Source organism: Anoplolepis gracilipes, chromosome 1, assembly GCF_047496725.1.
Source record: "Anoplolepis gracilipes chromosome 1, ASM4749672v1, whole genome shotgun sequence".
NCBI lineage: Eukaryota > Metazoa > Arthropoda > Insecta > Hymenoptera > Formicidae > Anoplolepis > Anoplolepis gracilipes.
In genome coordinates this window covers 16,845,242-16,906,222 of record NC_132970.1, presented here as the reverse complement: position 1 = coordinate 16,906,222, position 60,981 = coordinate 16,845,242, and the positions used below count along the sequence as shown (strand labels likewise).

Below are 60,981 nucleotides of genomic sequence, written 5' to 3'. Positions count from 1 at the left end.
ATTACAAAAGATTTAATTACAAGAACGTATCTATTATAAAATGGCTGTATTTATATGGATAACTCGATACATATATTGCATTTCACCAGTACACAGTGTTCACCACTTTTTATATATGTCGTGTTTTAATATTATAATATATAACGTTACACGTAACATGGTCGCGTACGTTTAACATCACATAACACACACACATACACGCACAAACAGACATACACGGTACTCTTTTCTGAATCCCTGTCCTTTCTAACTTTTCTCTTGACTTTAGGATGAAACGCGAGTACGGAGTATCCATGAAAAATCATGATTTCGCAGTTAAGGAACAGATTAAAAAACCAATTGAACACTTGTTCACGTTCGTTGAATGAAAATGATGAAACGAATCTGTTCTGTATTATTTTATCTATTTAGAACAATTTTGTTTCTCAGAATCTCGATTTTAATCGTATTAAAATATCGCTATCGTATCTTCTTTCTTGTGTGTGTGTACATTTCACCTCTTCTTACAACATATTATTTCTTTGATTATACTCGTATAATTCGTATTTTTTGAATAAGCTCCGACAGCTAAGAGTCTTCATCGCTTAACTATTTTAGTTTACTACAGTATCGAGAATTTTTTTTTGTTATTAAATTTTGATTATTGAAACAAAAAAGAATTTAAATTTTAGAAATCATCGAGTGCATTTGCGTAAGATATATTTTGTGTTTGTATTAATTTATCATTATATAAAATTTTTTATTGAATAAATTTTCTCATTAATTATTAAATTATTGAAAAAAATTACAAGTCAAAACATTTGTATGTAATATATTACTTAAAATTCATCATCATATGTATTGGACTATGCATTTAACTGCACATCTTCGAAAACTGTAATATCTATTATTTTATACAATAAGAGATTATTTTCTCATCCTATCTTCTTAATACACACCAAATCCGTAATATCTATATAATAATAATTCTTCATGTTTCATTAATGATTAATAAATTAATTCCTTAATAATATAAATGCGAAATGGCGGTTAAACATTAGCAAGTTATTTCATGCGCGGCAACGTGCTTGTAATACCGTGCAGAAATACATATATTAACATTTATAAACAGTCGCAACAAATTTATCTTATTTATTAGTCATGTTGCAACAGTAGTAACATACACGTAGCACAATCAAATCGAAAAAAATTTCGAATTATATATATATATATATGTAAATTCATTGTCAGTAAAAATTAAAATACTAATTGTATAAGAAAAAGAAAATTATAATTACTGAGAATGCGCAACTGCTTGAAGTGCAAACGTTTCGAATATTCGCATAATAACGCGAAGTTCCAAAATACAAATTGTTCGGAAAAGTCACTCGCGAATCTGTGGAAACATGTATATAATTCGCGCGATATAACTTTAATAATATAACTTTAATAATACGCGACATACAGTACCTATTTCGTGTGCACGAAATGAACAATAATGCGTATGCTTCCATTGCCAAATATGCTCGTACACGCATTAATTATTTATCTATCATCGTAAAAAGTCGCGTTTAGGCCTGCTTGTCGCTTGAGAATATGTTTCGCCATATACAACGCAAAAATTACGATATTTAGATATTTACTCTAGAAAAATAACGTTATGGACATTTCTCGTTGCAATAATTGTCATTACAAACAAGTTATTTCGTTAGCCTTTTCTTCGATTTTTCTGAAAATATACTTATTTCGTTTACAGCACGATATAGTTCCCTCGTGTAAACATATTTTTCACGCTTTTATTGTTTCTCTTTCCCTTTCACTCTTTATTCTTCTCTTAATACACGTACCGATTATAATCTCTAAACATATAACACATACCTTGACATGTATATTCTTAATTAGCTGCTTTCTCTTGTCTTTCTCTTGACGTAATTATTTTCAATGGAAAAAAAGAAAAAAAACGCAACTGCTGACTTACTTGTAGAATTAGTCTGTAACTAAAGAATACCAATAATATCGATTTTACTAGAAAAAGAAAGCTGCAATAATAATTGTAACAAACGATGATCTTGATTTTCTTTTTTTTTCAGGAATATCACTTGAAACAGTTTAATGAATTATATAAGTTATTTAAATAATTACATAAACAATTGTATGTAACTTATGGTTACATACAACAAATAGCAGTTGAGATTTTCTTCCATCGGAGCTCCGAAAAATCGACAACCCCTATCGGTCTCGATTTCGATTTCGAGACCTTTTTCTCACTGTTACCTAGATTGAATATTGACATGCACGTACACACTCTCGTCCAGTAACACGGCTTGTACTCGCCATAACGTTTAACAGAGTTAATGAAAGACATTTTCTTATTACAACTAGGTAGAGAGTTTGAACATCGTCGTATTTCCTGGCCGCAGGTTTTGTGGTACAACATGATTATTGCCCGCTTGCGATCCTAATTTAATTTCGCGTGGCGTTTTTTTTTTTTTAGGCGCGAATCAAAAGAGGGTTTTTTTAAGCTATTAAAAAAAAAAAAAAAATAACGCGATATAAATATAATTGTAAAGAATGCTCGAGAAGCTCGTCTCTCTCTCTCTCTCTCTCTCTCTCTCTCTCTCTCTCTCTCTCTCTCTCTCTGTCTCTCTCTCTCGAATATTGTGATTTGAAATTGAATTGACGCAATGAAAACTGCGTTTCGTGATTTATGATGTGGAAAAAAATCTGCTCGAAAATAATCGATGCAAGCGGAGAAAAATATGACGCAACTTCTCAAACGACATCTACAAGGATGTAACGTTTAAAAATGTTGCATGCCAAGCACACGATTTTTCACAATTTGCCTACAATCACACCCTCTATAAATCGTAAGAAAGCGGTGTCGGACCGGTATAGTACGACGAAAATCGTATAATCCTTAATGAACGGAAGATCGTGTCACTTAGAAGCGACAGCCCTCGCAATTGTTATACAACTTAGTTACACTTACTTATAACAATTATCGTTTAATTATATTCGTACATCTAAGATATATAATCAGGTTCTCCCTTTCATGTACCTATCAATGTATGTATATATAATTTGATTATTACGTGTTTGCGATACTTTAACGTGTATTTGATATTAAACTAGCTGATAATATATCCTTGTGCCTGTTTGCTACGCTTAGGCGAACTTCGAACAACATTCTCAAAGCGATTCTAAGCGCTCTGAAGTCGTTTTTTTTTTTTTTTTTTTTATAGACTGCACTTAAAATATTGATTCGAAATCGGAACAAATTCCGAAGGCTAATTGCAAAGCACTATAAAAGTGAGTAAATCAAATACGTACGATCTTGTTTTAGCAAATCGGAAAATAACAGTGCTACTTCACATGAGCATACATGTTCGTAAAGAGTGTTGGAAATAAATTTGCAAAGTAAGTAACTGCATTATAAATTTATCAGGAAACATTCATCAATTTCAAGTGGGATCAAGCTTAAGGGAATATATAAATGTTTTAAAATTATTTAGCATTTTTATTCGCCTTTTCTATATTTTTATATATTATATAAATATTTTCTAGTTTAATAACGACGAATAAATATATAATCTTTAATCTATAATTGTTTATCATTTACGTTTTTAAATAGAGTTATTTAAATAATTTTATCAGTTTTATATGTGTGTTTTTTAAAACACACGAGTTATATAAGATATTTCTATTCCCAAGGAAGAAAGTCGATAATTTCTTTTGCGAAAATTTGTCCCTTAAGCTAGCCCTCTATTGTCAATAACAAAAATAACAAGTAGAGCCAATGAATTGATTCGCTCTGTTAGTCGATGCCGCTACGATATTATCAAGATGAGACATGAAATTTCGTCCAAACGTCGGACGAAGCGAAACGTCAATCATTTTTGTGATCAAGTAACGTTATAAAGAAGCCTCGAGATTTCTACGATTCCTATAATTTTCATCTGTAACTGCATCGGGTAGCTTTGTCGGTTCTCTGTTCAATGTCTCGCAGACAGCGATCGACGATAAAAGCGAGTAGAATATAACGGAGAAGAGTCTCGATTAAGTATACGTCGAAGAAGGAAGACTCACATACCTTTATACCTTTTGGAGGGCAACACTAAAACGTACAGGGTGTCCTAAGGGATATAACGAAAATACGCATATTCTTCGATCGACTTCGCATCACTGTTTGCAAAAATGCATTTAAAATTCCATTTCCAAGACATCCTGTACGTAGGCGATACTTAACGGCAGGCCTGCGAACAATCAATAACGTTTGTCGCACCCGAGCTTCCAGCTCGCAAAACAATTTGATAGAATATATGCAATTTGTATTATGCGTATATTATATAGTAGTATAATACAATGTAACATATATAGGGTATGTCTCAAGGATCTTGCACTTTTTCCAATTTCGCAGTAAATTATAAAGTATATTATTTGTTGTCGAAACCGCTTTGGTATCGTAATCTTATAACTGATATCAAATATTTTTGGATACAAATTATACTTAGCTTTTTTTTTTTTTTTTCAATTAAAAGTTCCATCCAAGTATAAAAATTGAAGTTAATGAAAGAAAAATAAATTTTATTATTTTTTAATTTTTCTTTCTATATTATCATTTTATTGAGTTTTTCGAAAATTTGTGACAATCTTTTCCGTTTGATAATACGGTAAGAGAAAAAATGCGCGACTTTCGATACACCCTATACAAAATGTAATACAATGCAGTGCAATGCAACGCATTGCAACGCAATGCCATATGATTCGTATTACGCTGCACAGCAGGATTTGGCGTAAGGAGTAATCTATAAAAATATCTCTGCTTTGTGGAGCACAAAGTGACAATATAATAATAAATATCTCTCAAAGTTTCGAGAAGTCGATTCTCGCGGTTGAACAGAATTAATGTAATCGCAAAGGGGTGTGGGACGGGAGAGAGAAAGAATTCTTCTCTCTTTTTTTTTCCGAGCGAAGAGCTTGAACCGCTAACTCTTAGAGGAATGCGTAATAGAAATAGTTTATGCACCACGTAATAATAACAATTGGCAATTGTGTAAAGGATGGTATTACAATATTAGAATCACTATCAGCAGTTTTTATATCGATAAAGTGATTAAAGTGATAAATTGCAACAATTGTTTCTCCTCTTGCCAATATATCAACAATAAGTATTCATCGACTTTTTTGTCCCTGAAAGAGTTAGAGTCCTTATTATTTTATCAACATAAAGTTTAATAAAGTTTAATAAAGTTTAATTAAGATCTAAAAAGCCGTACGCATTTGGCGCGTATAGATACGATTCTCGCGATAACGTGCTATCACATGCCATCCAACGATTCATTCCTCTTATTATTATGCATATGGTATAGAAACTCACTGCATGCTTACGTCCACTGTTCTTTTGTACTTGTACCTTTGCGTGCGTCACAGTTTCGATATTACAAAAAAAAAAAAAAAAAGATAAGAAAAATTAAACACAAAAGTGTCTTGTAAAGTTCAATGTAAGCAAATTTCAATTTTCAGATTCCTAGAAATATCTTTAAAATACCACGGAATTTTTCTTTGCTCAAGAATAACTTTAATCTACCAGTTTGCTCAATTATTTTCTGTTATTAATCCGTACGCATTTATTCGCGATTAATATTAATATCAATATTAATAAAGAGAAGTGGAGAGAAGCCTCTTTCCCTTTCGTGAAAAAGAACAGTTTTCAGATTAAACTTATCCTTAAAATCCATAACAACTCTGTTCCTCTTATTTTATTTCGCATTAACTTAATCGCTTCTTCTGCCAATCTCTCGCGTCAATCATCACGGATATCGTTATTCACAAATAAGGCCTAGCAGTAATCTTCTTTAAAAGGGAGAGAAATGCGAAGAAACATTACTAAATCTATAACGAGTGCGTGACGCTGTGACAACAGATTAGCGACACGTGCTGTTAACGTGCAGTAGCTTATCATTGTCAGAGATTATATAGATATACCATTCTTTCGTGATTGATATTTAATGCGTTTCTCTTTTTGTTTTTGTTTTTTTGTTTTTTTTTGGAAGGGGCGGACCAGTGTGTATATATCTCTGCTCTGCTTCGGTGAATTCTTTCAATTAAACCATTAGAAATATTGTCGTTAGGACGTTATACATTGCTATTTGTGACGTATTTATCAAGCCGCTTAGCTTTCCTCCCTTATCTATCGCCGTTCGCCGTGCTCTGATTCGCTGACGCGCTTAAAAACTTATTCAGGTCGCGGTGTTTCGAGTCGCTCGCATATCTCTCGTGTTGATCGAGCACGAGAGGAGAGCGTTACGAATGCGAACGCCGACGAGTAGCGTAATCGATCATCTGGAGCATCGGTAAGTTGAAAAAGCATAATTAACATAGCGCTATCGTGGAACGGTGCTTATTCGCTTAAGGGGAAAGAAAGACACCGCGCGGTGGGACATATCTCGCTCTGAGAATATAAGCGTTAAAAAAATATATTATTGTCAAAAACCACGACTATCTCTTCGCTTGTATGTGTTGAAGCGCCTCCGTGATGCAAGTTTATTAGTGCGCTTTATGGTGTGTATGTATCGCGCCTGCGCACATCGTAAACGAATTCAATGTTGGTTATATGGGTACTGTTTTTTTTTTTTTTTTTTTTTTTTTTTTTCTTTCTTTCTTTCTTTCTGTATCCTCTTTTAGCGTTTACTCGATAAACTATAATGCACCATTGGGAGAAGACTGCCATAGACGTGAAATCATTGAAGCGGTGTCATAATTCGTTTCCAACTGATTTAAAATATAGATATCGGTTCGGAATTATCAAAAGTAATACCGAATTTTCTTTTTATCAATGTTATTAATTCACCCTTCTCTATATTTTATAGTTTGTTAAAACTTTTCTTGCAACTCAAGTTAATGTATTTCAAGCACCGAAAAAAAAAAAATGAGCGCCCTTAATCAATGGGCATTATGGCAGTATTCTATGGGAGGTGCGATACGAGCTGAAAATAATGTAAGTCAAATTCTAAAGAGATTTTAAGACAGGTACATTATGTCGATTCATCGAACCTATGTATATCTCTTATCTAAATGGATCGTACTTTAAAATTTGACTCGGACTATTTTCTAATAATAAAAACTGTCCATTCTGGTTTTCGAAAATTCGAAAAATCAATCGCTTTATCAAAGATCACAGCTTTCGCCTGCGAAAGTAATGTGCGATGCGTTGATCGTGCGTTACGCGTCTTATGTACAAGTAAATTACTTAACGGACCGTCAAGAGGTTCCAGGGCATTCTCGCGACGATTCTGAACTCTCATCGCTATTGTGTGCCATCCTATTCCAGATGAAGTCCGGATTCAGTAATCTGGTAAGCTCGTCGTCAAACGTCAATTGTCGATTAATCAGATTAAAGAGCAACAGAATTATTGTCTATCTCTGTGCACTTGCGAATTATCGTTTCGTCCGACGAGCGTTTCAAACCTCAACAGTCTCCCACATTTTGCTCATACTTGGAAAGAAAAGTGATCGAGTTGCTCGGATCTCGAAACACGCGCGATTTCACTCGATATCTTATGTAAAAGACCTCTCTCTCTCTTTCTTTCTTTCTTTTTCATTTCATCTTTCATAGCGCATACACGTACAGTCAATCGGGGTTTTAAATGCTTTTTCAACAACTTTACGACATGACATTTAAATTCAAGTGGTTTGAAAAATGACAAATGTAAATAAAATGTAAAGAAAATTACGAGCCAATATATATAAGCATGTGCGAGGAAGTTACGCTCAAACGAGAAAATAAACGTTTCGTGGAGTTTAGTAAACTTGGAAATCACAAAATTTGCACAAATTTATATCCTCGTTGGGAATATTACTGCTTCGTCACGTACGTTTCATTATGTTAATCAATGTTATTTAACGATAATATTTGAATATGTTATATAAGTAGAAATTTAAGACGATTATTCTAATTATTTTTCTTCTTTAAATTTTCATCATCATATTTTTCATACACTTTTTTTTACTTTTATTAAAAAAAGCAGTTTAAATAAAATATATAAGTGCTTAACATTGCAGTTAAATTGTACAATAACTATATGTAATGTAAAAAAAAATTCTACCATAGTTTGTCTTATTTTATCAATTTAAATGTGCTCTTCTTGAACAAAAAAAAATATAACATTGATCATTTTGTGAACATTTAAAGGAACGTCACATAATAATCGAAGAAAAAGTAATAAATTATTTTGGTATTTAAATAATCTCTTCAATGCACAACCTCTATTGATTTAGATTATTAAACATTATTTAATACATAATATATGACGTGTCTATATATATATATATGATAAATACACGCATATATTTTTTATCTAAAATCTAATTTTATATAAATGTTCACAAATTATGATCAATATGTATGTATACCGTAATAAACACATTGGAAAAAAATTCTATACAAAACGACGTGTATGAACGTGAAGCAACTATAATATTTCGCATGCGTGAAATAAAACAGAATTATTCCGATTGATAGTACGCAGGAGATGCGCTCTCGCGTGCTATTATATACCTATTTTCGTTATTTCGATCTCTCCGTCTATCCTCGCGACTCTCACGCTACCCCAATCCACGTGTCCTTAGTTTCCGCTTCCGTGCCGGGCCGGGGACTTACGCGCACGTGCATGCGTGCGTATGTGCGTGTGTATGTGTGTATGGAGCGCGGGTGACGGAGAGAGAGGACATATGTACAATGTATTAAATATATGTGTATATAATTACCTACAACGTATTCTCTCCACGTGTTTTTTTTTTTTTCTCGTGGTAGCAACACATCATCACGTATAGTATATATGTATACAATAATCCACACGTGTACACACAATTCCGCCGTTTACTCTTGCGCGGCCGCTTCTTTATCTGTCAATTATATATGTCATTATCGCTAAGTACTACCATCTATATCGAGTGTATGTGCTAACGCGCAGGTTTCGTGATTTTTTTTTTTTTTTTCCTTACAACGTGTCTCTATGTAAAGGTACATACCGTGTAACAGTGTAACATAATGCGTGTTAATATACGCGCTTCTGGATCGGGGCCGTCAACGTTGCGGCGGGCGATACCGATTGCGTGACAGCGGAAACATGTGTTTCGTTGCCCCAGCTCTTTCGTTCTTCGCATCATCGGCGATCCTCCGTTTCCGCCACATAGAGGATCGTCAAAAATGCAGAATATAGGAACGAAGACTCGCGCGTAGCGTTAATCACCCTGGTTGAATTGTTCCCATAGTTTCTTTCTTTCTTTCTTTCTTTCTTTATATCAAAAATCTCACCGTGACATACTCTTTGACTATAGATGTCCGCCAATAAACATCCCCCTCTAATTGCAACTATAGTCACTGAAGATGTAACTAGCGATTGTCAGAATTGTCGCAACATTAATTCCATCTGATTTATCATCGGTGGATCTATGAATAAATCCGGGTGATTTGTGAAATTATTCTCCTTCCAGTAATCCATCATTAATCAAGGACACTTTCGGACACTTTCTCTTTCACCTCGTAGACAGATAGTGAAACTATTCCTTCACGAGATTATTGTAATAATTTGTTTAAATAACAACTAGCTTTAGAGCTTTCGAAGCACTTTTTCAACCAGGGCACTCATCACCGATTACAGAACGCGGCATCATGATAATAATCGACGGGAACATATTCACGCTACGTGCCAAAGCAGAGGAGTCTATTATTCGTCAGCATGTTTGTCGGTGTGGCCGCTCTAAAATTACTAAGGATCGAAGAAACGATGATCAAATGAGAGAGCGACATATGTGTGTGTATATATATGTGTGTGTGTATCGCTACTTTGGATTACGCACGTCTGCGTGTAATACAAGCGGTAAAAACACTCCAAGTACGAAGTACCTTTAATGAGCGTTGCGTTTCAAGGAAACGCGCCACGCAAAACGGATATCGTATAATAATAATAATAATAATAATAATAATATTTATGTATATATATATATATATATATATATATATATATATATATATTCATATGTATTATGTAAACATATCGTGTATATATACTAGTATACTCCAGGACTTTCTCGCAAGAGCGTTCAAAGGGGCGTGGAAAGCTAGTTAATTCCTAAATCGCTTCGTAAAGGGGGAGATAAAGATTAGAGGTACGTAAAAGTCTAAACGAAGCTCGGTTGATTGTTCCGGATAGCGACAGGTTCGCCACTCTCCCCTCCCCCTTCCCCTTATCATCTCATATTTTGACTCCTTTATTTACGGTGTAGTAATACGTTATTATTATGTGCCTACAGTTCATGTATTCGTCTAAGATTAGTCCGAAAGAGCGCGAGGTGTGTCCGTGTGTGTATATATATATATATATATATATGTTTAAAGTATATATAATGCGTGTGTGCAATTCGCGAAAGTAAGTCTCTCCTCCTTGGTTTTCCGGCCAAAAGTCAAAGGCGTAGTCGCGATAATTATGCGCGTAATGTCCCAAGAAATGATCCAAAGACTTTCAAGTTTTTCTACTGACGCTACTTACGCTCGAAACCATCGGCACACTTATCCCTCAAAGCTGTATCGCAAAATCGGTGTGTGCCTTCTCTCGCAATTGTCGCATCTCCACGCGTTCCACGGCGTCGCACATCGCGGTTGCGGTTGACGCTCGATCGGTTGGATCGAATTTTTTGGACTTTTCTCTTCTCGGCCCTTGGATTTTGCAGCCGTACAAGGGACGTGAAACGACCTCTCGTCACGATCCCGGGAAGTCGAGGAACTTGGGCGGCGGATCCGTTTATCCCTCCTCCGTTGGAGATCCTCTGGTACTTTTGGTATCTCTGCGTGAGTCTACCTTCCTTCGATCTCCGAACTAATTTTTCGACGTTAGGATCGTCACGAATTCTAAAACATGTGCACGATTGTGCTTGATAACATAATGTTGGGATCGCAGTTCCAGAATCATAAAACGGAGCGATAATCATAAATGGAGAATTTATATCACGCTTGACGAAGGAAAGTAATAATTAGAGATATAGTGTCTTCCGATACGATCGTATTGGGGAAAACTAATACTTGTATTCTTTCAGAAAGTTATATATTTTTCTCATATATATATATATATATTGCGAGAAATTTAAATCTTCGAGTATTTGCCAAAAACGAGGAGATTAATGTACGCGTAGATATCATTCAGATATGTACATTATATTACAGGGATGGGAAAGTTACTTTTAAATAGTAACTAGTTACCGTTATTCGTTACTTAAAAAGTAACTATTCGTTAGGTTACTTTTTTCGTTACACTTTTAATGTTAAAACAAGATTAAAAATTAAATAAAAAATATATTTTATTTTAAAAATTAATACTTAAAATATTAATAAAATATCCATAAATTAAAAAAAATTTTTTTTTTTAATTTGTAAAACTACAAATAATAAGGAAAAAAATTTTAAACACTCAAAGTATAAATAAAAAAATTTTAGTTTGCATTAAATTTATAACTATAGTCAAATATAAGATATATTTTTTGTACTCTCATAATTACGGTCCGTATTCAGAACGCGCTTACAAAGATGTTAGCACGTCCCAAATACGAATCTATATGAATATCTGTTTTGATAATTGATGATTGAATAAATGAAAATAGAAAATATAATATGTCATAAATAGATTCCATATGTATGTATATATAAAGTAACGGTAAAAGTACCTAACTGTTAAATTCGTTACCGTTACTAAAAAAAATGTAACTACGTTACCGCTACAGTTACAGAAAAAAATGGTAACGCCGTTATCACTTCGTTACCAAAAAAATGTACCTGTAACGGTAACGACGTTACAAGTAACGCGTTACCTCCCAGTCCTATTATATTATATTACCTTCGTAATTGACCATTCCATCACCGTCCAGATCTGCTTCCTTAATCATATCGTCGACCTCCTCCTCGGACAGTTTCTCACCGAGATTCGTCATTACGTGTCGGAGTTCCTTGGAGGAGATTAATCCGTCGTTGTTCTTATCGAACACTCTGAAACAAAAAAGACAAACTTACAAAATTGCGCTAAGTTGGAGTTTGCACTTATATTTTAAGAGGACAATTTTCCACGGACGAGATTTCAATACAATAGTTCATGCAATGCAATAATAATGAAGGAAGAGCTCATTACCGGAACGCTTCGCGAAGTTCGTCCTCCCCATCGGCACCTTTCATCTTCTTCGACATCATTTGCAGAAATTCGTTAAACTCGATCGTACCGTTTCCATCTTGATCCACCTCGTTCACCATATCACGTAGTTCCGTCTCTGGAAAGAAAGTGCACGTTTTAGTTGTATCGTTTCGATACAATTAAATTTGCAAAATGCATCCGAGATGCATTCGAAAACATTTGAACGACTCTCACCCGACGGTCTTTGACCGAGAGATCGCATGACAACCCCTAATTCCGCCATCGTAATCGTACCGTCCTCATCTTTGTCGAAGAGCATGAATGCCTCTTTGAATTCTGAAATAATAGAACTTTGACGTTATCGCGCGCTGATATCTCGTTACTATACTCGAAACAAATACATAGTTTTGGTTTGGTTACATCTAAAGGTAATTTGCAGACATATTACTACGTGCCGAATAATTGTTAATTGTAAATCTTGATATCTTGAGGCGTGCTTTACTTCTACTACTATATATCTATTGTTTCTATTAATTAATTGTATTCTCTTTAAACATTCAATTTCAACAAAGTTTCAATCGGTTTAATTTATTTTCCACGCAGTCTTGTAGACGGTAATAATTGTGTACAATAATAAATAAAAAAGTTACTTTTGCAAGATTCAACCTTTAATTATTATCTTAATTATTTTTAAATTAAATAAAAAAAAGTATGAATGTCCTGTATAATTACGAAAATCCATCACGCCGCAAAGTTTGATTCTTATATCTCGCTTCTATTCAATGTATTTCCATACTGACGAAATTGATAACTATGTAGAAAAAATGCGAACATTTGCAAGAAGTTAAATCGCAAGCTAAATATAATCAATAACATGGCGTGTCACGATAATATCGTTATCATGATATGTATGAGTCATGCGTCAAATATTCATATTTCATAAAAGTTTATTCGTTTCAATTATTTTTTCAATAAAACAAATATCATTATCTCTCTCGAGGTCCTCGAGTTCATTATTATTCTATCTTCAGAATTGTTTTTGACACTTTTAATTTCACCGACTCGGCATTAATATAGTAGGCAAATATTAGGAAAAACGACTGTGCCAATTGGCAGACATTTATATCACAGTCTATGATTATCTCTATGATATTCGTGCGTGTAATAACCACATTAAAAATATCTTTTTCATACAAGTATAAAATACTATAAAAACGTATAGGTGCAATATAAAAAAGATAATAATTTTCAAATAAATTATTACTATAATACTATAAAGTATCTTGTTAAAAAGGAAAAATTCTAGAAAACTGTGACCATCTCAATCAAAATCGGACGTTACATGGATAATTACTTATTTTAATTAATTTTTATACTCTAATTATGATTAATAAATTACCTAGATAATCGTATCAACTCACCTGCTACCTGATCTTCTGTCAGTCCATACTCGGACTGAAACAGAGAAAAAGATAAATGGTTCTACTCATTTCGTATACACATACACGTAATGCAATTCCGTCTGCTCTATAAGTTACGTTTACATAGTACGTATATAGAGACACGTCAAACGGCGTCTAGAGAGCCCGTCTCCTGTGGGCGAACAACCTTGCTCTGCAACTATGATCTACTCTCTCGTACCAAGATATACAGGGAAGATATCGAAGGAAATTTTGGCGAAACGCCCGAAACGCTCGAAATTCCGACGCGCGCGCGACGGGAGGTCGTGTATAATGAATTATTAATAATAACGTGTCGCAAAACGGTGATAGTGAGTCTCGCGACAAGACGGCGCGCACCAACGCATTCCATTCCATCGAGATGGCCTCGTGTCTCGTGCTTTCTGCAAATCGAAATCTTTCCTTTCCACACATTTCAATCTCATTGACATTCAAAGAAATTTATATATATATATATATATATATATATATATATATATTTTTTTTTTTTTTTTCCTCCACTTACACTCAACTGTCTAATCTGACAATCTATCGTGCTGGTCAATCTACGCAGTTGTCCGTAGGCGTGCGAGTATCTCTTTTCTGTTTCCGCCATGGTCTATTGTTGTCACATCGGACGACGTATGCCGGAAGGAGAGCGGTGTCCGTCGACGAGATATATTAACTTGAGATTTCGAGTCTCTGTGTCTGAGTCGCGTCGCGGTTATCGTCGTATCGCCGTCGAGACGGCCGACATCTCGCTGCCATTACAGACGCGTGATGTTTCCGTCGATTCGTAAAAATGAAAAAAGCCGCAATTTTATACGTCCTCTCTCTCTCTCTTGAGAAGGAAATCTACATATATTCGTGACCCGATAAATTCGTATTGAAAACTACTCGGGGAGCCGAACTAATATTTATCGACTACGAGCTCTCTCAAGGTCATTGCTGGTACCAAATATAAGAAGGAGGAGGATTCGTTCAGCTTTTCGTCGCCGTCGTCGATCTCACGATTACTTTTATCCGAATGGATAAAATGGAAGATATTTTGGAAAGACCGAAACGACTTTAAGATCGTCCTTTTCCCGGTAAAATGAGACGTCGAAGATGTCGGATTAAACGATCGTGTGCGCGAAATTCCACGGCAATCACCACGGACGACACTATTCGAGAGTATAATATTGCCCGTGAATAACTAAAAATAGCCAACGTCTAGAGATAGAGTACGCTTCGAAGTATATGATCTTCACGCTTCTTGTGAAGTATATAATCTTCGATCCGGCAAAGTGTCAGAGAAGAACGTTCTGTCGCTTTCTTACTCGCCGCACACGTTTTACTTTACGCGCGAAAGTCAGGAAAAAGAGAAAGACACGCCGTCGCAGTTTCCGAACACTCGGACGCAAAAGACGTTTGCTGGATGACAAAGTCTCGTATATGTTCGAAGCTTTGGCAACCTTAGTCTGTTTTTAACTGCCAGGTCCCCTCTACGGACTATCGGACACCAGGTGACCATTCCCTTCCACCGCTCTCGATATCGTAAACAAATACTTTGCTTATGTCATGTTCGCTTGTTGGCCCGACGAGAAAATTACTTTTGAAAATCATTCATGTCCTATGTGTTATCGATTAATCAAAATATGTGCTTTCAATTATATCAAATATATTCTTTTCTTTTCATCTTTCACATTTCAAAATTTATATTTATATTCCTCGCGTTTGTTTAATACAAGTTATGTAACATGGTACATAAATATATTCGAAAATATATGTGTATATATACTTGTATGAATCGATTTAACAAAAGTAATATGTAAAAATAATAACAAGAGCGTTAAAAAATTAATCAAGACACAATAAAAAGTTAGATATGACGTTATCTATATAAATATTTTCAAAATTTAAATTTCCCGATAAAAATAAAATTATTATATACTACTAGAATATAATACTTTGTGAATGGGACATTAAAAGCCAGACACATACGAGGCTGCCAAGAATCTCGTCCAGAGAGTAATCCCAAAATAGAATAATGTTATTGAGAAATAACATTAGCCATCGCTAATCGAATTCAGTTAGATGACGGAATATTTATTTTTTCCCAACATACCTTGACTAGACGGTGTACATTAGCCGAATAAAAGTCGAATAACTTATCGACCGTTCAAAGCGTATTTTCAACTGGGTCAGATTATATTTATTACCGATGTATACGCATTACGCGAAAAGCACGCCAACTTGACAAAGATGATTCGTATCGCGATTCGATCGATAATTACGTTTACTTCCAAGAACAAAAATAATTAGGCCTTCTCACGCAAATCTAGGAAAATTATTGAATGACCTTAAAATTTTTGATAACAGTTTTATGCTGATTTTAATAATGATCGACGAGATATTCTAGAAAATCTTATTTTTATAAAAACCTTCGACAAAATTAAAATCAATTTGTAGCGAAAATTTAAAGTGTCATTTGTCAAATAATTAGCAATGTGATAATCAAATCACAGATTAAAATGTACTGAATTTATGTAAAAAAGAATGAGGTTTCGTTTATATATCCGTAAAAGTTTATCTTATAAAAAAAACTGTTTTCAATCGGTCATAATTTAAAAAAAAAATCAATATTTTACTCGAGCAAAAAATCAAATCGATTAATAAAATAATCACCCAGTGAACTTACGCACCTTTATTATAATGGTACCGGTAGGAACTAAAAATTGTAACGATTACAACGATCGGAAAAAAAAGTCGCGTAGGGATGTGGAGTCTGAATTAGAAGAAATGTTTCAATTCTCTTTAAAAATATCGTGAAATAAAATGCTTGTTCTTCTCACCAGATTAATGGTAACGATAAGATCGTATTGTTGTCGCTGTCCCTTCTTCTTGTTCTTGCCGGTCTTTACCGATGCCGCCTTGGGTGTCACTTTCACTTGGCCTTTCTGAGCTGACGGCTTCTGGGCCGGCTTTGCCGCGCCCTTAGTGCCTGGTGCGACCTTTTGACCAGCCGCCGGCGCCTTCTGACCGGAAGCACCTTTTTGGTTTACATGACCCACGCCATCCGCCGGTTTGTTGCGTGCCTACAGTCCAAAGAGACAAGATCTCAGTTAGCCGTTAATATATATGATGAATTTTTTTGAAGATAATAAGTCCAAGATGGATGTTATCGCGTTTATGATATATGACGTTAAAAGTTTCTTTCTTTATCTCTTTATCTATTTGTTACATTCAGAAATTTTGCTAACAACAAACTGCCAATTTATTAAAACTATAACATTTTCAAATAGCAAGTTTTATTTGAAATTTCATCAAATTCAAATTATTACATCTAGTGTAATTTTTATACATTTTTAATATTTCCAAAAATATATAATAATTGTACTAACAATAAAATTCGATGCATACACAAATTCGATGTATATTATTATAATTTAATATTTGTATTTTAGATTATTCATAATCATTGTGCTGACTCGACACACACACGTTAAAATTGATTTAACATTTTTGCGTTACTTTTAGCCTGTTTATATTCGTGAGTGGAGAGTCATACATATATAGATTGTGCTCAAAAAAATGTGAAAAAAATAGATTCTGTAAATAGAATCGCGAGACGCAAAGAGTCCATTGACCATCTCGTTAATAATAAGAGAATTCGTTTAAATCAAGACTCGAATCATGCGACTATCAATGTTTGATATTAGACGATCTAAAAATAGCCTCTTCAATTAATAACTAAATGAAGAGACTCTGATTCGCGTGGGCGAATGCCGACGATAATTATAGTTCTATCTGGTGTGAGCTTGACGGAGTCTACGACCTATGTACATTAATTTACGCATCGCGCGAAAGTATAATCTAATTTGAGATGTTTCAAGCTTGCAACAATTCTACGGAGCTTCCATCTTCACGCTCTATATGCAATAGTTCTCGATACTTACGTTTTCGATACATCGTTTCTATAGATGACCCGTATAGACGCTTTTCATTCTCATGTATATTTTTAACATATTTTAATATTTTAATATTTTAACATGTAATATAAATAACATATAAATTCATACTACGGTATTTTTATTTGCTACAATAAAAATTTTTGGAATTAAATAGCAAGGTAGATTGAATTTATATCATTTCTTTTTCAATTTATTCATTATAATTATTTTTTTTTTCTCATATAGCAATGTATGTATAATTATAATTTATATAGTTTACTAGCGTATATTGCCAAATGCATAATTGCCAAAATGCATTCTCTAGTATATAAAACCTAGTAAGCCATCGGAACAGAGTAAGCGAAAAATGAAAACGCTTATTATAAATAGACATTTTCTCATTCATAGACTAATTCTAGATTTATATGATCTATACTATGATAATATAAATATATATAAAAATAACCACATGATCAAATTTGAAATGAATGAATTATATAGGACTAATAATAGCGCATTCCTTATAAATAAAGCAATAATCTAATGCACCAATATACAGCGACCGTGAAGCCAAGTATATCTTTTAGACATAAAGCCAGATTTAAATCTTTAATAATAAAATAATATAAATTGTTCATGTAAAGTGTTATATCTCAATATAAATTTCTATGCCAGAACGCTTCAGTTTTATTAAGATTGTCTTACTTGATCTTAATGATATATTTTGTACCTTTGTTAATACAGTTTAAATAGTCTTAAAAATGTCAAAATATAAAAATTTTAATAAAAGATGTATGCTTTAAAGCAATAATATTAATAAAAATTAGCTTATTCTTTTACACAACGCAAGATCCGATAAATGAAACTGTCTCAATCAAAATCATCATTTTAAAAATTACACGAAGCCTCGTATAAACAATTTGTTTTTTCATGTAAAATTGTTACCACGAATAAAGTTAACGTTACGAATATTATGTCATTTTAATTTTTCGCGTTTATTTTATTTGCTAACAATTAAGCGTACCAATAAATATTAATGTTCGTAAAGCGCAGGAAAAATCGCTATGAACATTTCCTATTTTCTTACTTTTGGTAGCAGTCCGTACAATTCCAGGGTCACCGTTGTCGCGCGAGAGAATCGTACGGAAACGTGGAAAATGGTCGGTACATCGATCGGACCGGGCATACGTTAAGCGCGATCGTTCGTTGCGCATGCGACGCTACGAACGGATCGATCGCGCGGTCGTGTATCAAAAGTATATCAAAACAAATGTGGGAGCCCCTGGCCCCTGTATCATTTGATGGGACACTCGCGCGTTTATTGCACGCAATCAGGCAATGCTTTATCGAGAGAAAATCTGTAATAATGCAAATTATAGATTACACAAACACACACACACAAAATTACGGGACTCGTATGTACATCACGTGTTATTTCCTTGTGTGTATGTGTATGTATGTGTGTATCGCATATTTTTTTCACACCTTTTTTATCATGGCTCAGGCACGAGAGCACATTTCCGAAAGATTCAGCTACAGCTCGGTTATAGATACGATATAGTATCCATTATAGAAATGAGCAAAATAATATATTTGTAAAATAAAAGATAAAAATATAAGTATATGTTTATATAAGAATTATTTCTATTATATATTATTCAATGAATCAATTATTCATTATATGTTAATTAAAATCCTCCCCTTGAAATGTTTAATTAATTTTTACGACGAGAAAATGAAAATTTCAAACATATATATTTCTCGTTAGAGATTTTAGATATTCATACAAAGTCATTATTTTTCTCATTATTATGAGCAGCAAAATATTTGATGGAAATACCGTTTCCATGAATTTATATTTTTATTCTATACATTCTACATCTCTTTTAAATCCGTTCTTATGTTTCGTTGAATTATGTTAGTTGTTTTCGTAAATTAATATAAACAAATATTTATTCTACTTTTGTAAACTTTAGATATTCCAAGTAAGAATTTTTGATATCTTTTAAAATTATTATTTTAATTAATATATTAAAATTATTATTACTCTTTCAAATAAATATATTTCTTATGTATTTTTAGCACATACATACATTCTGGAAAATGAAACTTTTAAATAATATTTTATAAAGAAAAAAACGAAACTATTTAAATAATCAATAATCTTCATTTAAAATGCAGTCACCTCTGGTATCAATCACACACTTCTACCATACGGTTTAAATTAAATAAATGTTTTTAATAAAATTATGTAAATATTTGTAATATATAAAAGTTAATATAAATCTCCATTTTAATGAAATAAAATAATCAAATAAATCATATTTTTAATAAAATAATAACGTTTGTTGGATTGTTTTCAAAGTTTGCCGAATATTAAAATGTGTGTATAACTCCGAAATGATATAAATAGCGCTTTAGTAAAGCGATGTTTCCACTTGCTTTAGATAGACTTGTATAAAATTTATACAAACATAATGAACGTTTTTCTATAGTTTAAGTTTAAGTAACTTTTGTTACCGATAGATTTTGCTTAGTTAGTGCTATCATGTCTATATTATTTATATGTAGTAGATACATAGAGCGCATTAGAGATACGGTAATAATGTATGGGATACCTAAATTTGTATCGCAAAGATGATTAGTTTTAAAAACAAATTGCTATTTAAGACAAGCATTTTCATATACTTTCTAACTAAAGCTGCTTTCGCACGGAATTACAACGTTTCATAATCCTTGCTATAATATTGCACATGTATGACGTTCTTTAAATATATTTTCTTAATGAAAAACTAAAGAGAGAGAGTATGCCATTTCGCGACAATTTGCGACAAGTAACTTGCGGCACTCCACTTAAAGCTCGATACTACTACTCGACCGTCTCTTGTGCACGTTGCTGCGTAAAAACGTGCTTGTAAAGTTCGTGTATTTTTTTTTTCTCCTATTGCACGGGGGTGTGCTCGCAGGTAGTAGGCTAGGTACGTCCCGGGAGAAAATTAATAACGATCGCTAATGGGTGCTTACGAAAGTTCCGCGGCTGCGGACGGGGTGTAGAGGAGGATGACTTACTTTCGTCCGGTCGATTAGATCGGATAGTGCGCGTGCATCGTGCCCATTTATCGTCCATACTACGGCGGCACATAGTGTGCCGATGTTATGTATGTGTGTTAAATTGCGACCGCGGAAATGCGGATTTAGGTCGCTAACCGTGGGCGCTTTACATTACGGAATATCGCGAGACCAAGGGTCTCTGATTAAAGCCGACCGATGTCCTAAACAGACTTCCGGTGCGGTGATTACTTATCGTTAATCTAGGTATAATACGAAAAGTCTTGTAATATATGTAGAGATTAAAAATACAAAATGTGAGTCATGTGCCGCAAATAATACTTGAAATAAATTGAGAAAATAATTCCAAATTTAATAAAAAAATATATTAAAATATTGAGCGTAATAAAGCGCTGTGGAAATAAAAGGTGAATATAAAATTAATAGTTTATTTGCATAAAAGAAAATATGAAAGTACGGAGTGTAAAAATTATTTTTAGTAACTCTTTGATTGTTTTTTGCATTTCGACTTTACACATCGATAGAACATTGTCAATTTCATGATTAATTTGTATTTAGCTTTTAAAATAAGTATATTTTCAAACAAAATGTGCGATGTATTAACGCTGTTGATAGAATCAAAGATAAATAATAATTAATTTTGATCCTTATTAGCTTGTACACCGTCAATTACTCATGTTAATTAAGTTTCTAATATTATCGAATATATATTTATGCAAAGTAACATTTACAATAAATGTCAATCTGAATGTAAATGGTCTTTAAAATGATACAAAACTCTGTAGAGACAGATTGGCAAAAAGTTTTTAACGAGTACTTATAAAACTATTCATCACTGAACTTGTTCCCGTCATCTTGATACCCCGCCCAATTAGATGAGATCTCGAGTACACTTGTATACACATCAGAAACTGAATTTTGTAACATTGTTGTAAACTTAAAAAATGACTTTTTCAAACTTTTTTTAGGCCACGGCAGTTAATAGTTATAGCTATCTTTTTTATTTAAGAAGCAGTGAAGGATTGCGTAAAACGAATTCGCGTGCTGCATGTTGTACAACTTTATCTAGATCGTTGCCTTTTAAAATAACATGTGGTATGTATGCCTGCATTTATTCTTTCGCGCGACAATGCGGTTGACTTTATCTCACCGTATCGTATTATTATTTTCTCGAAAAGAGTGACAACAATACCGCAGAGACGAATACGAAAAATATATACTCGTAATATTATGAGAGATACATAGCTTATTTTATCCATATATCTCATAATTGAATATATTTTTTAAATTGATAGTGTCATATTTATCACAAAGATATCTTTGAAAAAGAAGGTAGATATAATCTTTGCGCATATAAAATAAATACATTCCATTCAAAATAAAATATATGTTTGCTATTGCAAAACAATATCTAGCTATGAATGACAATCGAGTTGATAATTGTATTGGTACAAGTAGAAAAAAATGCGCTAAATAATTTTTATTTAATTATGAGTATAGATCAAAAGTTAACTCGATTTGTTGATGACCTAGTTATTACTTACATTCGTGACAATCTTGACGTGACCTTTTTTATACATTCATATACACTGATAAAGTGTAATTATATCAGTACAAAAATATAACATTTGTTTTTTTTTCCTCTTTTTTGCTTTGAGAAAGAAAGTAAAATACACACCATCAAATTAACATAACTCGTGTTATATACATATAGGTATAATAATTAAGTTTTTGTACAATTAAAGACAATGTTTTGATAAACTCAATTACGTATAAAAATAATTTAAAATTTTAAGTACATGCATATTATATTAAATTTTCCTCTCAATTTTTCTCTCAGTTTGATCAAAAAGATGAGAAGATTTACGAATATTTACATAAATGATTCTATTTAATATATTCTGTCTAAATCAAGATTTTTCCGGTTTAATTTTGTCACTTTTTGGCTGCATAATCTCATATACAAGCACTGTACTGCGTTATTTCCCGTCTCGGCCATTTCACCCACTCAAGTTTTGCTCGGAGTGTTTGCGAGCGAGACCCGGAAACCTCTTTCGAAAGATCAATAATTGGAAATGATTGCAGCCGCCCTTGAAAGACTATGCTTTGCGAGACACTGGAGCATCATAAGCCAAAGGGAAACAACGGCATTGTTGTTGCAAAAGTGTGAATATTACTTCCATTAATTTTTTTATATTCTTAATTATGAAGCTCTTGAATATTCAATGTATAATCTTTTTGCAATGTGTGCAATTATTTTTTTAAATAAATTTTTAACGTTAATTTTTTATTATAATAAATATTTATTTTTAATAATAAAATAAAAACCAGTTAAAATTAATTACAATGAATTGATAATAATAATTGTTACCATAAGTAAAATCGAAGTTTACGTTTATTTCTTTGCGTTTTTAAAAATAATTCGAAAAAAAAAATTATACTAAACTGTGAGTCTCTGAAATTTCACTGATGGCTCAGATTTTCTAAATTGAATAGTCCTCCTGCGTGACAAGACTTACGAGCGCGAATCATAATTTCAGATCATGACTAATCAAATTATAAGTGTCGCAGGATACACGATACTATTTCTTCGCCCAATTTGTCGCATGTAGAGGCAATCTACATATATCTACGTACAGGTACGTAGAGGACCAATGCGTCCTTGAGGCGTGTCACTGACTCTCCGCACAAGGTCTAGAACCGGCTGATTAATAATTAAATAATGTAGCCGTGTATCAGAGTGGCCAGCGAGGGCACTACGGTCAAAGGCATCGATTCTCATTCCCGATTCTAGACCGTACCAACGAATTTGTCTTTGATATCCCAAGAATCGTTCCGTGACAATGTCCCGTTTATCGCCGTTAACGGACATATTAATCTTGGCAAAGCGTGCTAAGGGTGCGCCAAATTTACGCGTCAGTCTGCGAGACAATGTACGCTTTTTTAAATCTGCCATCATTGCAATCATTTTCGCGAGATATTTATTTCTATTAATGAGACGGATCTGATTTCATGAAAGCATAGATCTGATCGGTAAGGCTGAACATGATCACTTGCCGGATAATCTTGATTTACTTTCGTTGCAATAGCTATGTTCAAATTTGTGAAAAGAAATAATTTAAAAAGTTATTCAGTTATAAAAGTTATTTAATAGATAGAATTTAAATAATTGCTACAGCAGAGAGAATCTCGCACATTAAATTTTATGGTATTAATCTGCAAGATTTCTCCTTTATTCCGCACTTTTCTCATTTTGCTTTCATAGATGCACTTTAGAAGAGTAATTTATGTTCGAATTCGCAAAAGGGAGTAACGATTTACGCTACGTATTCATCCCTTTGAAAAACAGTCCTTGACCTACGGTATTTACGGATTTTAAGTAGAAGTATCCCCGCAAAATTTCGCGCTGTTGGATTTTAAGCTAATGTACCATTCGTGACAACAATAGATGTAATTAAGCGGATAATCGCCATTATTTTACAATCGATATTAGACTTAACCTGCATCGCTCACATTAAACTTTGCTACGCTCGTTATATCCTGTTTGTTTTTTCACACACACATTGTGCATTTCTCAATTTAAAAGATTTATCTTTTTCAATCTTAAAAAAAAAAAAAACATTAAATTTCTTTAAAGTAAACACAAATACCATAAGAAAATCTTTTCAACATTATCTTCGACAGTATTCGAACACGCTAGTTCATCAACTAAATACTTGACGCAAAAATAATTATATATAATAAGTAATATAATAATAAGTAATATATATATATAAAAAAAAAGCTGTATATTGTTGAAATTATTTAATGGATGGAATAAATCGATTTATAATTTTCCCTTGTGAAATATGCAGCCCTTCATTTATTCGATAAGCACCGTGTCATTCACAAATATTGTTTTAGGTAACCGCGTTATGTAACTGCGCATAAAAGAATGCTGCAATATTACAGTCATAGCGTGTGAAGCGCGCGCAGTGAAACGTTAGCGCGAGGTAAAGCGTTGATCGAGATAAAAAGGGTGAATAATTAGAACGGTAGAGCACAAAAGTATATGCTTGAAAAAATGTCGCGGTTTTAACAAGGCCGAGTCGCACAAACGCGCTCATTAGCGGGCGACAATGAAGACAATACAAATATTCCGACGACAGTTCTTTTTCTCTTTATTTCTCTTTTCCTCCTCGCGAGGACATTTTTGGTATAATTACGGAAGACTATTTTAACCTGGCTCTTTCGCGCGTGATATACTTACTACATACATGTCCGTTCTCTCTTTCTTTCTGCGTAAAACTTTGCATCGAAAGAGAAAACAAGAAAGACTGCTACGTAAGGATACGAGGCATGCATTTCTACGCGTTCGCATCTGTTATCAGCAAAAATTCCAGAAGGAAATGTGCGTGCCATGCGGTTACTTTCTACTTTTATTCCCAACCGTTCAATTAATAACCATATAGTGTTGTGTCGCCGTTAAGCGATATAATTGGCATGCATGCTATCAAGATTATGCTCGAGTCGATTATGTCATTATCGTAAACACGCAACGAAGAAAAGAAGAGATGACATGTCACAAGCGTTTCGCGTTCGTAGAAATTGCGGGACCTAAATTCTGAGATTCGCATGGAATGGACGCGAGCGATAAGTTGTAGAAAATCGCCGGCGCTGTCACGTTTCGAGTTACTTCGCTGTTATTTTATTGCAGCAAAAGTCGGCTTTGCAAATGTAATTATTTAAGATTCGTGAGGAAGAGGTATTTTTCACATCGCAGCTACGTCAGATTACGACATGTCGGAAAATGAAAGAAATCATATAAAGCTTTTCGTTCACGCTACGAATAAATAAGACACGAGAAAAGAATTGGTACGATTTCTTCGTTTCTAGCGTCGTAATCCAATTATGGCTACCAAGAGTAATGGACCAGATGATCTAGATGAAATAATTTGCAAATTTACGCCCAACGTTTTAGCGAAAAATGCGCGTGCTCTACACCTCTACGCATATGTGTATGTGTGGAGCGATGGTATCTATGTTTTCTAAAAAAATGAGTCATTAAGTTACAAATGATTCACTAGATATCTAGCTAAGTAGCTAGTAACTAATTTTTGAACTATATATATATATATATATATATATCCAGATATGTATATATGTATATAGATCTGGATTATTATCTTGGTATGTACCTGGCTCAGGCTTCTAAAGCTACTTGTACTGGCGCTGCGAGCCTGCAAACACAAGTACAGTACATGTCACCAATTAGGCCACGCTACTGTAGTTGGAAGAGTATAAAGATATCGTATAAAAGACTATATTAACACACCATAGACACGGTGTGTTGGTTCGACGGTGCGATTCATAAAACTAGATATAAATGATACGACATTTTGTAAATATTAAAATATAGAAATTACACACTTGTAAAGAAATTCTTATATACATATTATATAGTTAGTATGACAAAAAATTTATTTCAAGAAAATTTATTTTAAAAAAGGTCAAGTTAAGCTTTGCAACTGATACCGGGCTTCTCTAGCACAATTACGTCAAACATAATGGAATAAAATATTAAGAACTAAAACAATTAAAAAAATATTAAGAAATTATGTCATTAAAATATCACTTTGTAAACTGTTTCTAAAACTTTATATATATATATATATATATATCAAAATAATATTAATAGAAATGTAAACGCGTTTAAAAACTGTTTATACTCACAATAAAAAAAAAAAAGTATCTGTTTTTATTCATGATTAATTTACTTATCGTCAAATATGTAGCGCAGATTAAGTGTCACACATTAAGAGCATAGAGTTACTAGCGTGTAATCATTCTGCGTTGTTTTGCATAGGCAATGATGTTTACGAAGAGACCTCAATTTAATATCAAGTTAAGTCAAGGCACTGAATTGACAAATTACACAGATCACGTGTAGTAATTTGATCAGACTATCTCCTTTCCAACACAGATTGCTACTTAGCTCGCATGACTTCGCAAATATATTTAATCCAAAAATATATATCAATCTCTGTTTCTAAATTGTATGAGAAATTCGAATAACGAATTTAATGTAAACAAACAAGAAACTTAGAAAACTGAGCCACACGCGGATGATAGTGCGACGATTTCGCAGAAAATAATTTTTAGATTAATTTTAAGAGAATTTTATAAACCTCTCCCCCTTTCTTTCTTCGTCTCTTTAGGGGGATAGAGAGGGGTTTATAAAATTTTTAAAAATAAGAATTTAAATCTTGGTAAATACACCAAGAGAAAAATATGCGCCCTGTGCACTTATCAATTTTGGCAAAAAATTATTTTCTGCGTAATCGACGCACTACCATCCGTGTGTGGCTCTTAAAAAGCCTTATTTTCTCAGTAATTATTATTATTTATTGAATTTAATGTAAGTAATAATAAAAAAAATATCGTTACATGGATAAAATATTTTATAATATCTAATAATTAAATATTATTCCTCAATATTTTTTTTAAGCAACATATGTATGAGGTAATAATTCTTCGCAATCTTATAATCCGTTTTGAAATAAAATAACATTCAAATATTGTATAACTTAAAGTTAATGCATATATATACGTTGTCCGCATGAATATATGTAATTGCAATCGTGAAACATCGCACAAAGATTTATCACGTTGACTATCATCGGACAGAGCGTTCCTTTTAAATTATCTCTTGACTTAATTGACGATAGAGACGTTCTTTCTCCCACGTAGTCTATCGCAAGGGAAAAAGAGTGACCGTGAAATCGGGAAGCTGTCACGTCGGCGAGTCGTGACGGGTTTACCGAGCGAAGTGCGACGGATCGATCCGACCTCTCACTTTTGTTGTTTCGACGGAAACTGTTTCCTTTCTGATACACTCGACTTGGCGTTTATGTCGTGTATTAATTCGAGATCGACTACTATTTGTTAGTTAATGTGGGACCTAATTTATCTTCGCTCCACAACGGTGTCATTTTATCACGGTGTTGAAGGGAAAACTCGACTCACGCGCTTATCGCGTTCGTTTAATGACTCTCCAATTTTTGTTAATTTTTCTTAACATCAAATTATGAAAACATGTTAATCAACTTTATCCTCTCTGTTAAATTGAATTAATAAATTGAAGAATCAAGAGAGCATTAAATATATTTAAATAAATTAAAATATGTAATTGTTAAGTCTAAGGTTTATGTTAGATCGATAATTAGATAATTGTTTTCTCTATTCATGAATAAATCATGATTTTTTATAAGATCAAAATTATAAGAGCTCGTTATATTTGAAATTAATACATATTTATACTTTAATATATATTTATAATTAAATAACATAAATTTGAAATGCTTTTTTGTAATTAGGAATTATACTTTCAAATATTTATTTATACATCATATATATATATATATATATATTCATTTATAGATTCTAATAAATTCAAAATAAAAGTTAAAAAATTAAAAATGAAAAAAAGAGCAAAATATACATAAAACATTTTTTCAAATACAATTTATATGACATCATTATAAAAGTAAATAATTTTTCCTATTCGAGTGCACGACACTTAAAGTGCAATCACATATAAATTTGATATGTTAAAAAGTAAAATAAAATAATTAAATCTTGGAAATGTAATAATATGCAGATATATGAAATAATGAAAACGTGAGCGAGCGCGTATCGGAAAAATGTCTCAAATGTTGACAGAACAAGTTATGCAATTTTGATGAATTTCTGAAACAGTGTGCGTGCATGCATATATGTGTGTGAAAGTTTGGTCGATATTGTTGTATTATCGGTCGTTTGAAAACTTTCTCCTTTATTGCTGCGCACGTGTTATTAATTACGCGTACACGTGCGAAATATGAGTTACGCGCATTTCTGCTTAATTTTCTTCTCAATTAATTAACTTGTAATAAGTTCATGCGGACAGCGCAACATTATTGATTGATGTAGACGTCTTGTGCGAAGACGAAGCATTAGAGCACATTTTGTTTTCTGTTTTTCGGTTCCCTCCGTCGTGACTGTTCGATGATAGTGATCGTTGTAAAAAAGCACCAACTTAAATTATAATTTACAAATATCTATGTTATTTGCAACTGCGTTTGTAGTTGCATCACACTCATAGAATCGTTGTGACGTCCAAATATCTTAATTAGTTTTTTCTTGTCACACTCCTAATAATTTCTTTCATTGTAAATAAAAAAATTCTCTCAAAATTCTTGCAAAAAACGAGCAGTTATTGTAACTGTGCATCGCCAGTCATCTTCTTAAAGTATTTTATGTAACTTTGTTTCTTTAACGCAAGTTTAATCCACCACTAATTAAGTTGCAAATATGCATGTGTAAAATTATTCTTATTTATTCCAAACAATTTTTTAGTAATAATTTTTTCACAATATAATGTATTTCTTAATAATAATGTACTTTAAAAAACGTCAAGTAGTATATTTTTCTTGACCATAATTCGTAATTAAAAATACTTTACGTAGATGAATTCACGGAATAACTTCTTTTTATGCACGGTAGCTTAACATGTTATTAAAACTGCGTATAATTTCTGCAAAGCGATTAAAGATTGCATTTATTATTATATTCATTATGTCATACAGTACCGTGGACTTTAACCAGAAAATACGTGCGCGACAATTCTCAATTAATTCCACGGGCGTAATTCCGTCATATAAGAAGTCCCGTTTAAACGCCTTATAAAGTACGACTGCGATAAGTTTCACTGTCTATATCTCATGCCTATCGTTCCGTGAAATTAATTGCCCTATAAAAACGAGCCGACTCGTTTACTTTACCGTCTCGCGTGATCCGCGTGCGACAGCAGCCACCTAGTTGCCGTTAATATGCATTCACCGTCGTTTCTCCTCACGTACTGTTTCAAGGGGAACTGTCGTCGTAACTCGAGCATAGGTACAATTTCCCGCTTAACAACTCACGATATAGAGATGTTCGTGTTAATATCATTTCAATTTAGGCATACCGATGTTTGCCAATGATATAGTTTGCACTCTCCCTTCTTCTGTCTTCCCATAAATATAAATAATCCAAGCCATTTATATTTTTGTTTTAAAGTAAAAAGAAAATAACTTTGAAGGGGCGATAGCCTCTAGATTGAGAATCAGACTGTGATGTCAATTGAATCGACTTTCTGTCGACATCTATACGCGATAAAAATCGTGAAAATTCAACGAAAATTTCCCTCGGTGCGTAAATTGTAAAATCGTGATAAATGTCAGGCTGCCCGATTGAAAGAGCGCGTGAAAGACACGTGAATGATAAGAGAGAGAGAGAGAGAGAGTTCATTTTGATGAACATAATCATGTGCAATTTTTACCTTGCTCCGATTTCGCGGTGCGAAGTCTTCTTTGCTGGCTTTCCTGCGCTTGTCCTTGAGGATCATCCTCGCCGCGGCGAACGCCATCTTGTCGTCGATGTACTTTTTTCAACGGTCCTCGTGAAATAAGTGAACAACTCGTCGAGGGACGATTAACAATTAACGAGCTCTTTCGAACACAGTTTAACAGGAATCACTGATCCGACAGTGTTTAACACGAGATAACAATATTCCTTTTATTGCTGCTATTGCTTGTCGATCGACACGCCCGTGCGCGCTTATTATTTATAGGTATGTATGCGTATATCGCAATATTTACAAGTGTTTGCTTCATATGTATATATATATATATATATATATATATATATTTGTGCGCTCGTATATATACTTGTGTGTATACGGAGGATAATTTATATATGCGGAGGCTGCCAACGCGCTATATATGTCGCGATTGCACTATTCGTTCTATCGAGACCGTTATCGTTATCGTTTAACTACCAACCTATCGTATCATCGTCGTCGTTATCCTCGTTCTCGTTCTCGTAGTCGTCGTTGTCGCAGCCTTGGTCTCTCGACCCCTTTAACGATTATTCTCTTTCTATTCTCTGTCAATTTCAGCTTCCGGTTGTCTCCCGTTAAAACGAAGAGATCATTTTGTCGAGATCGGTCAATACGAAGACGAAGCAAGACGCACGTCGTTGAACACTATCGTTTACGTTTTATTTATTTATTCATTATTTATTTTTTCCTTAAGCGTTTGGATGTGAGCACAGCCAGTGATCGCGACGCATCGTCACGGAGAAGTTGACAAGCCCGATCGGCGGATTGCTCACTTCATCGCGACGGTATCCGTACCGGAAGCGGAAGCGGAAGCGGAAGCGGAGCCGGATCGGCGAGGATGCCGGCGTCACGTTCCTGCCGGCGGCGGTTGTTTTCGAGTTTGCTGCTCGGTGGCGGGATCTCGCGAAAGCTCGTCGGGAACATTTGCCCCGCCGCCTGACGTGGTGTGATTTACGCGCCCCTTGATCGACAACACTGCCCAACGTTCCCGCTAATTTACGCGCCGCTCGCGAGCTTGCACGGGATGGTTCGAAGGTGCCTTTATGAGATCCTCGTCGGCGATTAGCTCTCGCGAGCGACGATGCTTCTCTGCTCGTCGTACTCGGCTATCCTAATTACGATCATCGATCTAGAAATAAAGAGAGAGAGAGAGAGAGAGGAAGGAGAATGGTGTCTCGTGGCCTTGTTTGCGCCAAGATCTATGTACGTTCTATACACGCGAGACTCGCATCATCGATCGCGTTAGCGGCAGCTCGTTTCCCGTAGAGGAGTCGACGGAAAAGTCGATGAGAGCGGAAGGAGCATTTAAAGAGTATTATATTTTTAGCACGAGACTACTAGGATAGAGCGGATCAAATGGTAACCTTTGACGATTGATCTTTCCACCTGAACTTTCGCTCCGTTCTTGACGTAAATACGTCGGTAAATTCAAAAATTAAGACGTATACCAACGTTTGAAGATCAGGGTTTCAAAATAAGTACAGCACCAAAATAAATTTGCAACAGTCGAGCGGAGATTAAAATAAATGAAAGAAAAAAAGATCGAATCTTGACACATCACTCTAAACAAAATTCTATATCTTCGAAGGAATGTATAAAATAGGGTAAACTCGAGTAAGATGGCCATAGTTTTTTAAAATGCAAAAAAACATACTTTTATTTTTGTTAGTTTTTAATAGCGTTTGATATATTATCTTTACTGAAACTTAAATTACGTAATAGTATCGAAATTAAAAGAAAATATTTAATAGAAATTTTATATTATATCAAAATAGTACAACGTAAGCATTGGCCATCTTTTACCCAACTTTTAAGGAAAAGGTGGCCATAATATTTATAAAAAAATAGTGAAAACGAAAAAAAAATTATAGGTCATGTAACAATTTACATATCTTTATAATACGTCTAACGTCGATTACGATAGCTTAACTGTAATTTATTCAACGTTATAAGCTTAACAGCTTTTAGTGAACAAATGAAAAACTTTGCAGGTAGTGAAAAGTAAAAATATGATACAAGATTCACAATACCGTTATTTCGAACAATGTATGCACACAAGCTACTGTAAATATCGATTATCTTTGATAATGACTAAAAAAGTGCACTATGTAGCGATTATTGAAAAAATTACGGCCTATAGCCATCTTTTCCGTATGGCCATCATACTCTAGTTTATCCTATATTCTATCAACGCTACGTATTGCCAGCATTTTAATGCATATACAAAATTCCACATTCGTACAATACGATAGCAAAATGGTTATTCCACCAGGAGCTTTGTTGTTCTACAAGCCGTATGCATGCCGTCTGCCGTCGGCAAATAGAAAGAGTGATACGTCTCCCTATCTATCTAGAAGAGCGAGAAAATCTTGAGGGCGTTTCACATAAATCTTTAATATTTTAGCGCGCGTTGTCGAACGTTTCGTGTGACAATATGATAGCCTCCGTCGCTCATTGTTGATCAGGTCGATTGCGAATCATTGGACTGGTTCAGTTACGTAACGGACGGCTTTTATAATAAAAGAAGGAAAAAATTGGAGAATAAATCTCGTCGAAAGTTTTCTTCTACTGAAGGATGAATAATGTGTGGTATATTATTCTGTGCCTTGAGAATAATTTACAAAATAGCAGAGGAAAATGACAACACCGACATAAATCTTTTAAATACTGCTGTTCCTCGGTTATTAAATGCTGCACTTAGAACTTACTTTCGAACTTGGTTTTGCTTGGTTAATTTACTCATTAAAAATTTAGTTTATGCATTTTTTTTTCCTCATTTACATGCATTGGTTTTTATCCCTTTCTCTTTTTTTTCTCACGAGAGTTCTTGAAATTTAAAAAACTCTTTCTCTGAGATTTTCTCTGAATTATATAATATAAGTAGCGATAATAGAGAACGAAATATCTTTTTTAATAAAATTTTGTTATTTTATATTTCAAGTTTACTAATAAAACTTGTTGTTAGTCGAAAGCAAAACTTGGCGCAAAATATCGACCATCGATATTTTGCGAAAATTTTTATAATAAAATGATACTAAATTGAAAATTAAATTTAAAAGATAAAGCTTGGCATAACAAGGTTTTACTGTTTAAAACTAGCGGGTCAGGAGATGATGGATGGACGTGTCGAGATAAAATTCAGAGAAAGAGAGAGCGGAATAGCGGAATAGTAACAAGCTGAAATTGCGTATCCGCGTTCTGATGCAGTGGATTCGTGAAACCCGGAACTCCAAACGTAATTAAAATCCGCCAATTGCCGTGATATGTGCATGTATATAAATTTTCCTAAAAAATATTGTGGCTGTAACAGTGGATATAATAGTTAAAAAATGTAGAAAAATCCCCTAATCGATTTAGAAGGATTCTAAGATTCCGAGAACGTAACACTATACGAAAATACTGATCTTAAACATAGGTAGAAGAATCGTTTTATACCGTCCCTCTGTTGCGAAGGGCTTTATTGTCACTCTTGCAAATCGAAAACGTTCAATTTCTCGTACTCTTCCACTCATCTTCGGTACTCTCGCGGGAACTTGGTATACGTAGTATTGATCATTCCCAGGCTGCAGTCCCCTTCTTCCCACTTCACTCCCTCATCTCCCTAGCATCCTCCGACCATCATTCCGCGTCCTCCGACCTCCGATCTCTGACCTCCGACCTCTGTACCTAAACCTAACTTTCTATAGGCTGCATCTGTCCTTGCCCCCGGGCACCAGGCGATATTTAATGCATATTTTTCGCGAATATCCGTATCTGCCGTCAAGACAAAATTTTATACACACATACATACGCGGTAAAAAATAAAATGCTAATCTTTTGTATGTCTCAAAAAGTCCACTCTAAATTTTAAGTTAAAATAACTCATTCGTTATGTGTTATTTATTGACAAATTAGAAATATTAAATAATTGACACAATATTTTAAATTTGTTTCTTGCTATTGTGACTTTAGGTGTGATGTAAAAATAACATACAAATTAATTAAAAACTGTATGGAAAAGTACTATAACTTGTGAGTCAATAGAACATTTTTAAGTTCGTGATTATTTAAAGATTTATTTTAACTTTTCTTATATAGAATATTTAGCCGACTTTGAGACATGTCGATTGAGACATGTTGTTTAAAATGATTGTTAATGATGTGTTAAAAATACTCAAAATAATATTCTATTTTTAAGAGACACAAAGTGTTAAGCAGTTGATATAAATGTAACATAAAAACGTTATAAAAATAATTTGTATGTAATTTTACATTGAAATAAATCAAGTAGTAATTAAAATGTAGTAACTCAAAAAAATTTTAACATATATATGGAGGCATAATTTTTTACTGTGTACAGGATATTTCTAAATTGCCGGTAAATATTTTAAGAGCAAAGTCTCTGACCAATTTGTCATTTTTTTAATGAATAAATTGCGCAATTATTCATTTAATAAAAGATGATGACAGTTATTAAAATTTATTTATTTTGTAAATAGACAAAAATCCTATTCATTTTTTTAATGAATAGGATTTTAATGAATATATATGAGGATTTTTGTCCATTTATAAAATAAATGTGTTATAATAACTGTCATCAACTTTTATTAAATTAATAATTGCGCAATTGATTAATTAAAAAATGACGAAAGAACTTTGTCTTAATAAATAAATTGCGTAAATATTCATTTAATAAAAGTTGATAAAGTTATTATAACACATTTATTTTGTAAATATAAGAAACTAACAATGCATTGTCAAAATATTGCTGATAGATGAAAAATTTTTGACGAGGATTTATCAATGTAACACACAGCCTCGAACAAGTAAACTTTTTTTCCCAATGGACTGACAGATAGCACACACACCGGAAGTTTACTACATGTTAAATTTACACCTGTTGCCACTAATAAGCTATATCTTGACATTTATTGTTAGATGAATCTGGCAGTACGTAACGTTGCTGATCACAAAATTTAACACCAATGATTAGAAACACAATGTCCCGCTTTCACGATTATTGAATGTACGAAAATAAAGATTCGTGTTTAAATTTACGAAAATATGTGTATGTATAACACACACGAATGCGCGCGCACAATTATCCAGGTTCACGTCCTACTTACAATATCGAACTGCACAAGAGTTGGCCGCAAAACGTTTCTGCCATTGACCGTTCACTTATGCTTACAATTATAACATAATTACACTCTAATAATATGATAATATTCTTTCATTTCAAATTTAAATTTTGAAAATATGTGGACTATTGAAATTTGTTAAATTTCATTGTGTCACGATGTATGTAAATAAGTAAAAATAACGGGTATATATATTGCGTGCGTGATATATGGTATGATATGATATGATATAATTCGATACATACAAAATAATTTGAAAAATTGTATATAAAATTAATGTAATTCAGAAATCAATCTAAATATTTTTAGAGTGTGTGCATGTCAATGTGTAATGTCTGTGTTTCTGCATACGTATTACACTTTTAATATTAATTAATATTAATTATCAGTTATACAGAAAAGTAAAATAAACTGATAGCGCTAATATCAATTGCTATTTAAATGGAAATATTTATTAATGAATAGGTATTAACTTTTGTTAAATTCGAAATGTACATGTGTCGTTTAACAAGAATTCCAAGTATTTTCGAGTCGACCTGGGATATCACTCTTTCTACATAGCACGTGTAAAACACTGATAAGCTTTCCACGAATGTATGCAAGTATTTGCGAGATCGATTGAATATTGAATAAAACTGCGGGATTCAAACCTGCGATGCAGAAAGCAGAATTTTACCATTTATCGTTTCAGTTAGTTTCCGTAGAAAGCGTAGAAATTCTATGCTTTTATTTGCCCTTTGTGAAACGATATCTGTCAACGCGCCGCTTTTTTCCCCCAGTCATTATTTCGCCATTTATTTGCACGATGGATGGAAAACGGTGGAACTACGTAAAATCATTCACTTTACGTTGACGTCGAGTGTTACATGTTGATTAATTGAATTGAAACAATATTCGTATTATCGCGTTCACATCGAATTACTTCCTTGATAATAGTGCTCAGAATGATATTATTATCGAGATACACATAAAAAATGATCGATCAGTTAAAAAACAAAAGGAAACAATGCTCAGAATGATATTATTATCGAGACACACATAAAAAATGATCTATCAGTTAAAAAACAAAAGAAAACAATAGAATTTTGACAGCATTAATAAATTGCAAGAGTAATATATCAGTTAAAAAAACCAAAGAAAACAATAGGATTTCAATAACATCAATGAATTATAAAACATGATATATTAGTTAAAAAACAAAAGAGAACAATGGAATTTCAACGACATCAATGAATTGCAAAAAAAAAATAAATAAAAAAAATGATGCAAATAAAAAATGATGTATCAGTTATCGAGGCACACAAGCGAAAAATGATATATTTTTGTTTGTTAAAAAACAAAGGAGAACAATGGAATTTCGACAGGATCAATATATTGCAGAAAATCCAAAAGAATAATCACTTATAAACTGTTCGTCAATATCGAACAATAGAGAAGTCCTATTCAACAAATCTCAGTTATAAAATACAATGGTTTTTGAATGAACAAATTAAAGAAGAAAAAAAGATTTGAAATTGTAAAGACAAAAATTTTATGATACAATATACGTAATTAATTAAATTATCTCATTGAAATATTGAATTATAATATACATATAATAAAATTGTTATATTACTATATTATTATTTTTATATATACTCTTTACTTTTGATTAATAATGAAATTCTCACAATTCTCACAAATTTGATTTTACCGAAAAATTACACAGTATTTAAAAAAAAATTTAATTTTTGAAATTTTTGTATACTGTATTTTGAAAAATTTAATTTATCTCATATCATCAAAGAATCTGTTTTTTGCCGAAAATTTAATAATTATATAGTAACAGATGATAATTGTGAAATGTCTCATTATTTACCATTCATCTCTAAAATTTTCCCACGAAATATGGTTGCGTATAATTTAAGCAATTACCGTTGTGCCGCATGCGACACACATGCAATGTAATTTCGTTAAACGCTCTTTATCGACATGAAAGTTTAAAAGCTGGTTTGAAAGTCTCATATTTCGCGTTAGCCCTGGAAATTTTTATGATTTTTATGCGTTTATACTTTACACGATGATGCTTGCGAGTACTTGCAATATATCATAGCAAGTTCCAATTACGATAATGTAACCACTTTTCATTTTCATGATATTAATATCTGTAAATTTTATGCTGGGAACGTTCCAATCTATTGATATCGCTTTTGCTCTTGAATGAATAAAAAATGCAAAAATCAAAGGTTTTGCTTGTTAAATTTTTCAAAATTCATTTTGAAAGAAATCTCGTTATCCTGACAATATTTTTAAGACGAAATCCAAGTATAAAACACAATTTTAATGATCTGAAAATATATGTTTCTTTTTAGGAAGAGATTATATGACCTTACGTAAGATATAATATGATGTATAAGTCTATTGTATGCTATATCTTCTCATCGATTATCTTATCGTCCAGAATAATGTTCTTGTTTTATTTTAATTTTTGTTTATAGAATTGAAAAAAGTGTAATTATATATATAATATGTACAATTAATTTATTAAGAATTTGAGTACTGTACAAGCAATTTAATTACGTGAAATGCAATTCATAGAGATAATGTAATCGAACGAAAATTCTGAATAAAAAATTGCATCTTTTATACACCGTGTCCTCACTATATAATTTTCATTTTTATTATAATATTTTTGTAAAATTTTGTAAAAAGATAATTTATGTATTTATAAGGAAAGATGTGCTGCAAGAGAAATTGTGTTTCTCTCTTGAAAATTTAAAATTTATCTACACGTGCACATTGTAGGAGGATCATAAATAGCGGATTTCTCTCGTAAAAGTCCCATATGAAAACATCAAACTAAACTCGTCTATATTTTATTAGCCGGCCACTATTCCACGTTGTATTGTACAAATGCAAATTCTGCGGGCGTGTCTTGTTCATGCGTGGCAAATCGCGACGGCATTGTATTCTAAGCATCGTACTTAACATCAGCAATAACATTCGCTAATGAATATCGTAAACTCTTCTTCACTTGCAAAATATATTTCTATCGCGAAACTCATGTTATTAAAGAAGACTATAATCTGTTAAAATAGATAAATGCAGAATTATGCATTTGTATTATGTGAATAATATTTTATTATTCTGTTAAAAATATTACACAAAGTGTGTGTGTGTGTGTGTGTGTATATATTATTTCGAAATACATTTAATTGATAATAAAATGTATTCTCAAAGAAAAATGCATTTTAATAGGTTGAATCTCAACAATCAAAATTAATTCTATATGCTGAGAACACAACCGAAAAGGAAAATTGTGAGCGTATTGTGAGTATAGTATTCAGAAATCATCGATAGAAAAAGAATGATGCCGTCAGAGACGGCAAGATCTGTATGAAAAATTTCTTGCTCAAAAATGATCTATATATGTTATCTCAAATATCCATTCTCAGGAACAATCGGAGCGAAAAGCTGCACAGTAACGCAAGCATATTAAAGGAGAAAGAGTAGCGAATATCAGGAGAGACAGGGAAAAGGGACTCCTCTCACGAGAAAACTCACTGACCACTCGACGAAAATATCGCAATATCGGCTCGTCCGGCGAAAACGAGCTATCGGTGACAGTAAGAGCACTCGGCTTCGCGAATCGTCCTTTCGCAAATCGTCCTCTCGCGGGACCAACGGGATCGGGGGCGCGATGTAACTTGTGCACGATACCCGCCATTTTTGAGGAAATTACAGAAACCGCCGCGCCGGCGAAATTTTCGGAGTCGCGAAAAGGAAGAGCTCTCTCAGGCGGTGAAATTAATCAGGCCCGTCTCGAGGCGCGTCGAGATACGCGATCGCGGCGAGTCGTGATAACCCGAGTCGGACCCCCGTCATGATGGAGGCCAAGCGGAATTACCGTGAGGCAAAGGTTCTGCGAACTTACGTGCTCGTTGCTGAGCAGATGGCCTGTGACTGACACCCTCGATCCGCCACGCGCCCTCGCGCAGCCAATGCTGCGAATTCCAGGCGGTCGCTCGCGCGCAGGTCCACGCACCCGCACCCGCACCCGCACCCGCACCCGCACCCGCACCCGCACCCGCACCCTCGTCCCGCACCCTGCGCTAACACACGATGGTCCTTTCTTTCTTTCTTTCGTCTTTCGCTACTTCCTTCGGCATATTCTTTCATTTTGGTGCATGACGACGGGAGAAATCCCGCATTTATCCTCTGCTAAACTTTTCTTCGCGCCCTGGTTGCGTTAAAGATTTGATCTTTCAGCGCTACGCTTGACGTCTACGTACAAAATGGTGATATCAATATTAATTTAAGATATCTTTTAATTCATGTATATATATATATATATATATATATATATATATATATATATATATATGTATGTATTAGAATGTGTATGATTTTTTTTTTACATTTTTTTTTTCTTTTATATGAAACTGTAAAAATATTGTAGAATAAAATCATTATATGCTTGGACACATTTGTATTAAACTTTTCTATCATTTTTTTTTCTAAAAATAAGAGAAATTATTTATATGTATATTACTATTCCTTCTTATATGTAATATATTTAAATATTTACAAATTTTTCTTTTTTTTCAATTTTGGTTTTATCTCAGGATTTACTTTTGCTTGATATGTTGATAATAAGAAGATTCCTCGTGTTATTTGAATATTTATTATTATTAGCTTTTTATTTTTCTTTCTTTTTTCCTACTTATATATTTAAAATTTTTCTCCAATTTCTACTGTATCTGTAATGCGGAACTCGTAATGGAACTCTTTTTATCATAATTGATCTTTTAATTATTTTTCTCTTTCATCTCTGCTCTTTTGAACTGTGCGCTCTTTTATCTAAATAAACTTTTATTTTTAAATTCAGAAATTTTTAAATTTAGAATTTTAATTAATATTTTTAAATACATAAATTTGAATAAACAGATACATATAGATATAAAACTCTATTCAATAAAAATATTATTTTCTACTGCAACAATGCATCGCGCAAATAATAAATAGACACGAACAACAGCTGCGATGAACGTGAGAAGGCAACGATTGTTCAACAAAAATTCAAAACACCGAACAATGCGCTTTATATCAAGGTAAAGCAAGGTAAAGTTCCGAGGAGTCGCTACTGGGCTTTTGTGAATCTTCCATTGTTAAATATCGGCAGGTGTCAAACGAGCTATCGTTGCACGCATTACGTAAATTACTTGCGAGAGTCCCTTCACTTTTACATTGTTCTGAACGATAGATTTGTCCCATCCCTATATATCGAGGGTTCTTCTGCAAAACCATTTCGCAACGCAGATCGTAGCCTCGAAACTCGGCGGTTGAGAAAATTCATGCTGCGCGAGAAGAAACGTATCGCGCTCTTGACATTTCGCTTTGCAAAGTTGCTTTATTGTCTCGTTATGCGACGTAAACCACTCGTTATCGAGCTTTTTCCTTGCTCATTTCTCGCTTTGTAAAATCAACGCTGACAGATTCTAAAGAGACGCCGGCTACTGAAAGGCCGTCGTCTGTATAAAGCGTCTCTTATAGTCGCAACTACCACGTACATGTACCAGGTACATGTTCATTATTGATTTAGCATACAAATAATAATATAAGTATAAATAGTATAATTTTTAAGCAATTTAATATTGTTCGAATTATGGCGATTGCTAAAAGATTGAAAACTTTGACTCGTGTTTCGTCTTGTTTCATTTTGCTTTTTAATTTTTATGTTTTCAACAAATTTGAAACATTTAAATATTTACATTTATTATCGATTTTATTAATCTTATCTATACAATTATCTTTTTCCTAAATAATATTTTACAAATTAATATAATTAATAGAATTTAAGTATTTATTCAAGAAAAATTATAATAATTAAATTTACATTTATATAATATATTCGTAATATTTTAATTGATCAAATAAGTAAAAATAATAACTATATTATTTGTTCTATGTTGAAAATATTATATGTATGTGTGTTAAATTAGCAGATTGTATGTAATAACGAACTCTTATTTTTATCGCAAATTGAAATTGTAGTTTATACAAAAATTTGGCGAAAGATAATTTAATCATTTATAGCAAAGTAGTATAGCATTATATTAGGCAGACGATATAGTCTGACTTTGTTCGTTGTTCATTACTTTTTGCACGGTTCTATATATACGATCAATATTTACTACGCACAATAGATCGCGTTTGTTTTAAATATTGTGTTAATAATAACAATGATGATGACAATAATAGATTAATAATAATGATGTAATTAAATACAATATTATATTTATCAAAAAAAGCATCTTAATATTAATAATGGCTAGAGCAACGATGATAGAGATGATAACAACGGTAACACCGATAGCGAAATAATAATAACGATGTGATGACGACAATAGATTAATAGTAATGTGCGCGTGATGTAATTAAATACGATATTATATTTATCAAAAAAGCATCTTAACATTACTCCGAAATAATGATCACATACTTATCAATATTTGATTTGTAATTAGCAAGTAAAAATTATGCGATCCCGTCAAATATAATTGATCGAGGTTGTTTAAGGGTCGAGGTCACAAAATGTAATTTTAATGAAATGTCATTACCGATCCATAGTCCAACTCATCGATAGGTCAACAGTCTGACAATGTGCATAATGCATAATTGTGTCGGGAGTATACCGGTGTGTAAAAGAGAATAAAATTATATACCCACCTGATGTGGTGCTTAATAAGAAATAGTGAAAGGGTTGCGCGAGGCATCGGACATTTCTAAAGGCAACCGAAGAGCCGGTTCAGGTACACAAATAGACAAGCATAGAAACGAATAGCTGAATATGGTCCTGAGCGCGTGTCTTGCGTGCGCGAGTAGTATGACAGTAACGTAGTACCGACATATATATATATATATATATATATATATATATATATATATATATATATATACCGGGTGACACGAGCGCGTCGATAACCCGTTCATGACCCGAGCGGATTGCGTTCGCAAATGTACCGACTGATGCGGTAGCCTGAGGAGCTTCTCTGATAGAATTACACCACGATTTCACGTCTGGAAGCTTTCAGGAGGAAAAAGCCGACTTACCGACGGTATACGAAAGCTTTACGATATGTAATGCACTTACCTGCAAAAGAAAGAAAAAATCACGCGTTAGAGACCGGAGATTTTTTCACGACACTATCGATGTATCGGCGATTATAACGCATAGTTTAATAAATCGTTTTAAATTGTCAATGTTTTTAAAATAGAATTTGATTTGGAGTAATGTGTGCTAAATTAAAATATAATTTACTTTCGACGGCGATGACATCATAATTTGCGTGACGTCGTAATCTGAATTCGCGCGCACATGTACGCATACATGCAAAGGTGAATATTCAAATATATTTATATACGCGTTATATCGGCTATGTTTTTTAGTTTGCACGTCAGTTTATAATTTATAATTTAAGAGCACATTAACTTTTTCTGTCGCATTTCCTTCAAAATGATTCGCGTTCCACGTGAGTCATTAATTTTGCCAACATAAAATATTTAATTATCGCTATCGCATGTAAGAAGTGTTAAAAATGTACGCTGTTGTATTGTAACATGATCAAAATTGAGATCTTATTAATTAATAATTGTAATTAATAATCGTAATTAATTAACGATTGAATACAATGAATAAATGGCAGATATATTATAATTAACCATTATAATTATGCTAATGATCAGTAATTGTAATTAATAATTAACAAAAATAATTAAGACTAAAACAATCGTCCATGACTTATTATAATCGCTTTCATGAACTGCGAATCAACATTTGTGAATACTCGATTTTATTCATTAAAATTAATGTGTCGTTGTGTACCTTCTATCTTTTTATCATATCCACTTGCACATTGTATGTTTGTTTGTATAATGTACTTTACTAATTGTTTACTAAGTCACTCGCTTTTTGCTAAACTGAAACTTTCGGGATCCATATGTACGACGGTAGATTAATTTGATGCCGTTTATAAACGTTAAAAGATGCATTATAATTGTAATTGTGCAAATTATTAGAAATACTGAGATTTTTCTGTTTAATTTGCCACTCTCGACATTTATTCACGTCACGCAAAATTCATTTTGAACAAAAAGATGCGAGAGATAAAATTCAAGACCCGCGTTCTAATGCGACTAAAAAGATTACAGAATATTTAGAAAAAATTTGAGATAGAGGGAGGGGGAGGGAAAGGGCAGGAAGGGAAGCAGAGGGGTCGCGTCATGATAAGAGAGCGTCTTTTTCAGGGAAAAGCCGGATACAATAAGCTTTTACAATATAAATAAAGACGAGAAAAGAGCTCAAGACGCTTCAGTTTTCACGATAATTGAATAAAAATTATTTTTAGACGCAGCAAAAGTACGACGAATACGAAACCTAAAACACGACGTATCGATAGAGTATCCCACGCGTTACTCTTGCTCATGATAACATTTTTGCGTGAGATTATTATTATTATTATTATTATTATTATATGACGGCAAAATAATTTTGACATTGCATATAAATATATAATTGCGCTTGCAGATTCATTGCGTCAAGCTATAAGCCGAGTTACTCGAATCGGCATATCAGATACACGCAAAAATCACTTTCAAAGATAAAACAATGCGGAAAACAACAGAGCAAACTCAGACCTACGTTAATGTAACTGTATAATGATTACAAATAATTAAAAAAGAATTGTATAAAGAGAAAAAAAACAAAACGCGAATGTCCCGATAAAAGTACGTTTCGAAAACGATCGCTAAAAATTATGCGATATAATCTATTAATTTATTCACGATCTGCAAAATTAAAACTTTTTCAGTCTCGCTAACGTCTCGGCAGATATATTATAAGAATGTCTACAAATATTCAAAGACGATATCGATTAATAAATGCGCGGATTAATAAGTGCACCGAAATAATCGCCTATTGTTCGATTCAACACTCCCGATATTCGTTCGCATGTAATATTCACTTTCTACGGTAAAAAGACACAAGGACACAATTTCGCTACAGAATCGTACGCAACTATAACTATGTATTTCAAGGACTTGTACATATTTTTATAAAGGATTTAGGTAGAGAGAGAGAGAGAGAGAGAAAGAGAAGATGAGAAGAACTACGTCGCGATGCAAGCGCGACTCTTCCAGAAAAAGGTGGCGCAAAAAATTTCTCGTGCAAAGATAAGAAAGATACTCGAGCGAGACGATGCTTTCGATGATCTTAATCAGTTTTCACGGTAAATTTACGCAGATAACTTGATAAACATTATTTTTATATGCGAGAATATATAAATAAAACGCGGAATATAGAACGCGATGATGGATACGTCACGGTTTGAAAAATGGCGTTTCTTTCAAGAAGAATTCGATGTAAAAATTCTCTGCACGATATAAACCACGATAATTCACTCGCGTTTTGTAATTAAAATTTTGGAATTCTTGCAATATCTCGCTAAGTAAATCACATCAATGTAATGTCGCTTATGCATACAAAAGACTTTTACGTTTACGATTACACGGACTGATAAACGCACTGAAATCCGTTATTCAATTTGGCACTTCTGACACTTTATACGTGAAATTCATTGTCGATGAGTAAAATAGTACGAGAAACATGGAGAAGAAACGAGACACGACTCGACCATGCGCTTTAATACGGCTTTAATGTGTGATGGTAGGAATTTGACATATGGTGTTAGGCATACATAACAGACCATACAGACAGACCTTTACGATGTAAAAAGATATCTAAGTAAAAGCTTGTACCACACTTTTAAAGTTGATCAAAATAATAATAGTTAAATCATAGAGGTAGTAAAGAATAATAGATAATAATAATAGAAATAAAAAGAAGGAGGAAGATGAGGAAGAAAAGGAAGAAGAGATAGAAGATGAGGAAGAATATAAAATTTTAGCAGATGTGATAGAATAGGTAAAGTAGTATGGAATATTATGTAATATAATGTATGGTAGTTAGAGATTGGTTTAGGGACTTAGGTAATGAATTGAAAATATTAGCTAATATATGGAATGATGAATTGTATGAGAAGAAAGGAAAGATTTTAAAAGAAGTAATAGAAAGAAGAGAAAAATGAGAGAAAAAAAACATAATTGATTGTGAATTAATAGCTGTTTAATAGAAGGTTATAGGTCTTATTAAGTTTAAGATAAGATGGTAATAGTAACGGCATATAATAAGATGAGGAAAGAATAATTAAAGTTAAAGGTGCAATATTATTATTATAGGAGTTAAATGTTTTATGGAATTTTGTAGGAATAGATATGTTTATGTTGATTATTGTTAGACATAAGACAGATATGTGATAAACTATAGGAATGGGTGAAATTTGGATAAATATGTATGGATGGACGAGAGGATAACATATCTTGTAGGCAACCAAGTTCCTTCTTGACAGAAGCTGAAGAAATAAAGATATATATAATAATAGTTAAATAAAAATTATTTTATAGCGTAGCGCGAGAGTACCCGGCGAACTGAAACACGAAATACTTCGGAATTTGTATTATTCTCTCTTTCTTTTTAATTGCTATTAGTCAAGTTAAAATATTTCAACTTTACTATAGCTGCTAGCAGTGTTGGGAAATAACGCGTTACTTTTTTTTGGTAACTGTCACGGTAACAGCGTTACAAATTTTGTTTGTAACGAAATTAATAGTTACTTTTATCGTCACTTTCCAGACAGCACATGTCTTTTAAATATCTTTAAGATCTCTTTTGGTCTTTCTTTGCCGTCTGGCATTTCTTTTCGAATATACTTGAATATACTTGAATATACTATACTTTTTTCGAATATAATTTGCAAATAAAAAAACAGATATTATTCGTTTCATGCATATGCGCGCATTTTATATGGTACATGTAACATATACTGTACACTGAAAAAAAAATTTATTTAATCTAAAAAAATATTTAGTTTAATACGTTCAAATAAATATTTATTTAAATTAAGCAAAAACATATTTGAATCAATAAAATATATTGCTGAATAGTAAAATAGACAATATATATTACTAATTCAAATATATTTTTGTTTAATTTATATAAATACTTGTTTGAACGTATTGAACTAAATATTTTTTTAGATTAAGTAAATTTTTTTTCAGTGTAGATGTGCACATATTCGCGAAATGGAACTTAGGAATTAATAAGAGTATTGAAATGTAGTATCACATAGAAATTACTGGAATCTTTTTCTAGTATCTTTCTACTTTGTAAAAAAACATTTAAGTAAATAAACAGATAATTTAATGATCAGTCAAGAATTTGACATTATGAAAATTATCGTATCGTGTTAGAATTTTAAAATAAAAAAAATTAAAGAGACGTGAAGAAAGCGATTTTGACAATATTTACAAATCTATTAAAAGTAAACTAACAATAAGAAAATCACTTTATTTACATTTACAGCATCTAAAGTGTTTAAGAAAGCTTGTCTACAATTTTTTTTTAAAGTTTCTCTTATTTAAAATAATTTATTATCAAAATTATTTTCATAATGATTACACACTTTATATTAATACCGATTTCACTATCCAAAATTATATCATTTTGATTAATGTAAAATAATGTTTAAAAATTTTTAGTGTTTAGTATAAATTTTTAATTTAATTTGATTCTTGTATTAAATGATTTGATCTTGTATTTAAAAAAGTTTTATATAAAATTTGTATTGTATGTACAAAAAAAAAAGTAAAGAAAATTATAACGATTCGTTACTTCTTGAGCAACGGTAACAAATTATTTTTTTAAATTAATAACGCGAAATTCATGTGAAATGTGTTTGGGTAATGTAAACATAAATTAATATGAATAAAGGAATTAATATTATATGAATAAACTCATTTATAATATTCTGAATTATTAATATTAGAAATAAATTACAACAAGTCAAGGCTTTTTTAAATATATAAAAATTGTGTGATAAATTTAAAATTTCGTGTTATTTAATTTAAAGTTTTGTCTAACACTATTTGTGCTTTTTGTGAAACTTACAGAAAACGAATTTATAATAAGAGTATTTGACGAATATATTCTTTTCCTTTCAATTTTTTTCGCAACTGATATCTCAATTATTATCGCATGTCGAATCATGTCTCCTATTTGTTTTTCTATAGATATATAATTTAATTAGACTACCTTAGATAACACATTATTATCATAATTAAACTAAAAAATTTTATAGTCTTGAAGGGTGCATCGATTAGTCCTTATTTGCAACTGTGTCTAATATCAAAATCGTCGAAATAACATATTTGCCATATGTAATAATAATTTCATGCCGCTACGATTACGCGTAGAAAAGACATTATTAATAAAATGCGTTACATTTATATTTATATGTTTCAATCTGTCGTATATTGTTTCTTTATTAAAATAATTCTAATTTTATATTTTACTTATTCGTCATATTTAACTGTGAAAACTAGAAATTAAGCGTCGAAAATGTCGCTCGAGCCTCGCTTTCTTATTTCTCTCTGTACATTTCGAGAAGTTTTTTACCCGTTTTTTCCAGGAAAAAAACGGGTGTCGCGCTCATACACAGAAGCAGAGACCGTTGGTAAAGAAGCGGACACAGTAAGAAAAGAGATGACGTTATGTAGGTGTATGTCTCTCTGTCTAAGTAGGAGGTACAAGAGCAGCCAATCATAGACGCAGGAATGTCCTTCTCTTCGTCTTTCTCTATTGCCTTCCTCTTTCCTTGTGTTCGAAGTAGAGGGAGCACACTTGCATCCCCCTCTACAGGCTCATCCATACTCTTGCATTAGAAAAGGACAGCATAATTGTTAAACAGCTCTATCCTTTTCTCTCGAAACGATATTTACTCTCACTGCATCTATCTAAATCCTATCTAAATTTTCCGTGATCGTTAATCTCTAATCGTTTCCGAGCTCCGAGCGCTAGTTCGTGACGGAATCACGTTCTCTCCGCGTCTTTTTACCCGTCGAAAGTGATTTCTGCGTGTGAACGAGTGTCAAAAGTGCCAAATTCAATAACGGTTGACTGTCTCAGGGTGTTTGTTTATCAGTCCGCGCAATAATACCATATGTTTCTTTCGATATAAGTGACATTGATATGATTTACCTGCCGAGACGCTGCACATGGCGAAATTTGAAAGATGCAATTTTCGCGGAACGCGAGTGAATTGTCGCGCCGTCTTTTTACGTCGGACTTTTCCTGGAAGAAAGGCGCTCTCTCTTGTGTTACCGTTGGACGTTTCGCAAAACTATTTCACTATTATTTTCTTCCCGTCCATCCAATCCTTTCTAAATTTTTCCGTAACCGTTAGACACCGTTAAATCGGCGCATCTGAAATCGAAAATAATGCTCACTTCCCCTCACCTCCAGTACCGTTTTAATCATCAAAGATAATTTCTTCGTATAAATGAGCGTTCAAAGTGCCGATTCGAGTGGCGGCCTTTTAGCTTTTACGTATCGATTAATCCGTAAACGCGATTTAACGAAATGATTTTTCAAATATTTATAGCAACGGCAGAATTATTTTTGCCACCGTGTATAATAATAATCTCGCCCCACGTCACCATGGTAACGCGCGGGAAACGCAATCAGTGAAATACGCCGCGTTTCTCCCCCCTCCCCCCTCCCATCCCACCTACCCTAAGTCTTTCCTAAATATTGTACTTCGAAAGAGTTACTTGCATTAAGATACATGTCTGCGGTGGAGTCACATTCGCCTGTCTCGTGTGACTTCTTTTGACTCGTAGTGAATTATACGTGCGTGCGAACGAGTATCGGGAGTGTCAAATCGAACAAGGAACGATTATTTCGGTGTATTTATTAATCCGCGCAATCGCGATGTTTCTTTCGATATTATTGGAGCGACGTCCATAATTTATCTGCCGAGACGTCGTACATGGCGGAATTTGAAAGTTTCAGTCTTGCAAGAATGTGAGTAAATTAATGATTATCGCGATGATTTTTGTGTCCGGTTCTCGAGACGTTCGCGTTTCTTCTCGCTTCTCTCTAAATTATTCGTAATTATTACAGTAATATTAGCACGCTTATTCCATTATTATCGGTCGCGTTTTATCGATAGTGACATTTTCTTGTGTGAACGAATGTCTGAAATGCCGATTTAAGAGTGACGACTTATAGTTTTACCTATCGATTGATCCGTAAGCGTGTTTTTTGATATATTTATAAGCCGAAATTCCCGCTATATATAATATTATTTTCGCGCCAACGCTACCATGGTAACACGTGAAAAATGCAATTCGCTCTTCACATTCCATGTGTTAATTCTATCTCGTATATTCTTGCTGCATCTCTCTAAAAATGATTTTTATCGAATAATCGTTTTATGTTTATGATTACAGTTACGTGAAAACTGATTGAGATCAATTACAGCAGTTACATGAATTATCAGTGTATATGCAATATACAAATGGATATGCAATCGGGAATATAACTATCTGAAGTAAAGAAGCAAAATAGAGCGAAAACAGTGATCAGAGAGAAAGAGAGAGGAAGGAAACGAGATATACGACTGGTGAGTCAATAATTCATTTCATTTATATGGTTGTTGATTTATTGGCTGGATTTATTGGACGATTTCGAATAAATTTCGATAAATGCCATTGCGACTAAAGTCTCTTTGTTTTTTATATGGTCGTTTTTTTTATTGGAAGATTTTTATTATTTTATACGTTACTATTAAAATTTTTATTATTTTATATTTTAATATTTTTTATTATTCGTAAAGTATATGTTTTTGATATGTATGCGCGATTATATATATATATATATATAATAGATTTTGTTTATTTTCTTTTTACATTTTATATTAAAAAGAAAGGCTCTTTGAATATAAAAAAATGCATAGTCGAAAAATACAAACTTGAAAATTTAGTTTTATTATTATTACGTCTGATAATGGTCGCCAATTCTCATCTATATGTCCGATAAATATTAAAATAATAATTATAACAGCAAGAATTGTTGATTGCTTCTTAATTTGTAATATTACACCAATATTTAAATATCATTATTGAATATTATCATTAAAAACTCTCAGATAATCCAGCAAATTTGTCATCAACAATTACTCCAATTTTTTGTTTAAAAGAAATTTGCACGCTCTTTAAACAGCTGTTTTAAAAAATATCCCAAGTTGCTATTGATCCATAATCTGCTCGATGTAATTAATGCAATAAAATGCGTGATATGCAACTCGTGTATCGTGTAGCCATATATAAGAGCAAAGTTGTCGTCTGTTGGTGTTTAATAAGAATTAAAAAGATTGCGTGAGGAAGGTAAAATATTTCTAAGAACATGGAAAAACGGTCGAATATGGGCAGGCATGAGTAGTCGCAGTCCTGAATGTTCATCCGCAAGTAGTACGGCAATAACATAGTACCGACATATATACCGGGTGACGCACGCGTCGGTAACTCGTTCACGACTCGAGCGGATTTTCGTTTATTGTGTTCACGCTTATACCGACTGATGCGGTGATACCGGAAACTTCTTTCGTAAAACGTAGACATCACAGCATCCGGGAAGTTTTCAAGAAGGAAAGAGCTATGACTTACCGACCGTTTGCGAAAGTTTTGCACTGTGCAATGCACTTACCTACAAAAGAAAGAAAAAGGCATGTATTAGAAACAATTTTTTAAACATGAAGTGTGGATATGTATTATACCGCTGATTATGATATATAATTTAAAAGCGATTAAAATTATCTGTGCTTTTCAAACGTATTTCGTTCAAAGTAACGTGTACTAATTGCAGCATCGTTTTTGCATTTTTTTACATGTGTAATACTTTCTTTTACGCTTTTCTACAAATCGAAGGATGTTTAAACGGAATAAATAAAATAAAATTGAATGGAGTAAATAAACAAATTTAAATGCAGAATAAAAACCGAGTTTTTGAGAAATAATATTTAATTGTTTTACATTATTAATATCTATACATCAAAGTTTTGAAGAATGCACCGTTTGAAAACCACTGTTCGAAAGAGAAAATAATCGAAAGAAATAATTCAAAGAGTAGATATTTCGAAAGCAATGCCAGAAACAAAAGCATGCGTATTATTTCTGCTTCAAAAATGTATATTTATACATATATATATATATATATATATATATATATATATATATATATATATATATATATATATATATATATATATATATATACACTAAAAATAATTATTAAAAATAATTACTATAATAATTATTATAAAATCAAAAATTATTATAAGATGAGAATTATTATAAAGATCAAGTAAAAAAATACTTTTAATTAAATTATAATAATTATTTATTGATTTAATATTATTGATTGATTAGATAGAACTCATTTAATTATAGAAATAGGATTGCATCTTTTATAATGAATAAAAATTAAAAAATGTTTTCGAAAAAGAAAGAATAAGTTTTGAATTTAAGATTTAAATGAGAATGTGTTAGATGCTACGCATTAAAATATAAAAATAATATTACATATTACATAATAGTACGGTTCTCTATGTAAAAGTTGAAACATGCTGAAATACTTTTGATTATACGAATACTACTTTTTACGAATACTTTTTCTTAGTTTCATGCATTTTAATATATCGTTCATGCTATGCGCGATTACTTCAAACTACAGACTAGATATAAGATATAACATACGAATTTTAATCAAAAATTACAGAGTAGAAAAATATGTCTAACTTTAACATTTTCTCCAAATTAATTATATAGATCTCACAGTTCAGTGTTTCTCAATTTTAATTATAATTGAAGAAGAATATTTGCAATTTTTTATGATATCTTACGATGTATAGAAAAGCGGGGGAAAAAAAATATGCTTTTATAGTGCAGAAGTTGAGTAACACTGATCTATAACTTCAAAGGTCGACCCTGGCACTACCTACTTTTTCTATATAACTCACTTAGCGCGAATGAGGCGATTACACTACATATAGGCTGTTCCGCGTGCACCGAGGTCTTTTAATTATATCACTGCATTTACACATAGGCGGCATATACATTAGGTTAATAAGATACATTACGATCTACATCCAATTGTCATTGAGAACGTCACGCGACTTTCATGCGACTTTTCCAACACTTCCACGACAAATGAGACAAATAAATGTTTTACAACATACGAAACGTTTTTTACAGATGTGATATAACGAACGCTTATATATAAGCGGATTAATCGAATCGCGTTAGATTCAACGAACGATTACGCCAAGATAATTCTCTGAACGGTTTAATTGCTCGACGGCGAGAGAATTTAACGTTTTACGAAGACTATGATCTGTTATGTGCGCTAATAAAAGCGGCAAATGACGGCATTCTAAGGTTTAAGATCTAATCTAGCGGCGCCTAAGCTATAGCTTTAACAAACGACCCAAGCTTTTTCTCAACTTTAAAGATACCTGCACGATCGCCGGTCCGCGATGCGCCTGTACAATAGAAAAAAATATGTTACATGCGGTTGAATAAATGTAAGAGAGGTGATATCGCTGAATCATCTATAAAACCATTTCAAATATCATGTAATCAATTATATATAACGCAATCGGTATATTTACATGTATGTAGATTATTATTATTCGATTACACATTTACTCGCATTATTATATTCATTATAATATTTGTTATTAATATAATTTAATATTGTTATTTTTTATAATATTATTAATTTTATTTTTAATATAATTTAATATTATTATATTTATATTATTATTTTTTTTTTTTTAATAAAGACGCGTGTACGCTACATTTTCATTACATTCAGACGGTTATTTTATATTTGTGTAATATACGCGTTGACAATCATATTTTTAAAGCAAAATGCATGCGATCGCGAAATATTGGTTATTAGCCTCTGATAGCAAGTCGCAAAATGTGAATCATTCACTACATCACCTATATTATAGGCCTAGCAACAGGTGGGCTGTTATCTTTTAGGCCAGTCCAATACTTTCTCTATACCGTAATTCGTGAATAGCAAGGCATTTGAAACTATCGCGATTGTCAATGAATGATGAGAGAGTAATTCTCCAGACGCAACTTTCTCGTTTCAATAGAGAGCGCTTGTAACACAAGCACAAGGCAAATCGTAGCAATAACTCAACTTTCGGAAAAAAATAAAAACTTGCATAATTCGATATCAACTCTTTTCATTATGCAGAGAAAATTGAGACTATTAAATTAATTTAGAACAATTCATTAGCTACCATATTTCACATAATACACAAGAATTTGAATTATAGAAATTGAATAAACAAATAATAATTATGTACGAAGAAAACAGATGTATCATTCATATTTATTTAAAAGTTTATTTGAAATTGTGTTGAGAAACTGATATGAATAAAACTAAAAATAAAGTATAAATTTTGAACTGAATAACAAACAATTTATATATGATTAAGTATGTATATGGATATGGAGGAAAGAGAGAATGGAGAAATGTGTTAATATACGTTGTGTGTGTGTGAATATTATCGTTAAATTCGTGCTTAAGTAATGACATTCTCTATCATTTTACATTATCAATTTAACAAGAAGATAAGCCAACTGTCTTTATTTGTCATTGCGACCGAAGCAGAGTTCGCGCGGCTTTAACTTGGCGCAATGTCACATCATCGAGGTAGATATCTCTTGGATTGTAACACGAACAAGTACTATCCATTATTGATATTAACACTATGCGGCGACGATATCGTGTTATAGCGGCACACTCTGCAGAGCAGAAGCCCCTAGCGTATGCCATAAATTAACATCGAAACTTGGCTGAACACGAGAGCCAACCTTGCCGCTTAACGAATGTGTCAGTCGCCCTTTTATAACCTTTTCCATTTAAAGGTTGCCAAGATTTTATATTGAAGTATGCTATAAATAATACATTTGCTATAATAATTCCGTCAATATAATGCAAATTTTTATTATTATTAATTTTAATGCAAATTTTCTTTTTTTATTATTAATTGCTTCGAAATACTTTACCGATTAAAAATAAAAGAAGAGAAGGGAAATCAAAGGAAATAACATTTTCTAAACATCTTTTAATATACATTTATATTCATATTCGTATTTTACAATCGAGGAAAAAAGAAATTTTTATCAAATTAATATCTTGATGATACGGTAATATAATATACGATAATGCTTTATAAAATAATACCCTTTCTGTGCTATATAAAGCACATTTATTAAATATATGTTTTAAAGCGGAGTAACACGAGAAAAATAACATTAAAATTGTAACAATCAGCCAAATAACATTATCGTTATAAATTTGTACGACACAAGAAAAGATCTTACATTAACATTTCTGCACATAATTAAATCTTTAGTCTGAGACGTAAGATGTATGTACATAGAAGTATACATCCGTTGTCGCGCTGAAACTGTCGAGATCGTTAAAGACGACGCGAAGGTCATGTCCCGGATTGCCACGTACCCAAGAATTCCATCGGCCATACGGGTGCCTGGGAAACGGGAGGAAATATATATATCGGGATAAAATTCTGTCTCTCTCGCTCTCTCGTCGTCCTTCGCGCACATCTACTTGCTTTTCTACGATGTGACACGACTGGTATACGCCCACCGATGGATGTCGAAAGAAAAAATCGACCATATACAAGTTCTTTGATGCAAAAATCACACGAATGAAGGCTTGCCATTTTTTAATCTTGTTCGAAGCGAGGGCAACTATTTAGTTACATTTTTATTAAAAAGACACGATTTATTTTGACTTACGCAATATTACGTGAATCGTTGCGATGCGAATATTCTCTCATGCTATAAAAACTTTATCACAGTAAAGAAAGTTGCATTTTTGCAAGTTTTACGAGCAAATTTATTGATTAGATTATTCGTTCTTCTTGTTATTAGAATACACAGCGTAATTGCAGAAAATTTTTCCGAAATCATGTAGACTAATAAAATATATATTGTATTATACACAATATTTTTTTGTTTTATATATTTTATCATCTGTAAATTTTATTTTTGAGTCACGAGTCTTTTTTCACGTTTTTTCAAAATGTGATATTCGCATAACGTGTAAAAGTAATTTTATTGACGAATAGAATTCTTCGAGAGGTTTAAATCAACTTTTTATTATAAAAAAAAAAAAATATGTACACTAAATAGTTTAGGAATGATAATTAATCGAATAATAATTGTGTCAGACTTGTAGAAAAAAAATTTATCGTAAATCGATCAGAGTATTATTAAAATTATTATTTTTTTCTTTTTAATAGTACTATTATATTCTTTTTAGTGTGAGATTTTTTTTATAATTTTTGAAAAACCAAAGAGGAGGTGGCAATTTAATCGGATTACTGATCGGATCGTTCACGATTTTAGCGCTCTTGACTGAATCTGAAGAGGATGTGATAAATCTCTGTGAATCGATGGGAAATCAAGCTTGCTCGTGTTGGTTTAACACAGTCGTGCTGTCGCGCTTTTCTCGCCTCTTAAGAATAGACACATCCTAGGTACTTGAGGTGAAAGACAATGCTGCTTCAAGCGTTGAATAAACGGAGAGCCTTTTAAAAGCGTGTGCGCTCGACAATCGAAATTCGAGAACTTTTAAATGTAACGATCAAATTACACGATCATCAATTCCGACAACGATCGAGTTATCCAAATGTACCTTTCGCGAGAAAAGGCTACATCTCGATTTCATTCGGTACTATCGAGTGTTCACTCTTGATGCGTAATCGTTTATTTAAAACAAAAAATGCTTCTTTCTGTGGATTTGGTTTTTTCGTAAAATTATGCCGTTAACTTTGATCTTTGTTTGAGCACGTCCACGATAGAGCTTGAATTTTCGATTAGACGCCACTACTAGGCGAAAGGAAATTCATAAATATTAATGTACCGTACGATACGTCGCATCGATCTCGCTCCGTGCTCGTTCAATTAAATCGCTGATTAAAATGAAATTCCGTAGAATAACTATCCTCTAGAAAGCGTACGTATTATAGATCTACAAAATGCATCCAAAATTAGCAGTACTCGTATTTATGACGTTATTCAAAACATTATATTGAAAAATAATCGAGAAGGTGATATGAATAGTTATAGTAAAAAAATATTAAATAGTTATATATTTATATACATGTAGATATAAATATATAACAATCTAATATTTTTTTTTTACTTTAAGTTGTTAAGTTTATTACCGTGTTTCTGTCATCAAAAATTATCGTGAACGTAGAAGAAAAAACGTGACTTTCCTATCAAAACCTAATAGACTCGTAGTATATAATATCAGTTTCAATAATTTTTACTTCTTGATTTATTACATAATAAAATGGACCATGTTTGAAGAGATTAATTCTATATTATATTACATTTATATAATCGCATTTTCGAAATAACGAGACAACTTTGAATCGAGCGAGCGAGCGAGCAACCCTATCCGACGCCTTTCGAAATTGATGAGGCGGAGGCAGCGGCGGTGGCGGCAGTCAGCCATTGACGACTGAAAATACGGATGTAGAATAAAATTTCTTACTCACCCGGCGCATCACGCGAAGGGAGAACGAGGATGTCTTCATTTTGGTGGTAATTCTGACTTGCTACAAGAAGTTCCGGGATCGGGACGGTATCTTGGGATGGCCTCCTTCTCCTGCCAGCGTCGTCGCCGCCGTCGTCGTCGTCGTCGTCGCCGCCGCCAACGCCGCAGCCCTTGGACGGAGAGTGAGCTCTGATGCTGTAGCCGTTCTCCCGCGTTACGTTTCCGCCCGTATTTATCGTCGTCGATGACCTTCGGCGGTTTTGTCTGCTTCGCGCGACCCGACTAGGATGTGCCAACTAGGAGTTCAAACAGTCGGCGATATATCGGCTCGTATCGCGGGACGGAATGCGCGACGCGGAGAAGGGTCGTTCTCTCAGGGGTGGCTGGAAGGCTACAACTACAGGTGGTCGCGCGTTGTTGACTAAATCTTCGCGCCCGATCGTATCTGTCCGCTTCTCTCTCTCTCTCTCTCCATCTCTTTTTCTCCCTCCTTCTCTCTATCTATCTCTCTCCCGCGCGTCCGCTTCTTCCACCCTTCCTCTCCTTGTCGTCACCTTTTCGCTCCACCACCCGCCGCGCCCGCCCCAGTCGATTTCCCAGCAACGCGCATACCCACGCACTCTCTCACACGTGTGGTGCGAGCGCACGCGCGTTCCCACGCGATCTCCTCTTTTGACAGTTTTCTTCCCTTCTGTTATTTCTTTCCCTCCTTTCTTTTTTCCTTTGTCTGAGCAAAAATTTAAAAAGATGAGAAAAAGTGCGATCAAAAGATTACAATATTTATCATCTGTAAAATTGTAACACGCGTATCTAGAATGATTCGTATGGCATAAATTAATCGATGACGGATCGATAGTATAAGTTATCGATGATATTCGTCTTGGGATGGTATATGTTTAAGCGACAGTTGATTAGAGAATGGTGGATGAGATGTACTATGATTATGATAGAGGAACCACCCGATGTTGCGCTCGCGCATACTCACTGCGGTGTCATTTTGCCACGTTGAGAATTGCGCCCCTCGTTCAAGGGCGCGGGACTTCGTAGTAAAGCCGTGCGTCGATATTTCATTCGCCGCTCGATGAGTGGAGACACACGGATATAGTTGCAAACACTTTATGTCACTCTATATAACCTATCTTTGCTCATCACTTATTGTTAGTACGATGATGACAGACAGTGTCACAATTCGTGTCATCTATTTTAGATATTTTTGTGCGACCTATTATTTTTTAGAATGATGTATATTAAATTATTTTTTGTAACGTATATTTGTACAATTACATCTTTATTGTTATAATTCATCATTTGCCGAGAAAAAGGTAATAAACGATCAATATTTTTCAAAAGTATTTTTCATAATCCTAAAAATTCTGAAACGAAAGATTAGTAAATCTATAAATATTTATGATATTATCAAAACAATATAAATTATGTTAATATTGAAACAAAGCTCGTACATAATATATGTAGAATATTCATATGTAATATTCAAATAATAATCAATATTTACATTTTAATTCATGTTTATTTATGTCTTGTATTAAAGTAAAGATTAGTAAAATTAATTATTATATGTACAAACACACATACAAAATAAAAATTTAAGAAATCAAATGATAATCGCGTTACCCATCGTTTTTTTTTAAATACTTATTATTTTATATATTAAAATTATACATGTATAACTCCATATGATACATCTTGGTGATCAAAATCATTGTTATTTATTTATTAATAATTGTTAGTTAATTATATAAACGATACTAATAAACTGATATAAATTTTATAAACCAATATATCGTTATCTTTTAATAATTTAATGTTACATTTATAAAAACTGATACATGAATTAATTTGCTTTAATAAATTTATTCATGTTCAGAATATAGTTTATACAATTGTTACTTTATGATCTTTTCCATTAAATTTGATTTATCGGATTTATTGAATTTTATTGAGAATTCTTGAAATATGAAGCTTTTTTCTGTGATTTTGCCTCTGGTGAAATGCATAAATCTAAATTGCAGTATAATAAAGAAATATTTTTTAATAATATTATATATTAATAATATTCTATATATTGTAGGTTTTTCAAATTTATTTTTATAATGATTTTTTTACTACAATTTTTTAATTTTTTTCTATACTTTTTAATAAATATATCGATTTTAGAGATCAACTTCTCAGACTTTAATTCTCGTTAGTTTTTAGAAAAATTATTTTTTTAGAAATTTGAAATAACATTATTGTTAAAGCTATTAGACGATCTGATGGAGAGTACTCAAGTCTATTTTATATGGATATACGTACATTTTTTATTTCAAACTTTCAATTAATGACTGTAATCCAAAAATAAAGTGATATGTATGTCGAAAATTTCGATGTTTTCTTCTTACGTTATAGAGCAGACTAACTGTATACATATAAAATAATTTTTTATATACTATATATATATGTAATCATTTTATATAACCTTTATATAATAATTTTACCTCTGCAGACTAGTCCTCTTACCTCTTTGTCTCGTCTTCTTTAGTCTTCCTTGAGATGTGTCTGTCGTATAGAATTAATTATATATGCTAATTGATTTTGATTACGAAAATGTTTATTTCCAGTAAGAGATGTAGGTTTTATAGATCGTTTATGGGGAACAGTCACAGATTTGATCGGTTAATAAACTGCAAGTTTATTCGCAATGTTATGTTACACGGATGGTATAACGGCGATAACGGAACAATATGTGTACGTGTGTGCGCGTGCGTACTTGCGCGCTCGCAATTGCGTGTACATCTCTGTCTGTGTGTGTATGTCTATCTATACATATTTTTATATCTAATATCCGCACTCTGTAAAATATAGTAGTAATAATAATAATAATAATAATAATAATAATATAATAATAATAATAATAATAATGATAATAATAATAATACGCGAAGTTTCGCGCGCTCGTCGCTCACATGCGTCGTTCTATCACTCGTTCCCTTAAAAAGTGCACTCTCATGGGAATCCGTCGCATACGAACGATGCACGTGTTGCTCGTAGCCGCATTTAACATCCAGAGACTGGTGACGAAATAGAGGAGAGAAATAAGTACAACAACAACTATTGTAGCTTAGATGAGAAATATATCTTATTGCCGAGCCTCAGACGCGCGGAAGATATTTTATATCGTTATTTATAGATTAACTCAGGATGATCCTCAGGGAGGACGGGCGGTGGAGTTTGACGGTCTTAACGAGCTGTACGTAGATTTTGGCAGTGTCGTTTTTTTTTCGCTTCGGGCCCAGAACGGGACCGGAAGCTTCGCATTTGTGCGTGGAACCTTTCCGGAAAAATGATTTCGCGGAGGTATAATATGTAATTAGGCTCTTTCTCGGATAGGCTTCGTCGGAGCGAATGTTGCCGATCGTCCTCCTCGATCGTACTCGATTATATCGTAAATACAGAGCGGGAGGCGTATAAATCTTATATGTTTATTTATTACGGAAGTTACGCGAAGAAGGTCAATCGCGACAGATCTCTTCAACTCGGAGACGCATGATAGAAGAACAATCAGTGAAGGAAGAAGAAGAGATGCGTATGTAATGTAATTGTTGCGGGGATATAAATATATACAAGTATATCCGTCGTTCCGATTAAATTGAAGGGGGAAAATGTAGGAGATACGAAAACAAAAAAGAAAAGTATCTAAAAAAAATTGAGCTCTTTCTATATTTTTATCTCAAGTCCGTCGACGATTTCAATATTCTGGATCATAGTAAAGATATTCTCTGGTATCTCTTACATTTTCCAATCCGATCGAAAATTGATCGCCTGTTTCAAGTTTGACCTCTGTATATTTCTAAAATACTTGACACAGGCGATCGTTAATTCCATGATCCAAATGCAAGAGTTTGAAGTAAAGATTTAGAACGATATATGGTAATTTTGCCAGGTTGAACCCTTTCACTTTCGACAAACGAAATGTCGAAAGCCAGATCAGATATACACTTATCGCTCGATGATTCTGTATACACATTATTATCAATATGCAGGATACATTAGTTTGCACAAGTGTAAGGTACTACTACGCCTTTCTTTCTCCCTTTCTATCTTTCTAAATTATAAGTGCGACAGACAGACATACGGACAAGACACGTATCTTAGCGAAAAGTGATTGTGTAAAACTCGAAAAGGTCTGAGGCCACGGCAACTGAGGTATCTGTGAACAAACGCATTTTCACCGTCGTTGATTTAGCCTTCGTGCATGCATAGTAATATGATCGACGGATCCGGGCCGTTGTCATATAGCAACGGAGCCTCTTTTATTT

The 60,981-nt window shown here is 32.9% G+C and overlaps 1 protein-coding gene across 5 annotated transcripts; it reads right to left on the bottom strand.

Annotated features, from left to right (window-relative positions):
* Positions 1-9,268: 9,268 nt before the first annotated feature.
* On the bottom strand, positions 9,269-57,102 carry LOC140676449 (neo-calmodulin). Of its 5 annotated transcripts, XM_072911514.1 has the most exons (9): positions 39,029-39,100; positions 29,936-31,124; positions 25,773-25,814; positions 16,429-16,671; positions 13,577-13,610; positions 12,390-12,491; positions 12,156-12,291; positions 11,868-12,016; positions 9,269-10,888 (listed from the first exon to the last, which is right to left on the bottom strand). In XM_072911514.1, exons 2-9 carry the CDS (start codon positions 30,020-30,022, stop codon positions 10,857-10,859), a joined length of 825 nt encoding a protein of 274 aa, XP_072767615.1. In that variant the 5' UTR covers positions 30,023-31,124; positions 39,029-39,100; the 3' UTR covers positions 9,269-10,856. The 5 variants fall into 5 exon arrangements, with proteins under 5 accessions (XP_072767615.1, XP_072767633.1, XP_072767624.1 ...); XM_072911532.1 differs by lacking the exons at positions 29,936-31,124; positions 39,029-39,100 and adding an exon at positions 56,667-57,102; XM_072911523.1 differs by lacking the exon at positions 25,773-25,814.
* Positions 57,103-60,981: the final 3,879 nt, after the last annotated feature.

What these genes read in the sequence shown, in the direction of transcription:
- LOC140676449 (XM_072911514.1), bottom strand. Translation starts at nt 30,022, where the DNA reads ATGGCGTTCGCCGCGGCGAGGATGATCCTCAAGGACAAGCGCAGGAAA. An exon ending in GCTTTAGAAGCCTGAGCCAG is followed by an intron (nt 16,672 to 25,772) that starts GTACATACCAAG and finishes TTTGGACTGTAG; the next exon opens with GCACGCAACAAACCGGCGGA. An exon ending in TTATCGTTACCATTAATCTG is followed by an intron (nt 13,611 to 16,428) that starts GTGAGAAGAACA and finishes TCTCTGTTTCAG; the next exon opens with TCCGAGTATGGACTGACAGA.